We start from the raw sequence: 72,089 nt of genomic DNA, 5'->3' as shown, positions 1-72,089 counted from the left end.
CAGTGTACCAGGTGGACATTGGGTTTGATTCAGACCCTGTCAGTGTACCAGGTGGACATTGGGTTTGATTCAGACCCTGTCAGTGTACCAGGTGGACATTGGGTTGATTCAGACACTGTCAGTGTACCAGGTGGACATTGGGTTTGATTCAGTCCCTGTCAGTGTACCAGGTGGACATTGGGTTTGATTCAGACCCTGTCAGTGTACCAGGTGGACATTGGGTTTGATTCAGACCCTGCCAGTGTACCAGGTGGACATTGGGTTTGATTCAGACCCTGTCAGTGTACCAGGTGGACATGGGTTTGATTCAGACCCTGCCAGCATGGCCAGAAATGTATTCCAAGGTCAGTAACTTATAACCACAGAACCACCCCAGACCTTTCATGCATGACTAAAAACACCTAACTATTAGATTTACTGCCATGGTCTAGTATGTCACCGCATCAGACACCAGTCACAATGCTGGCTGAGGTACGAGTAAAACATGACATATTATTTCCTAACCATTCACAATGCTGGCTGAGGTACGAGTAAAACATGACATATTATTTCCTAACCATTCACAATGCTGGCTGAGGTACGAGTAAAACATGACATATTATGTCCTAACCATTCACAATGCTGGCTGAGGTACGAGTAAAACATGACATATTATTTCCTAACCATTCACAATGCTGGCTGAGGTACGTGTAAAACATGACATATTATTTCCTAACCATTCACAATGCTGGCTGAGGTACGAGTAAAACATGACATATTATTTCCTAACCATTCACAATGCTGGCTGAGGTACGAGTAAAACATGACATATTATTTCCTAACCATTCACAATGCTGGCTGAGGTACGAGTAAAACATGACATATTATTTCCTAACCATTCACAATGCTGGCTGAGGTACGAGTAAATTATGACATATTATTTTCTAACATTTCACAATCCTGGCTGAGGTACGAATACTTCAGTAAATAAATTTGCAAAAATGTAAAAAAAACAGTTTTTGGTTTGTCATTATGGGGTATTGTGTGTAGATTGATGAGGGGAAAAATTATGACATTTTAGAATACGGCTGTAACGTAACAAAATGTGGAAAAAGTGAAGGGGTCTGAATACTTAACGAATGCACTGTATACCACTGGCAGAATTTTCTACCACTGCAGAGTTTTCTACCACTGCAGAGTTTTCTATCATTGGCAGTTTTGTACACAGTCATGTGATACGTGGTATAGAAAAGTCCAATCTTAGGAGAGTACATGGGAGGCACTATACTGTGTATCTGCAGGTGTCTATCTGGTCAAAACCACTGATACAGGAGCCCCTCCACCCTCTGGTGGGATGGATCATGTCTACAGAGAAACCTAGATTCAAATACTTAGATGTGTGTGTATTGGGTCTATGTTGTGAAATTGTTAGATATTACTTGTTAGATATTACTGCACTGTCGCAGATAGAAACACAAGCATTTCGCTACACCCGCAATAATATCTGCTAAACACGTGTATGTGACCAATAAAATGTGATTTGATTTGAAATAAACGTCCTATTTATCAAAGGTGCTTTTGGCTGGAGTCAAAATGACTCCAAAGGATTTTAATTTGTTAAAAGTCCATATTGATACAGAAACACTAAACCATGATATAGATTTATTAAGAACAAGTTGATTGACAAAGTCATGAAAATTTGGAAGAATTGAATAAAATACATTTTGGCTATGATAAAAGATATTCCTCTGGGATCAAAATGATCCATGTCAGAAGTATGGTTCAACGCAAATATGTAGTGGGTGTAAAGTTTGTTTTAAATTCTCACTCATTAAACACGAATCAATCAACACATGCTTCTATTTGAACGACTTAATATAATATTCAACTTTTATGAAATAAATGAAAAATAAACGTTTGGTTCCTCAACTGCGTTGCCCAGTACAGTCAGCAGATGGCGATGTGCGTCTTTTAGGTTCAGGCGATGCTGCCAGTGTGACGTATAATCTAGTGGACGGGACGCTCCTTCAACAACAACAGCTAGTCAGACACCTCGGTAGCATTCTAGCAAACATAGCTACAACATTCACGCTCTTTACACTGGTTTTGGTGTATATTAGTCGCAGTGTTTTAAACACACTTCTGTCGTATGTACTTGTTGGCCCGTTTAATTTTATATTTACGTTGTTTGTCAGCTAGCTGGTTTGCTAAGTTAGCTTAGAACTAGGCTAGTCGCTAATGCTAGCTAGCTAACATCCCCGACCATGAGTTCACTAAGCTACTCTCCTCCTGCTAAAGAAGCGGAGGTCTGCTGGATGGAGAAAGAAGCTCTAGTGAAAGAGGAGGAAGAGGATATCACACCACAAAAACAAGTAGAGGGTGAGGCTGTTACAGTGAAAGAAGAAGAGAAAGACGTTTCAGTGAAAGAAGAGGAAGACGCGTTCAGAGTGAAAGAGGAGGAGGGGGAGATTACTGTCACATTGAAAGAGGAGAAGGAGGTAGAAGAGGAGGTTGGAGATCTGTTTAACACCAGTAAGTACCGTCTCTGCAGTCGTTGAACCGTCTCTGCAGTAAAGGGGTTCTACACTTTAATGTTGTTCTGTAGGAATGGCTGAAGCTACACTGTAACGTGTAGAACATCAAGAGTGGACCATCAACAAAACGTTAACAATTGATCAAATGCATCCAATGACAATGCCTGAAATACTGTAGTCCTCAATATCTCCTATTAGATTAGCCCAAGATGTTCTCTTAAAGGGGCAATCAGCAGTTGTTACATCCATTTAGGGACTTATACATTAATGATATGTACCCATCTGTTTCTTGAATAAATCACTTATAAATGCCTCATGAGCTTAGTTCAACTGTCGAACCCCATCAGAACCCAAAATATAAGCTTTTTTTACTCTTTTTTTACTATGTTTGTCAGTAAATATAAACAAACACTGTATATCCTCAAAACATGGTTAAAACTATAATGTTGATATCATGAATGGTTACATTTCTCCAGCCCCATCCCTCAGCTTTTTACTGAAACGGGCAGGGAGTACGCTTTGTTATTGTTTCTACTGCTGATTGCTGCCCCCGTTACTCCTCAAGGTCCAAGGACTGTATGTTATTTTCAGAGGTAGACTGGCTCTGTTCAGGTAAAATAGTCAAATAATCCATCTAAATGTGAATTGATTCTCAATTGCAATACGTTTCTAGAAGCATAAATTGCTGTACTTTCATATCAATTCAGAGTAATTTCACACAATATTTAAATATCACATCAAAATAATTTCACATAATACTTTCCGGACTAGTGTCCCAGTCCCTGCTGCTGAAAAACATCCCGACAGCATGATGCTGCCACCACCATGCTTCACCGTAGGGATGGTGCCAGGTTTCCTCCAGATGTGACTCTTGGCATTCAGGCCAATGAGTTAAATCTTGGTTTCATTAAGCCAGAGAATCTTGTTTCTCATGGTCTTAGAGTCCTTAAGGTGCCTTTTGTCAAACTCCAAGCAGGCTGTCATATGCTTTATACTGAGGAGTGGCTTCTGTCTGGCCTCTCTACCATAAAGGTCTGATTGGTGGAGTGCTACAGAGATGGTTGTCCTTCTGGAAGGTTCTCCCATCTCCACAGAGGAACTCTGGAGCTCTGTCAGAGTGACCATCAGGTTTGTGGTCACCTCCCTGACCAAGGCCCTTCTTCCCCAATCGCTCAGTTTGGCCGGGTGACCAGCTCTAGGAAGAGTATTCCATTTAAGAATGATGGAGGTCACTGTGTTCTTGGGGACCTTCAATACTGCAGAATTATTTTTGGTACCCATCCCCAGATCTGTGCCTCGACACAATCCTGTCTCGGAGCTCTACAGACAATTCCTTCGACCTCATGGCTTGGTTTTTGCTCTGACATGCACTGTCAACTGTGGGACCTTATATAGACAGGTGTGTGCCTTTCCAAATCATATCCAATCAATTGAATTTACCACAGGTGGACTCCAAACAAGTTGTAGATACATCTCAAGGATGATTAATGGAAACAAGATGCACCTGAAAGCAATTTCGAGTCTCATAGCAAAGGGTCTGAATGCTTCAGTAAATAAGGTATTTCTGTTTTTTACCTGTTTTCACTTTGTCATTATGGGCTATTGATGACACCCCTCTGAAATAAGAGCCTAACCATCAGAAAAACCTCTTAGAAGAGTCGTTATGCTCCTATAGTTTCTGGTAATAGACTACACCAGCAGTCGTTATGCTCCTATAGTTTCTGGTAATAGACTACACCAGCAGTCGTTATGCTCCTATAGTTTCTGGTAATAGGCTACACCAGCAGTCGTTATGCTCCTATAGTTTCTGGTAATAGACTACACCAGCAGTCGTTATGCTCCTATAGTTTCTGGTAATAGACTACACCAGCAGTCGTTATGCTCCTATAGTTTCTGGTAATAGACTACACCAGCAGTCGTTATGCTCCTATAGTTTCTGGTAATAGACTACACCAGCAGTCGTTATGCTCCTATAGTTTCTGGTAATAGACTACACCAGCAGTCGTTATGCTCCTATAGTTTCTGGTAATAGACTACACCTGCAGTCGTTATGCTCCTATAGTTTCTGGTAATAGACTACACCAGCAGTTGTTATGCTCCTATAGTTTCTGGTAATAGGCTACACCAGCAGTCGTTATGCTCCTATAGTTTCTGGTAATAGACTACAGTCGTTATGCTCCTATAGTTTCTGGTAATAGACTACACCAGCAGTCGTTATGCTCCTATAGTTTCTGGTAATAGACTACACCAGCAGTCGTTATGCTCCTATAGTTTCTGGTAATAGACTACACCTGCAGTCGTTATGCTCCTATAGTTTCTGGTAATAGACTACAGTCGTTATGCTCCTATAGTTTCTGGTAATAGGCTACACCAGCAGTCGTTATGCTCCTATAGTTTCTGGTAATAGACTACAGTCGTTATGCTCCTATAGTTTCTGGTAATAGACTACACCAGCAGTCGTTATGCTCCTATAGTTTCTGGTAATAGACTACACCAGCAGTCGTTATGCTCCTATAGTTTCTGGTAATAGACTACACCAGCAGTCGTTATGCTCCTATAGTTTCTGGTAATAGACTACACCTGCAGTCGTTATGCTCCTATAGTTTCTGGTAATAGACTACAGTCGTTATGCTCCTATAGTTTCTGGTAATAGGCTACACCAGCAGTCGTTATGCTCCTATAGTTTCTGGTAATAGACTACACCAGCAGTCGTTATGCTCCTATAGTTTCTGGTAATAGGCTACACCAGCAGTCGTTATGCTCCTATAGTTTCTGGTAATAGACTACACCAGCAGTCGTTATGCTCCTATAGTTTCTGGTAATAGACTACACCAGCAGTCGTTATGCTCCTATAGTTTCTGGTAATAGACTACACCAGCAGTCGTTATGCTCCTATAGTTTCTGGTAATAGACTACACCAGCAGTCGTTATGCTCCTATAGTTTCTGGTAATAGACTACACCAGCAGTCGTTATGCTCCTATAGTTTCTGGTAATAGGCTACACCAGCAGTCGTTATGCTCCTATAGTTTCTGGTAATAGACTACACCAGCAGTCGTTATGCTCCTATAGTTTCTGGTAATAGGCTACACCAGCAGTCGTTATGCTCCTATAGTTTCTGGTAATAGTCTACACCAGCAGTCGTTATGCTCCTATAGTTTCTGGTAATAGACTACACCAGCAGTCGTTATGCTCCTATAGTTTCTGGTAATAGACTACAGTCGTTATGCTCCTATAGTTTCTGGTAATAGGCTACACCAGCAGTCGTTATGCTCCTATAGTTTCTGGTAATAGGCTACACCAGCAGTCGTTATGCTCCTATAGTTTCTGGTAATAGACTACACCAGCAGTCGTTATGCTCCTATAGTTTCTGGTAATAGACTACACCAGCAGTCGTTATGCTCCTATAGTTTCTGGTAATAGGCTACACCAGCAGTCGTTATGCTCCTATAGTTTCTGGTAATAGGCTACACCAGCAGTCGTTATGCTCCTATAGTTTCTGGTAATAGACTACACCAGCAGTCGTTATGCTCCTATAGTTTCTGGTAATAGACTACAGTCGTTATGCTCCTATAGTTTCTGGTAATAGGCTACACCAGCAGTCGTTATGCTCCTATAGTTTCTGGTAATAGGCTACACCAGCAGTCGTTATGCTCCTATAGTTTCTGGTAATAGACTACACCAGCAGTCATTATGCTCCTATAGTTTCTGGTAATAGACTACAGTCGTTATGCTCCTATAGTTTCTGGTAATAGACTACACCAGCAGTCGTTATGCTCCTATAGTTTCTGGTAATAGGCTACACCAGCAGTCGTTATGCTCCTATAGTTTCTGGTAATAGACTACACCAGCAGTCGTTATGCTCCTATAGTTTCTGGTAATAGACTACACCAGCAGTCGTTATGCTCCTATAGTTTCTGGTATTAGGCTACACCAGCAGTCAGCAACCTTTTCCATTTGGTGCCAATTTCTGATCATTTCTACTGATCTGGTGCTAGTTATGATTTTCATATTCACATTTTACTGGAACAGTTTCATTTAATTTATAATAGTATTAATAATTATAATTGTCTTTATCTCAACATCATTCTCTGTGGTTAATCTACATTCTATTTAAATGAAAATTATAAATATACATTTTTATTTCCATTGCTAAGTTTAAAATGACCTACATAAAGCCCAAAAATTTAAACACGCCAACTCATTAGTGGTGGTCTGTTAAGACAATCAGAAATACTATCAGACATCCCCAAATGTAACTTTGACTATAATTACTGTTCCCTGAAGGAGGGAAACGAGGTACAACACCTGTTTGGCCCCACCCCTTCCTGGGTCGGTGAAGAGCGGTATTAAATTTAAGGAAGAAATCCGAGCCTCGCGCTCATCACCTGTAGAAGGCGGGGCTTCCAGCGAGGCGTGGATTTAATAGTATGTTGTACCTAGTTTCCCTCCTTCAGGGAACAGTAATTATAGTCATAACATGTGGATTTAATAGTATGTTGTACCTAGTTTCCCTCCTTCAGGGAACAGTAGTTATAGTCATAACGTGTGGATTTAATAGTATGTTGTACCTAGTTTCCCTCCTTCAGGGAACAGTAGTTATAGTCATAACGTGTGGATTTAATAGTATGTTGTACCTAGTTTCCCTCCTTCAGGGAACAGTAGTTATAGTCATAACGTTACGCTTGTCAAATGATGAACTTTAACTTAAATACTGGATCTTGCTGTCGGACAGTTTTTTTGTATTCAGATCTCTGAAATGCTCTCTAATTACGTAACATTTAGTGTCTCCTTATGGTACGCTGGGAAAACAGTTTTCATGGGCACAGAAATCCTAAATCATTTCAGAGTTTGCTAAATCCAATGGTTCTAACCAAGAGTCATCTTTACTTTATTGACAACACCCAAATGGATACTGTCATTAACGCAGTTCTTCAATAATTACACATAATTCTTAATACTGTAGCTGTTTAGTTAGTCACATGTTCAACTATCATCAGCTGATCCAGGAAATCATTTTCTGAATGACAGTCACATGACAAACATCACGACATGCAACAACAACCAAAGTGCTTCTTCATTCATTACTCTGGTAAAGACAGTTATGCCGTGCTCCACGTTGGATCCAACATCCCTAAGAAATTGATGTTTATAATGTGTTATTGTATGCCTGATTTACAGTAGCGTCTCGTTAGTCTGTTTGCACACAGAGATACTTAGCTCATAATGTGTAGAGAACTGTTCCTTGATGGATAGGCTACTGTACAACACACAGAGCTATTTTCCTTTATTCAGGACATTTAGAATGACAACACATTACAGAATAGCCTAGTGGGATTATTCACAAAATTATCTGGTGATCAGGTTATGAAATGTCATGAAAGACATTTTAGTTTCCATGTTTCACCTGAAGTATGAAATTATTTATAGTCCTAGGTCTATGTTGTTAGGTGAAGTTATGGGTCCTGCAGTATGTCTATGTTATTGTTTGTTGAAGTTATGGGCCAATTTGTTAACTTCTTCGGGCTAGGGGGCAGTGTTCGGAAGTTCGGAGAGTCTGGCATGCCCAAAGGAAACTGCCTGTTACTCAGACCCAGAAGCTAGGATATGCATATAATTGGTTGTATTTGATAGAAAACACTTTGCTTGATTTACAGTTTTATTGTTTATTTACATATTAGGGTACCTGAGGATTGATTAGAAACGTTGTTTGACTTGTTTGGATGAAGTTTATTGGTAACTTTTTGGATTATTTTGTCTGCATGTTGAACGGGTGGATTACTGAACAAAACGCGCCAACCAAACTGAGTTTTTGGGATATAAAGAGGGACTTTATCAAACAAAACAACCATTTATTGTGTAGCTGGGACCCTTGGGATTGCAAACAGAGGAAGATCTTCAAAGGTAAGTGATTTATTTTATCGCTATTTTTGATTTTTGTGACGGCTGTGCTGGTTTGAGAAATATTTCTATGCAGCAAGTATGCGGGGCGCTATCAAATCAAATCAAATGTATTTATATAGCCCTTCGTACATCAGCTGAAATCTTAAAGTGCTGTACAGAAACCCAGCCTAAAACCCCAAACAGCAAGCAATGCATGTGAAAGAAGCACGGTGGCTAGGAAAAACTCCCTAGAAAGGCCAAAAACCTAGGAAGAAACCTAGAGAGGAACCAGGCTATGAGGGGTGGCCAGTCCTCTTCTGGCTGTGCCGGGTGGATATTATAACAGAACATGGTCAAGATGTTAAAATGTTCATAAATGACCAGCATGGTCAAATAATAATAATCATAGTAGTTGTCGAGGGTGCAACAAGCACGTCCGGTGAACAGGTCAGGGCTCCATAGCCGCAGGCAGAACAGTTGAAACTGGAGCAGCAGCACGGCCAGGTGGACTGGGGACAGCAAGGAGTCATCATACCAGGTAGTCCTGAGGCATGGTCCTAGGGCTCAGGTCCTCCGAGAGAAAGAGAGAAAGAGAGAATTAGAGAGAGCATATTTAAATTCACACAGGACACCGGATAAGACAAGAGAATACTCCAGATGTAACAGACTGACCCTAGCCCCCCGACACATAAACTACTGCAGCATAAATACTGGAGGCTGAGACAGGAGGGATCAGAAGACACTGTGGCCCCATCCGATGACACCCCCAGACAGGGCCAAACAGGCAGGATATAACCCCACCCACTTTGCCAAAGCACAGCCCCCACACCACTAGAGGGATGTCTACAACCACCAACTTACCGTCCGAAGACAAGGCCGAGTAAAGCCCACAAAGATCTCCGCCATGGCACAACCCAAGGGGGGGGCGCCAACCCAGACAGGAAGACCACGTCAGTGACTCAACCCACTCAAGTGACGCACCCCTCCCATGGACGGCATGGAAGAACACCAGTAAGTCAGTGACTCAGCCCCTGTAATAGGGTTAGAGGCAGAGAATCCCAGTGGAAAGAGGGGAACCGGCAAGGCAGAGACAGCAAGGGCGGTTCGTTGCTCCAGCCTTTCCGTTCACCTTCACACTCCTGGGCCAGACTATACTTAATCATAGGACCTACTGAAGAGATAAGTCTTCAGTAAAGACTTAAAGGTTGAGACTGAGTCTGCGTCTCTCACATGGGTAGGCAGACCATTCCATAAAAATGGAGCTCTATAGGAGAAAGCCCTGCCTCCAGCTGTTTGCTTAGAAATTCTAGGGACAATTAGGATGCCTGCGTCTTGTGACTGTAGCGTACGTGTAGGTATGTACGGCAGGACCAAATCGGAAAGATAGGTAGGAGGAAGCCCATGTAATGCTTTGTAGGTTAGCTTTGTCCTCAGATAATAAAATGCTATGCTTTCACCGTAAAGCCTATTGTAAATCGGACAATGCGGTTCGATTACCAAGATTCTAAACTAAAGAATCATGTATGACACTTGTATTTTCATGAATGTTTAATATTACGATTTTTGTATTTTGAATTTCACGCTCTGCAATTTACCGGATGTTGTCTAAGTGGAACGCTAGCAGAACACTGATCCGTAAGAAGTTAAACACTTAGCGTACAAACCCTCATTGTCAGGCTGATGGCAAAGCTAAACTTGCCAAAGAGCATTTTACTGGTTGAAGTGTTTAAGTATAAAGCAGTTGGTTTATATCACAAAGTTAAGTTGGAGATTCAAACGATCCTTACAGTTATAATCTAATAGTAGTGTGAAATGCACTCATAATCAACCTAGAAATGGAGGCTATTTTTGCAGTCAGCCTATGAGAACTCCCCTGAGATTTCCCCCATGGTGGTGAATTAGTGAATAGACACAGAGCTTAATGTGAGTTTCCTTGAGTAGCACTCCTGATCTTGTGCTGTAATATTCAGAATACATCGTGAAAAACTAAAATCTTTGCTCACCATTTTTTTCTCCTGGCAGATATACTACATCCATAACTAGGGGTTTCCTCATTACCAGATATACTACGTCCATAACTAGTGGTTTCCTCATGACCAAATATACTACATCCATAACTAGCGGTTTCCTCATTACCAGATATACTACATCCATAACTAGTGGTTTCCTCATTACCAGATATACTACATCCATAACTAGTGGTTTCCTCGTTACCAAATATACTACATCCATAACTAGTAGTTTCCTCGTTACCAAATATACTACATCCATAACTAGTAGTTTCCTCATTACCAAATATACTACATCCATAACCAGTGGTTTCCTCATTACCAGATATACTACATCCATAACTAGTGGTTTCATCATTACCAGATATACTACATCCATAACTAGTGGTTTCCTCATTACCAAATATACTACATCCATAACTAGTGGTTTCCTCATTACCAGATATACTACATCCATAACTAGTGGTTTCCTCATTACCAGATATACTACATCCATAACTAGTGGTTTCCTCATTACCAGATATACTACATCCATAACTAGTGGTTTCCTCATTACCAGATATACTACATCCATAACTAGTGGTTTCCTCATTAGCAGATATACTACATCCATAACTAGTGGTTTCCTCATTACCAGATATACTACATCCATAACTAGTGGTTTCCTCATTACCAGATATACTACATCCATAACTAGTGGTTTCCTCATTACCAGATATACTACATCCATAACTAGCGGTTTCCTCATTAGCAGATATACTACATCCATAACTAGTGGCTTCCTAATTACCAGATATACTACATCCATAACTAGTGGTTTCCTCATTACCAGATATACTACATCCATAACTAGTGGTTTCCTCATTAGCAGATATACTACATCCATAACTAGTGGTTTCCTCATTACCAGATATACTACATCCATAACTAGTGGTTTCCTCATTAGAAGGGAGGAGTTTCTGCAACCAAATTGTGTGTGCTTTGCCCTCGTGCCGCAATTTTAGCAAACACAGAAAGGGGCCTGTATTGGAGACCAAAAGTCGTCTGGCACACTGCTTAGGATTTCAACAACTTTAATAATTGATTTCTAGCCTACAATCATCAGTTTTACTACTAATGTGAAAACAAGACTAAATATGACTATTCTTGCTCATTTTAAGAAATTAAATAATTGTAACATTCATTACAGACGTCAGTTGTTGTACACCATGGCTCCGCTGTTGGCATCACCTTTTACAGTGGATTACCGCTGTTGTGGGCCTTTATATCATCTGTCTGACTTTGTTGTTCACACAGGAGAGATATGGGACTATCGTGGATCCTCTGGGGAGCCTCAACAACCTCATGATGCTGAAGAGGCAGAGAAGAGTCTCTCCACATTAGAACACCTCAATAAACACCTGCAGAGATCCACAAGGAAGAAAACTCACTGCTGCTCTGACTGTGGGAAGAGATTCACCTCATCAGGCATTAAAATTCATCAGAGAACACACACAGGAGAGAAACCTTATTGCTGTGTTGAATGTGGGAAGAGTTTTGGTCGATCTAGCCATCTGACTCAACACAAGAGAATACACACAGGACAGAAACCTTATAGCTGTGGTCAATGTGGGAAGAGTTTTGGTCAATCTGGCCAGCTGGTATCACACCAGAGAACACACACAGGAGAGAAACCTTATAGCTGTGGTCAATGTGGGACGAGTTTTGCTACATCTAGCGCTCTGACTCTACACCAGAGAATACACACAGGAGAGAAACCTTATAGCTGTGGTCAATGTGGGAAGAGTTTTGGTCGATCTTGCCATCTGGTATCACACCAGAGAACACACACAGGAGAGAAACCTTATAGCTGTGGTCAATGTGGAACAGGTTTTGCTACATCTAAAGCTCTGACTCTACACCAGAGAACACACACAGGAGAGAAACCTTATAGCTGTGGTCAATGTGGGAAGAGGTTTACTGCATCTAGCACTCTGACTCAACACCAGAGAATACACACAGGAGAGAAATCTTATAGCTGTGATCAATGTGGGAAGAGTTTTGGTCGATCTGGAGCGCTGATAGTGCACCAGAGAATACACACAGGAGAAAAATCTTATAGCTGTGGTCAATGTGGGAAGAATTTTGCTGCATCTAGAACTCTGACACTACACCAGAGAACACACACAGGAGAGAAACCTTATAGCTGTAATCAATGTGGGAAGAGTTTTACTACATCTGGCTCTCTGACTTCACACCAGAGAATACACACAGGAGAGAAACCTTATATCTGTGGTCAATGTGGGAAGAGTTTTGTTTCATCTAGCGGTCTGACAGTACACAAGAGAACACACACAGGAGAGAAATCTTATAGCTGTGACCAGAGATAATCTGATAAAAGACTTCTGATCAAATATCAGAAAATACATACATGAAGGAGTTGTTTCATGATATCAATGAATTAATGTCACAATGTAGAATGTTTTAACATTGTAGTAGGAGTATTTTAGTGATGTCACAATGTAGAACCCTAAACGTTTGTCCCCTGTTCTATTGATTTCAACATGATATGGATATTAGCCTCAGGGGGAAAATCCAGGCTCTGAAATGGAAGAGTTACTATTTATGTGATTTAACAAAAAGTGATTAACAAAAAAAGAGTTGTGTTACACTTACCATGTTGGTGACCCACTGGAATCAAAATGCAACAGGCTGTTTTCTACAAGTTGTTCTCTAACCAGGGATGTACACATTATTCCCAGATTCCGTGTGGTTTTTGAGCTGTTAGTTTTAACAGGACGTGCAACCTCATCTCCCTCCTCTCGCGCAATTGATTTCAACATGATATTAATGAGTGATGACAAATAAGTGTTGTGTTCCTTTGTTTAGTGACCCCTAAATTTAAATGTATCACTCCAAAATGTAGCTGACTGTCTTCTGCAGGTTGTCCTCTAACCAGTGAGGTAAAAGATATCTCCCATTTCCATGTGTTTTTTTAGTTATGCTAGTTTCAACAGCACGTACAACCTGATTTCCCGCCTAATCGATATCATTGATTTATTGCTACTTGTCAAAACAACAGTGTTTTTGATTGTTGTGTCCATGACGAGGACAATTTGGTTTGTAACTGTCTCAAGGTTGGGTAGTCAAAAAGTTTTGTGTTTTGCGTTTAGCCAGTCCGTTGCCATGGATCTTATTATGACTGCACGTTTTTCCGTATTGGAGATGAGTTTTGTTTGGGCTCGTTCCAAGGGGACGAGAGTTCTAGAAGCTAGTGAGTTTTAGGAAGACGAGAGTTCTAGAAGCTAGTGAGTTTTAGGAAGACGAGAGTTCTAGAAGCTAGTGAGTTTTAGGAAGACGAGAGTTCTAGAAGCTAGTGAGTTTTAGGATTCTATAGAAAGAAAAAGGAGAAAAAAATATTTAAATTGTATATTATTATTTAGAAATAAGTGTGTTTTTCTTGTTTTTAATTGTTGACAGGAGGTGAAGCATTTTAGTTGATTTTAATATGAAATGGAAGTTGTTTTCTGTTGGTGGTAAGCATTCTCTTAAGGTGTTACAGTCTTTGGTTTTTCCATTTATGTTTTGAGGTTTGGATTTTTGCACGTCTAGCTCGTTAGCACGTCTAGCTCGTTAGCACGTCTAGCCTCTTACATCTAGACGTTCCGCTAGCGGAACACCTGCTCCAATATCCAATGATGGGCATGGCGCGAAATACAAAGTCCTCAAAAATCCGAAAACTTCCATTTTTCAAACATATGACTATTTTACAGCATTTTAAAGACAAGACTCTCCTTTATCTAACTACACTGTCAGATTTCAAAAAGGCTTTACAACGAAAGCAAAACATTAGATTATGTCAGCAGAGTACCCAGCCAGAAATAATCAGACACCCATTTTTCAAGCTAGCATATAATGTCACAAAAACCAAAACCACAGCTAAATGCAGCACTAACCTTTGATGATCTTCATCAGATGACACTCCTAGGACATTATGTTATACAATACATGCATGTTTTGTTCAATCAGTTCATATTTATATCAAAAACCAGCTTTTTACATTAGCATGTGACGTTCAGAACTAGCATTCCCACCGAACACTTCCGGTGAATTTACTAAATTACTCACGATAAACGTTCACAAAAAACATAACAATTATTTTAAGAATTATAGATACAGAACTCCTTTATGCAATCGCGGTGTCCGACTTTAAAATAGCTTTTCGGTGAAAGCACATTTTGCAATATTCTGAGTAGATAGCCCGGCCATCATGGCTAGCTATTTTGACAGCCACCAAGTTTGGTACTCACCAAACTCAGATTTACTATAAGAAAAATTGGATTACCTTTGCTGTTCTTCGTCAGAATGCACTCCCGGGACTTCTACTTCAATAACAAATGTTGGTTTGGTTCCAAATAATCATCAAATCAAATTTTCAAATCAAATTTATTTTTATATAGCCCTTCGTACATCAGCTGATATTCTCAAAGTGCTGTACAGAAACCCAGCCTAAAACCCCAAACAGCAAGCAAAGCATGTGAAAGAAGCACGGTGGCTAGGAAAAACTCCCTAGGAAAAACTCCCTAGAAAGGCCAAAAACCTAGGAAGAAACCTAGAGAGGAACCAGGCTATGAGGGGTGGCCAGTCCTCTTCTGGCTGTGCAGGGTGGATATTAAAACAGAACATGGTCAAAATGTTAAAATGTTCATAAATGACCAGCATGGTCAAATAATAATAATCATAGTAGTTGTCGAGGGTGCAACAAGCACGTCCGGTGAACAGGTCAGGGTTCCATAGCCGCAGGCAGAACAGTTGAAACTGGAGCAGCAGCACGGCCAGGTGGACTGGGGACAGCAAGGAGTCATCATACCAGGTAGTCCTGAGGCATGGTCCTAGGGCTCAGGTCCTCCGAGAGAAAGACAGAAAGAGAGAAAGAGAGAATTAGAGAGAGCATATTTAAATACACACAGGACACCGGATAAGACAAGAGAAATACTCCAGATGTAACAGACTGACCCTAGCCCCCGACACATAAACTACTGCAGCATAAATACTGGAGGCTGAGACAGGAGGGATCAGAAGACACTGTGGCCCCATCCGATGATACCCCGGACAGGGCCAAACAGGCAGGATATAACCCCACCCACTTTGCCAAAGCACAGCCCCCACACCACTAGAGGGATGTCTCCAACCACCAACTTACCGTCCTAAGACAAGGCCGAGTATAGCCCACAACGATCTCCGCCATGGCACAACCCAAGGGGGGGGGGGGCGCCAACCCAGACAGGAAGACCACGTCAGTGACTCAACCCACTCAAGTGACGCACCCCTCCCATGGACGGCATGGAAGAACACCAGTAGGCCAGTGACTCAGCCTCTGTAAAAGGGTTAGAGGCAGAGAATCCCAGTGGAAAGAGGGGAACCGGCAAGGCAGAGACAGCAAGGGCGGTTCGTTGCTCCAGCCTTTCCGTTCACCTTCACACTCCTGGGCCAGACTATACTTAATCATAGGACCTACTGAAGAGATAAGTCTTCAGTAAAGACTTAAAGGTTGAGACTGAGTCTGCGTCTCTCACATTGGTAGGCAGACCATTCCATAAAAATGGAGCTCTATAGGAGAAAGCCCTACCTCCAGCCGTTTGCTTAGAAATTCTAGGGACAATTAGGAGGCCTGCGTCTTGTGACCGTAGCGTACGTGTAGGTATGTACGGCAGGACCAAATCGGAAAGATAGGTAGGAGCAAGCCCATGTAATGCTTTGTAGGTTAGCAGTAAAACCTTGAAATCAGCCCTTGCCTTAACAGGAAGCCAGTGTAGGGAGGCTAACACTGGAGTAATATGATCAAATTTTTTGGTTCTAGTCAGGATTCTAGCAGCCGTATTTAGCACTAACTGAAGTTTATTTAGTGCTTTATCCGGGTAGCCGGAAAGTAGAGCATTGCAGTAGTCCAGCCTAGAAGTAACAAAAGCATGGATTAATTTTTCTGCGTCATTTTTGGACAGAAAATTTCTGATTTTTGCAATGTTACGTAGATGGAAAAAAGCTGTCCTTGAAACAGTCTTGATATGTTCTTCAAAAGAGAGATCAGGGTCCAGAGTAACGCCGAGGTCCTTCACAGTTTTATTTGAGACGACTGTACAACCATCCAGATTAATTGTCAGATTCAACAGAAGATCTCTTTGTTTCTTGGGACCTAGAACAAGCATCTCTGTTTTGTCCGAGTTTAAAAGTAGAAAGTTTGCAGCCATCCACTTCTTTATGTCTGAAACACAGGCTTCTAGCGAGGGCAATTTTGGGGCTTCACCATGTTTCATTGAAATGTACAGCTGTGTGTCGTCTGCATAGCAGTGAAATTTAACATTATGTTTTCGAATGACATCCCCAAGAGGTAAAATATATAGTGAAAACAATAGTGGTCCTAAAACGGAACCTTGAGGAACACCGAAATTTACAATTGATTTGTCAGAGGACAAACCATTCACAGAGACAAACTGATATCTTTCCGACAGATAAGATCTAAACCAGGCCAGAACTTGTCCATGTAGACCAATTTGGGTTTCCAATCTCTCCAAAAGAATGTGGTGATCGATGGTATCAAAAGCGGCACTAAGATCTAGGAGCACGAGGACAGATGCAGAGCCTCGGTCTGACGTCATTAAAAGGTCATTTACCACCTTCACAAGTGCAGTCTCAGTGCTATGATGGGGTCTAAAACCAGACTGAAGCGTTTCGTATACATTGTTTGTCTTCAGGAAGGCAGTCAGTTGCTGTGCAACAGCTTTTTCTAAAATTTTGGAGAGGAATGGAAGATTCGATATAGGCCGATAGTTTTTTATAATTTCTGGATCAAGATTCGGCTTTTTCAAGAGAGGCTTTATTACTGCCACTTTTAGTGAGCTTGGTACACATCCGGTGGATAGAGAGCCGTTTATTATGTTCAACATAGGAGGGCCAAGCACAGGAAGCAGCTCTTTCAGTAGTTTAGTTGGAATAGGGTCCAGTATGCAGCTTGAGGGTTTGGAGGCCATGATTATTTTCATCATTGCGTCAAGAGATATAGTACTAAAACACTTTAGTATCTCCCTTGATCCTAGGTCCTGGCAGAGTTGTGCAGACTCAGGACAATGGAGCTTTGGAGGAATACCCAGATTTAAAGAGGAGTCTGTAATTTGCTTTCTAATGATCATGATCTTTTCCTCAAAGAAGTTCATAAATTTATTACTGCTGAAGTGAAAGCCATCCTCCATTTGCGAAGGCTGCTTTTTAGTTAGCTTTGCGACAGTATCAAAAAGAAATTTCGGATTGTTCTTATTTTCCTCAATTAAGTTGGAAAAATAGGATGATCGAGCAGCAGTAAGGGCTCTTCGATACTGCACGGTACTGTCTTTCCAAGCTAGTCGGAAGACTTCCAGTTTGGTGTGGCGCCATTTCCGTTCCAATTTTCTGGAAGCTTGCTTCAGAGCTCGTGTATTTTCTGTATACCAGGGAGCTAGTTTCTTATGACAGATGTTTTTAGTTTTTAGGGGTGCAACTGCATCTAGGGTATTGCGCAAGGTTAAATTGAGTTCCTCGGTTAGGTGGTTAACTGATTTTTGTCCTCTGACGTCCTTGGGTAGGCAGAGGCAGTCTGGAAGGGCATCAAGGAATCTTTGGGTTGTCTGAGAATTTATAGCACGACTTTTAATGCTCCTTGGTTGGGGTCTGAGCAGATTATTTGTTGCAATTGCAAACGTAATAAAATGTTCCATAGTTATATCCAAATAGCGGCGTTTTGTTTGTGCGTTCAAGACACTATCCGAAGGGTAAAGAAGGGTGACGCGCCCGGCGTGTTTCGTGACAAAAAAATTCAAAATATTCCATTACCGTACTTCAAAGCATGTCAAACACTGTTTAAAATCAATTTTTATGCGATTTTTTCTCGTAAAAAAGCGATAATATTCCGACTGGGAAACCCTGTTTTCGTTCAAAGACGAAAAAATAAAAACATGGTGTCGGCTCGTGCACGCGCCCCCAGTCTCATTGTTTTCAGATCGACCACTATCCAAATGCGCTACTGTTTTTCAGCCATGGCCTGCAAAGTCATCATTCAAATTTCTGGCGCCTTCTGAGAGCCTATGGGAGCGTTAGAAAATGTCACGTTATGCCAGAGATCCCCTGTTTTGGATAGAGATGATCAAGAAGGCCAAGAAATAGTCAGAGGGGGCGCTTCCTGTTTGGAATCTTCTCAGGTTTTGGCCTGCCAAATGAGTTCTGTTATACTCACAGACACCATTCAAACAGTTTTAGAAACTTTGGAGTGTTTTCTATCCAAAGCTAATAATTATATGCATATTCTAGTTTCTGGGCAGGAGTAATAATCAGATTAAATCGGGTACGTTTTTTATCCGGCCGTGAAAATACTGCCCCCTATCCATAACAAGCTAGCTCGTTAGCACGTAGGACGCACTGATTGGTGTCACATCGTTAGTCAGTATGTGTTACACCTGTGCTGGCTTGTCCATCTCGTTAGTGGGAAGGTGTTTCACCTGAGCTGGTCCAGGTTCTATTTAAGAGTGTCTGGCCCAGTGCTCCAGTTGTCTTGATACATGTGGAGAGTCAACACCTTTAGTTGCTCCACCTTTTTGGTTTGCTTCCTGTCTTTAAGTTTGGTGTGGGATTTTCTTTTGTTTGTCTCTTCTTGGGCAGATTTAGTGGGTCTCATGGTGGGTGTCTTTTATGTCCCAGTTGTTGTTGCTAGTCAACTTTCAGTGTCCCAAGCTTATATTTTGGGTTGGATATTGCATCCAATTAACATTTTAATCAATGGCATTTCCATAGGGTGCTCATTAGTCTTTCAGTTTAGTCTTCTGTTTTTTATCCTCTTATGTTTGTTGTGTACTAAATATTTCTGTTTTTTTAATCTTTTTCCTGTGAAGCCATTTTGTTGCATCCATGTCTGAAATGTGCTGTATGAATCAAGCTTGATTTGATTTGACCATATAATAAAACAAATGAACCCAGTGACTGACCAATCAACAGACTGCTGAAGAGGTAAACACCACCCCCGGCTCTACCAGGGGCTTGAGGTGGTCTCCCACAGCTCTGCTTATGTCATGTTCTGTGGCCTTGCTGTTCCATTTCTTGACTGCACCTGCAACACAGAAACACATTTAGTTATATTATATAAAACTCTCAAAGTAATGGATATGGAGCATCTATGGCCTCAGTTACACCTGGCACCTACATGTGACTTCTGTCATCCGATCACTCCAAGCTGCATTCGGTTCAGATCTACCAGGATGGGCCTTTGACATAGTATGGATACAGTCAGGCCACTGAATATGCATAAGCAATGTAAAGAGATGTTGGGAAAAGTACATTATACACAAATGACCTTCGTAATATCAAAGAACAAATGTGTGTGTCTGAGGGGAAATTAACTTCATACAGCCAAAAGGGGTGAGAAGTTATACCAATATCAGTGGACAATTTGCACTAATGTAAATAAATATAGATGATGGAACATATTCCCTTCAGCTGACGTGATGAACCGCTAAGGGGACATAAATATTTACCATCTAAACCATGTGTGACCTCTCACCTCTATGGCTGTAGAAGTGGTCTTCCTAACCAGTCCCTCAACAGCTCTCTGACTGAGCTCCACCCTCACTGGGTCTTCAGAGGAGAGGAAGGCTGAGGAGGAATGGAAGGATGAATGGATCAGTCAGTCAATAAAGTGTAGAGCTGCTGTCTGACAAAATCACTATTTTAGTAGTTCATTAAAGTAAATAAGGCTTTATGACTGCTGAATACCAACTATCAATCATTTAGATCATGTATTTTCAGGTAGAGATACATCCTTGGGACGTCCCTAGCCCGTTGAAGTTGACATTTAAAATGGTTAAGGTAGGGGTTAAGGTTAGGGTTTAGGGTAGGGATGTCCCAAGGATCCCAGATAGCATTGACCATCGTGCATTATTCTGTCTCTTTAACATAGCAGGTGTAAAATAAACACAGACAAGACAAGTAGGCACGCAGTGCATTATGGTCATTGTAGTTTAAAAAATAGCATCTAATTATGTAGGGTGACCATACGTCCTCTTTTTCCCGGACATGTCCTCTTTTTGGACCAAAAAAAATGCGTCCGGCTGGGATTTCTAAATCGCCTAAAATGTCCGGGATTCGGCTTTTGCTTCCTACAGTCGCCATTCATTGTGTGCGTTTTGGGGTTTTTGCATTGCTTTGACCGCTTTCAAGCGCTCGTACTAAGACCGAAGCAATTGTTAACGCTGTGATAGCACCACATTCTGTCGACATAGCTCAGAAAGCACTAGAAGACATACCTTACTGTGGTGTTTCTACTGATGGGAGCAATCACGGTGCTGTGAAAATATTCCCTCTGCTTATTCAGTATTTTGATTGGAAGAATGGTGGCGTGCAAAGTAAATTAGTCGAAGTTAAAAACACTCCAAATGAGACAGCTGATACGATCGCGCAATACATCAAAGAAACACTGGAAAATAATGGGATTTTTTCCAAATATATTGCATTTACAGTAGGGTGACCATACGTCCGCTTTTTCCCGGACATGTCCTCTTTTTGGAAAACTAAAATTTGGTCACCCTAAATTATGCCAATCTGTATGTGGGGTTGTTAGAGAAGAATGTGATTGTCAGCCCTAACAATCCATTCTAGCACCTAACCAGGCTCTGAAAAAGTCTTCATTGATGACGTGTTCCATCTATTCCAGGGGACAGCAGAGGAACTTCATCGATTCCACTCCTTCATCAATACAAGCAGTGAACATCTGAAATTCACCCTCACCTTTGATACGCATGAAACAAGTAACCCGATGGTTGGACAATACTTTTCTCGTTAATCATCTTAAATACTTAAACTGGAAATCAACCAATCCTCCATTGTTAACGCAGTGGAAAGGTCAAATGCTTTATTATCTACACATGTAAAGTGGGTGAGACGGAGAGAAATAAAATGGTTAGGTTATGGTAAAGTTTATAAAAGATCAAATAAAATATTTTTCCCAAAAATTGTTTTAAGTCCCAATGCAAAGTTACACCTCACTGTTCTATTTTTGGAGTTATTACATAAAACCAATCAGAATTCAGAAGAATGATAAAGGCAGGTGTGATGTAATATGGAAGACCGGTCTATTCCCTGTGATGTAAACAACAACAGAAAGAACTTCAAATTAAACCAATCGTTTAAACCAACGTTTTGGAAATACATAACGCTATCAACCAAATATCAAAGAATGTTAGCTATATGCAGTTATCTTAGCCAGCCAGCTAACATTAGCTATTTAGCCAACTAGTTATGGTCAGCGAGCTGGAGCCCAACTACAAGAGACCAGTTAGAACCCGATTAACAAAACCCAACTAAAACATGACTGCAGATCAGAAGAGCAGAGACATACAGAATGATGGCAGAGAAAATCCTCAACATCCAAAATAGATAGATTCCAGAAGTCAGTCAGCTAGTGCGCTAGCAGTAAGCCAAGGTGGAAAAAGTGACAAAACTCCCGTAGTCGACTTCACAGAGAACATGCTGAAAAGTAGTGATGGGGAAACAAAGCTTCCTGAAGCATTGACGCTTTTCAGCCTGTTGTGTCAACAAAAAACCAAAAAAACGAGCAAGCAGGTTGATATCCCACGGCAAGAGGCACCAGAGCTACTGTGCTAACGGGTTCCCTCTAGATAACACAACCACACAGTTCATGAAAAGCATGAGGTGTGACTAACGTTTGCAAGCTTGAGCTAGATATCAACCTAGTGTGACCTTCCTGTTCCCGTCTCTCAAGTCAGTGAGTCAACACAGGAAGGAGCAATGAATGGATAGTTCATTTATTTCCAAAGCTGAAATGATGGGACACACACAGTATGGATGAATGATCAGTAGTGACGGGATATAAATAGCACTCCCACAGCAATTCTCCATAAATCTGCCCTATAATATACTAACAAAAAACAATCAAGATGTCTGTCAAAGTTATTATGATCATATAGTGGATTTAACAGTTCCTAATAATTCCTAATTTACTATAATAAAATAAATACATAGTTTCCATGTGTAATCTCATATTCACAACATCAGAATAAACTGTCATCCATTTTAGTATCAAAATATATCAAATTAACCTGAAATATTACTCAATGTCCCCCTCTGGTGGTGAAGAAGTATAATCCACCTAAACTAACAGAACCGGGCTGATAAACTGGCTGTCATAAATTACCTGCATTGATGAGACACACAGTGTGGATGAATGATCAGTAGTCGACAGGATATAAATAGCACTCCTAAAGAAGATGCAGTGTGGATGAATGATCAGAATATAAATAGCACTCCTATAGAAGATGCAGTGTGGATGAATGATCAGGATATAAATAGCACTCCTAAAGAAGATGCAGTGTGGATGAATGATCAGTAGTCGACAGGATATAAATAGCACTCCTAAAGAAGATGCAGTGAGGATGAATGATCAGGATATAAATAGCACTCCTAAAGAAGATGCAGTGTGGATGAATGATCAGGATATAAATAGCACTCCTAAAGAAGATGCAGTGTGGATGAATGATCAGTAGTCGACAGGATATAAATAGCACTCCTAAAGAAGATGCAGTGTGGATGAATGATCAGGATATAAATAGCACTCCTAAAGAAGATGCAGTGTGGATGAATGATCAGTATATAAATAGCACTCCGGAAGAAGATGCAGTGTGGATGAATGATCAGGATATAAATAGCACTCCTAAAGAAGATGCAGTGTGGATGAATGATCAGGATATAAATAGCACTCCTATAGAAGATGCAGTGTGGATGAATGATCAGGATATAAATAGCACTCCTAAAGAAGATGCAGTGTGGATGAATGATCAGGATATAAATAACACTCCTAAAGAAGATGCAGTGTGGATGAATGATCAGGATATAAATAGCAATCCTATAGAAGATGCAGTGTGGATGAATGATCAGGATATAAATAGCACTCCTAAAGATGATGCATTTTCCAGTTTGCTACCAACTTGATAGAGGGAACTTCAGCATAAAACCCACATGGAAAACTGAGATTCGGCAAATAACATATAAAGAGAGGCCAAACCAACAACAGAAGTTACTAAAACATAAATTGCTAATTTATGATTTAAAAGGTGGATTTTATGATCTAATGTCAACTTTATACATTTCTATCCCAGGACCACCCAATTTTCAAATTCTCCATAAATCTGCTGTGGATTACCCAGAATCCCATACCTTTATCACTGAATGTAATGTAAACACACGAGCAGCAGTCTAAGGTCCTGCATCTCAGTGGTAGAGGCATCACTACAGACCCGGGATCAAAACTACAGACACGGGTCCGTTATTGTAAATAAGAATTTGTCCTTAGCTGGTTTGCCTTGTTAAATAAAGGTTAAATAAATGTTTTAAATGTAACTTCATTACACCGTTACACTGGCATACAAACCCGGTAGCATAGAGTTGATAATACATATGACGTTGGAAAATAGTGCATTGTGGGTAGTTTAGAAGATTTCCCTAAATAAGTTAATACTGTAACGACCCTGGGTTTATAAGCACGGATATTGACTCTGCCGTTCGAGCTTTTGCGGCACAGTCGATAGCGCGCTGGACTTCGGGCTTGAAGGTCGAGGGTTCGAGACCTGCTCCCTGCTGTTTCATTACAATACATTTGTAATAACGCAAAAAACATAACTGTTTGTCCTTATAGGGAACCAGATCGTGACTACAACTAGCTTACTAAGTCTTTAACCACACTGTGTTGTTACACTGGTGAGTAAAAAATCTTCCTACAATCAAACTTGTCTGAAAATAAAATAGACATTTTACTCTACTGCGTTACCCACTCCAGTCAGCAGATGGCGGTCTGGGAATTTAAGGTAATGCTGTTGGTGTGACGTATAATCTAGTGGACGGAACGCTTTTTTCAACAGCAACAACAGTTATTCAGCCACCTCGGTAGCTTGCTAGACAAAATAGCCGAACCAATAAAGCTCTTTAGATGCTTTAGTGTATATTAGCCACTGTGTTTTAAACCCACTTCTGTCGTCTAGTTAGTTATCCGTTTTAATTTCATATTTACGGTGTTTTTGTTATTGATCAGCTAGCGGGCTGGTTAAGTTAGCATTAGCCTAGCTAACATCCCCGACCATGAGTTCACTAAGCTACTCTCCTCCTGCTAAAGAAGAGGTCTGCTGGACGGAGAAAGAGGGACTGGGGCTGAACGTTTTCGTGAAAGAGGAGAAGGAAGAGGAGGCTGTTTCAATACAAAAACAAGTAGAGGGTGAGGCTGTAACTGTGAAAGAAGAAGAGAAAGACGTTTCAGTGAAAGAAGAGGAAGACCCGTTCAGAGTGAAAGAGGAGGAGGATGTTACAGTAAAAGAAGAAGAGGAAGAGGAGGATGCAGTTTATGGGGTGAAAGAGGAGGAGGGGGAGATGACTGTCACATTGGAAGAAGATGAAGAGGAGGAAACTGGACATCTGGGCCCGGTTTCCCAAACGCATCTTAAGGCGTCCAATGGTTCTAACGGTGAACTTAGCCATAAGATGGTTTTGAGAAACCGTTCCCTGATTAACACTAGTAAGTACTGTCTTAAAAACAGAGGCACAAACTCTGCAGTTGTTGAACTGATGTTTGGTGTTAAAGGGGAAATATGCAATAGCTACATCCATATTTTGACTTTTTAATGATTTTTTTATAGCCATGTATTCTTGAAGAATATAACACACGTCTCATGAGCTTAGTTCAACTGTTGTACCCCATCAGAACCCCAAATAAGCTTTTTTTTACTCCAATGTTTAGAAACAATGTAAACCAACACTGTATAGCCTCAACATGGTTAAAACTATAATGTTGATATCATGGATGGTCAGTCCTTGCATCCGCAGGTCTGTCTATGAATTTGAGATTAGTTACATTTCTCCAGCCCCATCATCATCTTATAACCAAACTAGTGGTGGAATGACAGCTTTGTTATTGTTTCAACTGCAGATTGGTTGATAGATGTGTGGCTATTTTATAGGGATAACCTAGGATTTAAATAGCAAAAAATTATCAGCCCTGAGTCTTGGTTTGGTAAACAGCTGAGGGATGGGGGATGGAGAAATGTAACCACTCTCAAATTCATAGAGAAAGCTATTGTAGCAACCGTAACCCAAAACCTAGAGACCTCCTCAAGAAGTTCAGACATCTTGACATAACAGTTATAAGGTGTTGGCTTGACAGTCGCTGGACCCAGGTTTGAGTCTAGCTCAGGACAACCCCCTGAATTGACTACACTATAAATACAAGCACTGGCCATCCATAAGGTCAAAATTATAGTTTTAACCAGATTTCACAGCTATACAGAAGATATAAGGCTTGTTTACAAACAGTGGCGTTATACAAGCTTATGTTTTGGTTTCTGGTGGGGTAATACAGTTTGAGGCATTTATAAGTTATATTCTTCAAGAATCAATGGTTATATAGTAAATGGGTGTTTACAGATGGGCTATGTACAGGTGCAGTGATCTGTGAGCTGCTCTGACAGCTGGTGCTTAAAGCTAGTGAGGGAGATATGAGTCTCCAGCTTCAGAGATTTTTGCAGTTCGTTCCAGTCATTGGCAGCAGAGAACTGTAAGGAAAGACGACCAAAGGAGGTGTTGGCTTTGGGGGTGACCAGTGAGATATACCTGCTGGAGCGCATGCTACGAGTGGGTGGTGCTATGGTGACCAGTGAGTTGAGATAAGACGGGGCTTTACCTAGCAGAGACTTGTAGATAACCTGTAGCCAGTGGGTTTGGCGACGAGTATGAAACGAGGGCCAACCAACGAGAGCGTACAGGTCGCAATGGTGGGTGGTATATGGGACTTTGGTGACAAAACGGATGGCACTGTGATAGACTGCATCCAGTTTGTTGAGTAGAGATTTGGAGGCTATTTTATAGATGACATCACCGAAGTCGAGGATCGGTAGGATGGTCAGTTTTACGAGGGTATGAAGGATGCTTTGTTGAGATATAGGAAGCCGATTCTAGATTTAATTTTGGATTGAAGATGCTTAATGTGAGTCTGGAAGGAGAGTTTACAGTCTAACCATACACCCAGGTATTTGTAGTTGTCCACGTATTCTAAGTCAGAGCCGTTCAAAGTAGTGATGCTGGACGGGCGAGCAGGTGCGGGCAGTGATCGATTGAATAGCATGCATTTAGTTTTACCTGCGTTTAAGAGCAGTTGGAGGCCACGGAAGGAGAGTTGTATGGCATTGAAGCTCGTTTGGAGGTTAGTTAACTTCTCTAGGGCCAGTGGGACGATTTCGTCCCACCTACGTAACAGCCAGTGGCGCGTTATTCAAATACCTTAGAAATGCTATTACTTCAATTTCTCAAACATATGACTATTTTACACCATTTTAAAGACAAGACTCTTGTTAATCTAACCACACTGTCCGATTTCAAAAAGGCTTTACAACGAAAGCAAAACATTAGATTATGTCAGCAGAGTACCCAGCCAGAAATAATCAGACACCCATTTTTCAAGCTAGCATATAATGTCACATAAACCCAAAAGACAGCTAAATGCAGCACTAACCTTTGATGATCTTCATCAGATGACAACCCTAGGACATTATGTTATACAATACATGCATGTTTTGTTCAATCAAGTTCATATTTATATCAAAAAACAGCTTTTTACATTAGCATGTGACGTTCAGAACTAGCATACCCCCGCAAACTTCCGGTGAATTTACTAAAAATGTACTAAATTACTCACGATAAACGTTCACAAAAAGCATAACAATTATTTTAAGAATTATAGATACAGAACTCCTCTATGCACTCGATATGTCCGATTTTAAAATAGCTTTTCGGTGAAAGCACATTTTGCAATATTCTAAGTAGATAGCCCGGCATTACAGGGCTAGCTATTTAGACACCCAGCAAGTTTAGCACTCACCAAACTCAGATTTACTATAAGAAAAATGTTATTACCTTTGCTGTTCTTCGTCAGAATGCACTCCCAGGACTTCTACTTCAATAACAAATGTTGGTTTGGTCCCAAATAATCCATAGTTATATCCAAATAGCGGCGTTTTGTTCGTGCGTTCAAGACACTATCTGAAAGGGTAAATAAGGGTTACGCGCCCGACGCGTTTTGTGACAAAAAAATTCTAAATATTCCATTACCGTACTTCGAAGCATGTCAACCGCTGTTTAAAATCAATTTTTATGCCATTTTTCTCGTAAAAAAGCGATAATATTCCGACAGGGAAAGCGTGTTTACGTTCAAAGAGAGAGAAAGTAAAAGCATGGGATCCCCTCGGTGCACGAGCCTCAGTCTGATGGCCCTCTGATCGACTTCCATCCAAACGCGCTAAAGTTTTTCAGCCAGCGGCTGGAATTACATCATTCAGCTTTTTCCCGGGTTCTGAGAGCCTATGGGAGCCGTAGGAAGTGTCACGTTACAGCAAATATCCTAAATTTTCTTTAAACAGAGCCAAGAAGCCCAAGGAATGGTCAGAGAGGGTACTTCCTGTTTGGAATCTTCTCAGGTTTTTGCCTGCCATATGAGTTCTGTTATACTCACAGACACCATTCAAACAGTTTTAGAAACTGTAGGGTGTTTTCTATCCAAAGCCAATAATTATATGCATATTCTAGTTTCTGGGCAGTAGTAATAACCAGATTAAATCGGGTACGTTTTTTATCCGGCCGTGTAAATACTGCCCCCTAGCCCTAACAGGTTAACACAGTGTCCAAAGAGGGGCCAGAAGTATACAGAATGGTGTCATCTGCGTAGAGGTGGATCAGAGACTCACCAGCAGCAAGAGCGACATCATTGATGTATACAGAGAAGAGAGTCGGCCTGAGAATTGAACCCTGTGGCACCCCCATAGACTGCCAGAGGCCCGGACAACAGGCCCTCCGATTTGACACACTGAACTCTATCAGAGAAGTAGTAGGTAAACCAGGCGAGGCAATCATTTGAGAAACCAAGGCTGTCGAGTTTGCCAATAAGAATGTGGTGATTGACAGAGTCGAAAGCCTTGGCCAGGTCGATGAATACGGCTGCACAGTAATGTCTCTTATCGATGGCGGTTATGATGTCGTTGATGTAGTTAGTATGCCAAAAGTTCCCGGATGTCGTACTAAATTCGCCAAAATATGACGTATACACGCAGTACTTTAGGGCCCATAATGCAATTCTTCAGGAAATGGACGTAGCTTCACATCATTTTCAGATTTGAAGAAAATGGCGGAAAATATGCAGCCGAAGTCCAACGAGAGCCGATACAAATTCATTGCTTTAACTAATTATGACAAATGTTAAGAACATGTTAAGCAATGTAATAAAGACATTTCTTTTCAAGTAAGTTACCTTACACGATATTTTGGCTGACAATTTGCTTGCATGTTATTACAGCAGTATGTACCGGCATGTTAAAACCTCTCTGGGGTAGGTGGGACGCTACCGTCACACCTCGCCAACAGCCATTGAAATAGCAGGGCGCCAAATTCAAAACAACAAAAATCTCATAATTCAAATTTCTCACACATACAAGTATTATACACCATTGTAAAGGTACACTTCTCATTAATCCAACCACAGTGTCCGATTTCAAAAACACTTTACGGCGAAAGATTATGTTAGGACACCACCTAGACAAGAAAAACCACACAGCCATTTTCCAAGCAAGGAGAGGCGTCACAAAAACCAGAAATACAGCTAAAATTAATCACTAACCTTTGATGATCTTCATCAGATGGCACTCATAGGACTTCATGTTACACAATATATGTATGTTTTGCTCGATAAAGTTCATATTTATATCCAAAAACCCCATTTTACATTGGTATGTAATGTTCAGAAATGTTTTGCCTCCAAAACCCCCGATGAATGAGCACATCAATTTACAGAAATACTCATCATAAACGTTGATAAAATATACAACTGTTATGCATAGAATTAAAGATATACTTCTCCTTAATGCAACCGCTGTGTCAGATTTCAAAAAAGCTTTACGGCGAAAGCACACTTTGCAATAATCTGAGTACAGCGCTCAGACACCAAAACAAGCCATACAGATACCCGCCATGTTGTGGAGTCAACAGAAGTCAGAAATACCATTATAAATATTCACTTACCTTTGATGATTTTCATCGGAATGCACTCCCAGGAATCCCAGTTCCACAATACATGTACGTTTTGTTCGATAAAGTTCATGTTTATGTCCAAATACCTCCATTTTGTTCGCGCGTTAGGTTCACTATTCCAAATGCAGAAGGCGCGCACTAAAGTCCAGACGAAAAGTCAAAAAAGTTATATTACAGTTTGTAGAAACACGTCAAACGATGTGTAGAATCAATCTTTAGGATGTTTTTATCATAAATCTTCAAAAATATTCCAACCGGATAATTCCTTTGTCTTCATAAAGGAAAGAGAACTGAGCTTGTGCTCATGGCTGCGTGCGTAACTAAAATAATGGCTGACGGCCAGACACCTGACTCAATCAGCTCTTATTCTCTCCCCATTCACAGTAGAAGCCTGAAACAACATTCTAAAGACTGTTGACATCTAGTGGAAGCCTTAGGAAGTGCAATATGACCCCATAGACACTGTATATTGGATGTATATTGTGTGTTAGATAGGCAATCACTTGAAAAACTACAAACCTCAGATTTCCACACTTCCTGGTTGGATTTTTCTAAGGTTTTGCCTGACATATGAGTTCTGTTATACTCACAGACATTATTCAAACCGTTTTAGACACTTCAGTGTTTTCTATCCAAATCTACTAATTATATGCATATTCTAGCTTTTGGGCCTGAGTAGCAGGCAGTTTACTCTGGGCATGCTTTTCATCCGGACATGAAAATACTGCCCCCCTACCCCGATGAAGTTAAGCATTTCCAATCCAAAATGAAATCTAGAATCAGCTTCATATTTCGCAACAAAGCCTCCTTCACTCACGCTGCCAAACATACCCTCGTTAAACTGACTTTCTTGCCGATCCTTGACTTCGGCGATGTCATTTTCAAAATAGCCTCCAACACTCTACTCAGCAAACTGGATGCAGTCTATCACAGTGCCATCCGTTTTGTCACCAAATCCCCATATACCACCCACCACTGCGACCTGTATGCTCTCGTTGGCTGGCCTTCTCTACATATTCGTCGCCAAACCCACTGGCTCCAGGTCATCTATAGGTCTTTGCTAGGCCACCTTCACTCAGCTCACAGGTCACCATAGCAACACCCACCCATAGCACGCACTCAAAGAGGTATATCTCACTGGTCATCACCAAAGCCAACACCTACTTTGGACACATTTCTTTCCAGTTCTCTGCTGCCAATGACTTGAACGAATTGCAAAAATCGCTGAAGTTGGAGACATATATCTTCCTCACTAACTTTAAGCATCAGCTATCTGAGCAGCTTACCGATCGCTGCAGCTGTACACAGTCCATCTGTAAATAGTCCATCCAACTGCCTACCTCATCCCCATGTTTTTATTTACTTTTTTGCTCTTTTGCACACCAGTATTTCTACTTGCACATCATCATCTGCACATCTATCACTCCAGTGTTCATTTGTTAAATTGTAATTACTTCGCTACTATGGCCTATTTATTGCCTTACCTCCGTACTCCATTTGCACACACTGTATATAGATATTTGCACACACTGTATATAGATTTTTCTATTGTGTTATTGACTGTACGTTTGTTTATTCCATGTGTAACTCTGTGTTGTTTGTGTCGCACTGCTTTGCTTTATCTTGGCCAGGTCGCAGTTGTAAACGAGAACTTGTTCTCAACTGGCCTACCTGCTTAAATAAAGGTGAAAAACAAAATGTAATTAAAAATACATTTAAAAAATCATAACTTTATTGACAACACCCAAATGGATACGGTCATTAACTCGGTTCTTAATACTGTAGCAAACATTATATTAAGCAGGACATTCAAGCGAGCTTTACAATTATAATCCAAAGTAGCGTGAAATGCATTCATCATCAACCTGGAAATGGAAGTTACTTCCCTGAGTTTTTCCCCGTTCACATTCAGAATACATTGTGAAAAACTAAAATCTTTGCTCACCATTTTTGCTCCAGGCAGATATACTACATCCATAACTATCGGTTTCCTCATTAGCAGATATACTACATCCATAACTAGTGGTTTCCTCATTAGCAGATACACTACATCCATAACTATCGGTTTCCTCATTAGCAGGGAGGAGTTTCTACAACCAAATTGCATGTGCATCGCCCTCGTGCCGCAATTTTAGCAAACACAGAAAGGGGCCTATATTGGAGACCAAAAGTCGTCTGGCACACTGCTTAGAGTTTCAACAACATGAATAACTTATTTCTAGCCTACAATCTTAGATGTTACTACTAATGTGAAAACAAGACAAAATATGACTGTTCTTGCTCATTTTAAGACAATTGTTAAATCATTTTAACATTCATTACAGACGTCAATTGTTGTATAACATCATGGCTACGCTGTTGGCATCACCTTTTACAGTGGATTTCTGTTGTTGTGGGCCTTTAAATCATCTGTCTGACTTTGTTGTTCACACAGGAGAGATACTTCACTATCGTGGATCCTCTGGGGAGCCTCAGCAACATCATGATGCTGAAGAGGCAGAGAAGAGTCTCTCCAGATCAGAACACCTCAATAAACACCTGCAGAGACCCACAGGGAAGAGAACTCACTGCTGCTCTGACTGTGGGAAGAGATTCACCTCATCAGGCATTAAAATTCATCAGAGAATCCACACAGGAGAGACATCTTATAGCTGTGGTCAATGTGGGAAGAGTTTTGTTCAATCTGGCCAGCTGACATTACACCAGAGAACACACACAGGAGAGAAATCTTATATCTGTGATCAATGTGGGAAGAGTTTTAGTAAGTCTGGCTCTCTGACTTTACACCAGAGAACACACACAGGAGAGAAACCATATAGCTGTGGTCAATGTGGGAAGAGTTTTGCTGCACCTAGCACTCTCACTCGACACCAGAGAACGCACACAGGAGAGAAACCTTATAGCTGTGATCAGTGTGGGAAGCGTTTTGGTCGATCTGGAGATCTGACAGTGCACCAGAGAACACACACAGGAGAGAAACCTTATAGCTGTGATCAATGTGGGAAGAGTTTTAGTAAGTCTGGCTCTCTGACTTTACACCAGAGAACCCACACAGGAGAGAAATCTTATAGCTGTGGTCAATGTGGGAAGAGGTTTACTCAGTCAACCAGCCTGATATCACACCAGAGAACACACACAGGAGAGAAACCTTATAGCTGTGATCAATGTGGGAAGGGTTTTAGTATGTCTGGCTCTCTGACTTTACACCAGAGAACACACACAGGAGAGAAACCTTATAGCTGTGGTCAATGTGGGAAGAGTTTTGCTGCATCTAGCACGCTGACTCTACACCAGAGAATACACACAGGAGAGAAATCTTATAGCTGTGATCAGTGTGGGAAGAGTTATGGTCGATCTGGAGAGCTGACAGTGCACCAGAGAATACACACAGGAGAGAAACCTTATAGCTGTGATCAATGTGGGAAGAGTTTTAGTAAGTCTGGCTCTCTGACTTTACACCAGAGAACACACACAGGAGAGAAACCTTTTAGCTGTGATCAGTGTGGGAAGAGTTATGGTCGATCTGGAGAGCTGACAGTGCACCAGAGAATACACACAGGAGAGAAACCTTATAGCTGTGATCAATGTGGGAAGAGTTTTAGTAAGTCTGGCTCTCTGACTTTACACCAGAGAACACACACAGGAGAGAAACCTTTTAGCTGTGATCAGTGTGGGAAGAGTTTTGGTCGATCTGGAGAGCTGACAGTGCACCAGAGAATACACACAGGAGAGAAACCTTATAGCTGTGATCAATGTGGGAAGAGTTTTGGTCGATCTGGAGAGCTGACAGTGCACCAGAGAATACACACAGGAGAGAAACCTTTTAGCTGTAATCATTGTGGGAAGAGTTTTGGTCGATCTGGAGAGCTGACAGTACACAAGAGAACACACACAGCCTTATAGCTGTGACCAGAGATAATCTGATAAAAGACCTCTGATCAAATATCAGAAAATACATGAAGGAGTTGTTAAATGATATCAATATATTTTAATGATGTCACAATGTAGAATGTTTTAACATTGTAGTAGGAGTATTTTAATGATGTCACAATGTAGAACCCTAAACGTTTGTCCCCTGTTCTATTGATTTCAACATGATATGGATATTAGCCTCAGGGGGAAAATCCAGGCTCTGAAATGGAAGAGTTACTATTTATGTGATTTAACAAAAAGTGACTAACAAAAAAGAGCTGTGTTACATTTACAGCATTGGTGACCCACTTGAATCAAAATGTAGCCAGCTGTTTTCTACCAGTTGTCCTCTAACCAGGGATGTACACATTATTCCCAGATTCCGTGTGGTTTTTGAGCTGTTAGTTTTAACAGGACGTGCAACCTCATCTCCCTCCTCTCGCACAATTGATTTCAACATGATATCGATGAGTGATGACAAATAAGTGTTATGTTCCTTTGTTTAGTGACCCCTACATTTAAATGCATCACTCCAAAATGTAGCTGACTGTCTTCTGCAGGTTGTCCTCTAACCAGTGAGGTAAAATATATCTCCATTTCCATGTGTTTTGTTGTGTTAGTTTCAGGAGCAGGTTCAACCTGATTTCCCCCCAAATGGATATAAGATTTGTGTTTTGTGTTTAGGCAGTGCGTTGCCATGGATCAGAATTTATTTTGACTGCACGTTTTTCCGTATTGGAGATGAGTTTTGTTTGGGCTCGTTCCAAGGGGACGAGAGTTCTAGAAGCTAGTGGGTTTTAGGAAGATGAGAGTTCTAGAATCTAGTGAGTTTTAGGAAGATGAGTGTTCTAGAAGCTAGTGAGTTGTAGGAAGACGAGAGTTCTAGAAGCTAGTGGGATTTAGGATTCTATAGAAAGAAAAAGGAGAAACAAATAATCCTATTGTATATTATTATTTAGAAATACGTGTTTTTTTCTTGTTTTTAATTGTTGACATCCAGTAGACACCATGTTTATATTGGTGAAGGTGAATCATTGTGGTTGATTATATTGGGAAAGTAAGTTGTTTTCTGTTGGTGGTGAGCAAACTTGTCCAAAAGAAATATAGGATATATTTGTTGTCTTAAGGTGTTACAGGCTTTGGTTTTTCCATTTATGTTTTGAGGTTGGACTTTAGCTCGTCTAGCTCGTTAGCATGTCTAGCCCGTTAGCCCGTCTAGCTCGTTAGCACGTCTAGCACGTCTAGCTCGTTGGGCGCACTGATTGGTGTCACCTCGTTAGTCAGTATGTTTTACACCTGTGCTGGCTTGTCCATCTCGTTGGTAGGAAGGTGTTTCACCTGAGCTGGTCCAGGTTCTATTTAAGAGTGTCTGGCCCAGTGCTCCAGTTGTCTTGATACATGTGGAGAGTCAACACCTTTAGTTGCTCCACCTTTTTGGTTTGCTTCCTGTCTTTAAGTTTGGTGTGGGTTTTTCTTTTGTTTTCCTCTTCTTGGGCAGATTTAGTGGGTCTCATGGTGGGTGTCTTTTATGTCCCAGTTGTTGTTACTAGTCAACTTTCAGTGGACACTGAGAGAGCAAAACTGCAACATTGTTATAATACTTTTATTGCATCAAATGGTGGTTTTATGCAACAGAATAGAGGGTTCTTAGAACTATTGTGTCTGTGTTCTACTGAGGATGGGCCTCTGGGAGAAAACACTGACAGGAGATTTACAATGTCTTTTGGGTGATAAAACCTAAAGAGACTGCATTCCAGAACATGAGTTAATGTTTCTGTTCTATATGGTACCAGGGAGAGATGACCTCAGGGCCAGACCCTGGTCTCTACATAAAGAGTACTGTTTTTACAGCAGATACTGTCTGCTGAGAATTATAAGTATCTTTCATACAAATCTTAACCTTGTGACCCGTTCTATACATCTGTTGTTGGTCATGTAGGTTGAAAGGGGTGTATCTTGGCTGTAAAAGACCTTTGTACTTTTGTATCGTGGCTCTCAACGAATCATCTGCGGGTGATTCATCTCTCAACGAATCATCTGGGGGTGATTCATCTCTCAACGAATCATCTGGGGGTGATTTGTCGACCAGCCATCATTTTCGTAGAACACTCAATTGATTCACTTTATATGTGTGTTGTATTGACCTGCTCCCGTATTAATAAGTGAATAAAGATTTAGTTTTAGAATAACGCTGACTTGTGTGATAAGTTTGTTTCCTCAATTGATATTAAAGAAATTAACCACATTTGGCGATGGGGATGTGAATCTTGACCTGACTCCTGACGACCTGGGTAAATGACCTGGCTCCTGATGACCTGGCTCCTGATGACCTGGGTAAATGACCTGGCTCCTGATGACCTGGGTAAATGACCTGGCTCCTGATGACCTGGGTAAATGACCTGATGACCTGGGTAAATGACCTGGCTCCTGATGACCTGGGTAAATGACCTGGCTCCTGATGACCTGGGTAAATGACCTGACTCCTGACGACCTGGGTAAATGACCTGACTCCTGATGACCTGGATAAATGACCTGACTCCTGATGACCTGGGTAAATGACCTGACTCCTGACGACCTGGGTAAATGACCTGGCTCCTGATGACCTGGGTAAATGACCTGACTCCTGATGACCTGGGTAAATGACCTGACTCCTGACGACCTGGGTAAATGACCTGGCTCCTGACGACCTGGGTAAATGACCTGGCTCCTGATGACCTGGGTAAATGACCTGGCTCCTGACGACCTGGGTAAATGACCTGACTCCTGACGACCTGGGTAAATGACCTGGCTCCTGATGACCTGGGTAAATGACCTGATGACCTGGGTAAATGACCTGACTCCTGATGACCTGGATAAATGACCTGGCTCCTGATGACCTGGGTAAATTACCTGGCTCCTGATGACCTGGATAAATGACCTGACTCCTGACGACCTGACTCCTGACGACCTGGGTAAATGACCTGATGACCTGGGTAAATGACCTGACTCCTGATGACCTGGGTAAATGACCTGGCTCCTGATGACCTGGATAAATGACCTGACTCCTGACGACCTGGGTAAATGACCTGACTCCTGATGACCTGGGTAAATGGTGCACGAGGGATCCCTCTAACTTGGGATCTCAGGGAGACTTCGGGAACGGAGCAGATGAACCCACCTTTGATCTGAGTGGATACCACAACTCAAACCTAATTTTTAAAAAAGAATGAGGTGAGCGAAACACGCAAAGTGGAGATTTTAGAAAATCCTCGTAGGCTCTGAGTGTGTATTCCTGTGTGGAGGTGTGAACTGGATGAAAACTAGAATCTGTGTTTACTAGTTAAGACCATTTATGATATAGTATAAGATAGTAAGGTGCACCTGTAATTGTTTTAAACCTGGACCCCATTTTAGAAGTATTGAGAGATGTAAATGTATGACTTACATTATCCTAGGAACTAACCATGAGATAGAAATGTGAAAATATTCCTGCAGGTTAAAATATTGTTGAAAAACAACTAATTGATTAGGTATGTTTGGGAATAGCATTGTGTGACTGTGATATGAGAGTTGTGTGACTGTGATATGAGAGTTGTGACTGTGATATGAGAGTTGTGTGACTGTGATATGAGAGTTGTGTGACTGTGATATGAGAGTTGTGTGACTGTGATATGGGAGTTGTGTGACTGATATGAGAGTTGTGTGACTGTGATATGAGTCTTAATCTGACGTTTGGATAGTAACATAGAAATATGCTTAATCAGATGATTGAAATGTGGATAATAAGCGGGATGATATTTTAGAAAGCAGCGGAAGGTCTATAGTTCCTGGGAGGCTTGATTTTGCCGTGGTCTCTGGGAGGTTAGAGAACCGTTGAGGATCCCATGGTCATTGTTCGGGAAACAAAAGTTAATTTTTTGTTCTGCTGGGAGTATGTTTGGAGAGTCCTTGAAAAAGCAAATGGAATGGTTGTTGTGAGTACCTGAGAATTTCTTACGTTTTATATGGATTCTGTGAATATATGAAAATATGATGAATTGTATGCGTGTATAATGATTACTAGAGATTTGATGAAGTAATACTGGGAATATAATTAGATTCAATTTAAACAATCCATATGTAGACGAACGTAGGTTTTGAGTTGGTATCTTTAATGGATCATTTGATAAAGATGAGTTTTAAGCATTATTAAACTGTCTACAAAGTCTGGGCAGTTGTCTCAGAAACTGATGGGAGTGTGTCCACTTTAGGGTAAATTACCCTAACGATGTAACTATAAAACGCTAATTGGATTTTCTCCATCCAGGTACTACATTTGAAATAAAACTGCCCTTAAGGCCTGTGGGGGGGGGGTGGGTTCTTCCCAGTATGAGAGGAGTTGCTAGATTTATTGAATAAACCTTTTTCCATAAAGTTAGAGTGAACCAAGGTGGCTGACTAGCTGTTGATGCTGAACAAGCGTCCTGTTCACTAGATTATACGTCACAGTGGCAGAATCACCTGAAAGACGCACATCGCCATCTGCTGACTGGAGTTGGTATCGCAGTTGAGAAAATACTTTCAGACAAAAAGCTCAAAAGCGACTGCCACTAAAAACCAACGACTCCCTTTGAAAACGGATGATGTGGCATCATAAACATTTATTATAGTGTAAAAATGTACTACAAGTGTAGACAAATAGAATAACTTTGGTCATACCTACTCAGCACGTGACGTCCAAGGATGTTGAATTATGGTCGATATCAGGTCTGTCTGTTGTGGCCGCTATTTCGCCCTAAAATAATCATCCCAATTTGGGCTGTGTATAACTATGTAAATGTCTCTCGGACAAGGTGACTTTTATCAATATACACTCTAAAAAGTAAAGGTTCCTGGAGTATCCTGTAGGGGTTCTTCAAATTGAAACTGTGGGGGAACCCCTAAAAGTTATTTGAAGAACCTTTTGTGGGAACCTCTAAGTTCTTTGAAGAACCCCTTATCATGGTTCCTCAAAGAACCTTTTGGGGTTCATTTTTTAAACTCCCTGTCCACCCTCCCTCCATTATAAAAACATATTTTAATATTAATAATAGCAATATTGACAGTATTGATTTAAATAATTCATTGTTTATTTAGTGGCACCACAAATGTAAATTCATATTAACAAAACAATTTACCAAACAAAACACATTACAAAATTGCAACATTTCTGCAGGCATGTCAGACCATAATACATTTACTTTGTATAGTGCTTTTCATGACATTTTTTTTACATTTTACATTTTAGTTATTTAGCAGACGCTCTTATCCAGAGCGACTTACAGTAGTGAATGCATACATTTCATTTCATGCATTTTTGTTGTTGTTGTACTGGCCCCCCGTGGGAATCAAACCCACAACCCTGGCATTGCAAACACCATCCTCTACCAACTGAGCCACAGGGGAATACATGACATGACATTTAAAAAATACAACTAATGATGTACAATAAAAACAACATTAAAGATGAATCATAGGTAAACTAACAATATTGTAGACTTGATGCTAAATACAGATTTCTTCAGCTTTAGTGTGTATTGTCACGTCCTGACCAGTAAAAGGGGTTATTTGTTATTGTAGTTTGGTCAGGGCGTGGCAGGGGGTGTTTGTTTTGTGTGTTTTGGGGGTTTTGGGTGATGTTCTATGTTATTCTATTTCTATGTTTAATCTAGGTTGTCTATGTTGGAACTATTTGGGGTTGGTCTCTAATTGGAGGCAGCTGAATCTTGTTGCCTCTGATTAGAGACCATATTTAAGTAGGGGGTTTTCTCATTGTGTTTTGTGGGTGGTTATTTTCTGTTTAGTGTTTAGTGTACCTGACAGTACTGTTTGGCTGTCGTTTTTCTTGTTTTGTTTAAATGTTCGAATAAAAATTGAAATATGAGCACTCAACCCGCTGCGCCTTGGTCTACTCCCTTCGACGGCCGTTACAGAACCACCCACCACAAGAAGACCAAGCAGCGTGGACTGGAGCACCGGGGAGAAGGATCGACATGGAAGGAGGAACGATGATTCTGGGAGGACAAATTAAGGGAGCTACAGGAGCCTGAGAGGCAGGGGGGGGGCACACAGGGAGTTGGGGTAAGTCAGGTTGGAGACCTGAGCCAACTCCTCGTGCTTATTATGGGAGCGACGGATCAAGCAGGCACCCTGTTATGCTGAGTTACGCACTGTGTCGCCAGTGCGCAGCTATAGCCCGGTGCGGTCGATACGGGCTCCTCAGCATTGCCGTGCTAGAGTTGGCACTCAGCCAGGGAGAAGTGCGCCGGCACAGCACATCTGGCCACCAGTGCGTCTCCTAGGTCCAGCCTACCCTGCGCCTGCTCTACGCACGGCAGCCATCATTCCCCAGCACAGCCCAGTTCGCCCTGTGCCAGCGCTCTGCCCGTGCCGGGCTATAGTGACCATCCAGCCAGGACGGTGTGTGCCAGCCCTGAGCTCCAGATCTCCGGTACGCCTCCATAGCCCAGTACGTCCTGTTCCTGCTCCTCGCACTAGCCCTGAGGTGCGTGTCACTAGTCTGGCGCCTCCAAAGCCAGTCCCACGCATCAGGCCTCCAGTGCGCCTGCCCAGTCCAGTATGTCCTGTTCCTGCTCCTCGCACTAGCCCGGCGCCTCCAAAGCCATTCCCACGCATCAGGCCTCCAGTGCGCCTGCTCAGTCCAGTACGTCCTGTTTCTGCTCCTCGCACTAGCCCTGTGGTGCGTGTTACTAGTCTGGCGCCTCCAAAGCCAGCCCCACGCATCAGGCCTCCAGTGCGCATTCCCCGTCCAGAGCTTCCGGCGACAGTTCCCCGTCGAGAGCTTCCGGCGACAGTTCCCCGTCCAGAGCTTCCGGCGATAGTTCCCTGTTCGGAGCTTCCGGCAACAGTTCCCCGCCCGGAGCTTCCGGCGACAGTTTACAGTCCGGAGCCGGCAGAGACGGCCTACAGTCCGGAGCCGGCAGAGACGGCCTACAGTCCGAGCCTGCAGAGACGGCCTACAGTCCGAGCCGGCAGAGACGGCCTACAGTCCGGAGCCGGCAGAGACGGCCTACAGTCCGGAGCCTGCAGAGATGGCCTACAGTCCGGAGCCTGCAGAGACGGCCTACAGTCCGGAGCCGGCAGAGATGCTCCCCAGCCAGGTGTCTGCAGCGACGCTCCCCAGCCTAGAGTCTACGGAACGGGAGCTACGCCAAGAGCCACATCCGTGGGGGAGGATTGGGATGGGGGGTGTAGCACAGGAACCGTCGGTGGCCACCCTCCCTTTCCTCCCTTTAGGTTTGGGGTTGTTTTTGTGTTTTTTTTTAGTTTGAGGTGCATTTCGGGGTCTGCACCTTTGGGGGGGGGGTACTGTCACGTCCTGACCAGTAAAAGGGGTTATTTGTTATTGTAGTTTGGTCAGGGCGTGGCAGGGAGTGTTTGTTTTGTGTGTTTTGGGTGATGTTCTATGTTTGTATTGACTGCTATGTAGGTTAAATGTACACTTCAAATGCAGCTGTCCTACAACATATCTGTACCTTCTTGATCACCAATTGCATTGTGTCCATGTTCTGTCCTATAAGAGTTTCAAAGGAAGAGAAAATGTGTCAAAGAATAGTCTTACAAGCATTAAAACATATATATATTAAATAAATATTGAAAGATAAATATTGAAAGATAAATGTCATCAACATACAATGTAATGCAAAATAGAAGAACATATTGGAGAAAGCACTAGCCAATACAGTACTGCCATACAGTAACAGTACTGCCATACAGTAACAGTACTGCCATTCAGGCCTAATATCACATTTCAAGATATCTTTGTACACAAATTGTTCAATATTTTATCAGGCTGACTTGAAAGATTATACTCAACATTTTGCTGCGTGGCAATACTGTGTTTGGATTCTGAAGGGCATTCATACAAAAGAGGTAGTCTAGACACTGTATTAATACCATTATGCATTTGAATCCCATCTACAGCTACCATCTAAGATATTAATTTCCCTCCACAAGGGGGCGGACATGTAACGTTTCCAAAATGGGATAGTATTGTACATGTAACGTTTCCAAAATGGAATAGTATTGTACATGTAACGTTTCCAAAATGGGATAGTATTGTCCATGTAACGTTTCCAAAATGGGATAGTATTGTACATGTAACGTTTCCAAAATGGGATAGTATTGTACATGTAACGTTTCCAAAATGGGATAGTATTGTACATGCAATGTTTCCAAAATGGGATAGTATTGTACATGTAACGTTTCCAAAATGGGATAGTATTGTACATGTAACGTTTCCAAAATGGGATAGTATTGTACATGCAATGTTTCCAAAATGGGATAGTATTGTACATGTAACGTTTCCAAAATGGGATAGTATTGTACATGTAACGTTTCCAAAATGGGATAGTATTGTACATGTAACGTTTCCAAAATGGGATAGTATTGTACATGCAATGTTTCCAAAATGGGATAGTATTGTACATGTAACGTTTCCAAAATGGGATAGTATTGTCCATGTAACGTTTCCTGAATGGGATAGTATTGTCCATGTAACGTTTCCAAAATGGGATAGTATTGTACATGTAACGTTTCCAAAATGGGATAGTATTGTACATGTAACGTTTCCAAAATGGGATAGTATTGTACATGTAATGTTTCCAAAATGGGATAGTATTGTCCATGTAACGTTTCCAAAATGGGATAGTATTGTACATGTAATGTTTCCAAAATGGGATAGTATTGTACATGTAACGTTTCCAAAATGGGATAGTATTGTACATGTAACGTTTCCAAAATGGGATAGTATTGTCCATGTAACGTTATGCCCCCTTGTGAGTTAATAGTATTGCATGCTGTAGCAGGCTATATAAAGAGGAAGACCTCCATTGACGATTTAGTTCGTTGTAACATCTCGTCTGGACAGGTCACCGTCCTTAGTTAGTTAGTTAGTTAGTTAGTTAGTTAGTTAGTTAGTTAACGAAGCTAACGTTAGCTAGTTCATTATCACAAAAGTGAAAACTGCTCTAGATTGGAAACTTACGTTAATGAGTGTAAAGCCATGTTGGCTTTATGGAAACGATATACAATATATGGGAAAGAATATAGTTGAGGAAATAATCCAAACCTAGTTGTGCCTAGTTAGGACATAACGTTAGCTAGCTAGCTAACGGTACTGTACTGTAGCTCATACAACGCCGACGGTCAAACCCGGCTTTCTAATATTTACGTTCATTAACTATAGTAACGTTATGGAAGATATTCACAGAAAACCATCATTGTCTTCGTTATTCATTATTAGTATGTTATATTATTATAATAAATTATTTCGAGACATATTCAGAGCCAAACATCAACACAACTTTACCTTTTTAACTGTTGTCGCATCCAAACTTGTCACCATCGTTTTCAGTTGTAATTGCGAAGTTCCCGGAAGAAGTCCAGCAACAACGGAGGTTCCTCGATGAACCCACCTTCTAACAAGTTCTTTGAAGACACCTACCACACCCACCACCACCACAACTACAAAACCAACCATCACCAAACCTACCTACCACAACTACCACCCCTATCTACCACAACTACCACCCCTATCTACCACAACTACCACCCCTATCTACCACAACTACCACCCCTATCTACCACAACTACCACACCTACCTACCACAACTACCACACCTATCTACCACAACTACCACACCTACCACCACCACAACTACAAAACCAACCATCACCAAACCTACCTACAACAACTACCACACCTACATACCACAACTACCACCCCTACCTACCACAACTACCACACCTATCTACCACAACTACCACACCTACCACCACCACAACTACAAAACCAACCAACCATCACCAAACCTACCTACAACAACTACCACACCTACATACCACAACTACCACCCCTATCTACCACAACTACCACACCTACCTACCACAACTGTCACACCTACATCACACCTAACATAACCACACCTACCATCACTATACCTACAAATACACCTACCATCTCACCTACCATCACCATACCTACCATCCACACACCTACCATCACCACACTTATCACACCTACAATCACCACACCTATCCCACCTACCATCACCACAAATACAATACCATAATTACTTCACCACATCTACCATCAGACCTACCATAACCACAACTACCGTGTTTTTCATGGTGATTAATTTTTACATATAGCCTGCAGTAACGTCAAGTAATGAAATGCGATTGTGTTATTTGAAATCGTAAACAAAACCAAATGATTATTTTTGCGATAGCATATATGAAATGTTTTACACTGTTAGAATGTTGCAGTCAAAATGACTGCTCATCAGCTTGATGGGGGGGTCTTGAGGCCCAGCGGTTCCAGTGTTAACAGAGATCCTGAATCTGAATCAGGAAGCTTGACTCTGAATCATGTGCAGTGTGACCACTGAGACTGAAGCCAACTCAATATGACTCCTGAGATCGACAGTTAATCAATTATAGTGTCTGTGAAAACAAACACAATCAATCAGTCAGTCAGTCAGTCTGGTGAGAGAGAGAGAGAGAGAGAGAGAGAGAGAGAGAGAGAGAGAGAGAGAGAGAGAGAGAGAGAGAGAGAGAGAGAGAGAGAGAGAGAGAGAGAGAGAGAGAGAGAGAGACTCTTGGTTTGACCACAAGAGAAGAGAAAGAAAACCTTTATGAGCTGAACAGTATGCCAGTGGAGGGGAGGACAGTACCAGGTGACCCAATTGTGGTTTGTGACTATTATGATTTCCATTGTAGCCAATTCAGTTGCAGTAATTCTATTACAGATTTTTTGGGTAATTCCGTTACCAATTTGGAATTACGAATTTGAACCACTTAACAAAGTTGATCTCAGAAAAATCACTATAAGTCATTTTTATCTCTACCATTTCTTTCATTATAATCCCTCCTCACTGAGGGAGAGAAATGTGAAAATACCTGAAAGTTATGTGGGTTTTTGGTAACGGAATTAAAAGGCACAAGGGAATTTTTCTGAAACTTAAAGAAGGTTAACTCTTTCTCTAAAACCAAATGTAAGTGTTGATATTAGTAGTCAGGGGTCTTTACGTCAACATGATTCTGTTTTTATGTAGTTTTGATATTGGACCTTTTAAGACTTTTTCTGGGAGATGTTTTCTAATATCCCTTTTCCCGTGTTTACCCAGAAATCAAAGCCTTCACTGGTTGAAAAATGAATCTAGAGTTACATTTACCAAAAATATAGACTCTTAGATTTCATTTGACACCAAATTACACATGCTCCTATGAACATCACGTTGGTGCTCCTGGGTCCTTTTACATGGAAATGCCCTACTGTAACTCTAGAGATACAATCTATCCCCAACTAGTAATAAAGTGGTCGGGCTGGTTTGCCACTGGCCTCTCCAGCTTCAGGCTGAATCACACCCACGATGAGAGGAGGTTTACTGGAGACACAGGGAGAAACTACAGTCTGAATCACACCCATGATGAGAGGAGGTTTACTGGACACACATGGAGAAACTACAGTCTGAATCACACCCATGATGAGAGGAGGTTTACTGGACACACAGGGAGAAACTACAGTCTGAATCACACCCATGATGAGAGGAGGTTTACTGGACACAGGGAGAAACTACAGTCTGAATTACACCCACGATGAGAGGTTTACTGGACACACAGGGAGAAACTACAGTCTGAATCACACCCATGATGAGAGGAGGTTTACTGGACACAGGGAGAAACTACAGGCTGAATCACACCCATGATGAGAGGAGGTTTACTGGACACAGGGAGAAACTACAGGCTGAATCACACCCATGATGAGAGGAGGTTTACTGGACACACATGGAGAAACTACAGTCTGAATCACACCCATGATGAGAGGAGGTTTACTGGAGACACAGGGAGAAACTACAGTCTGAATCACACCCATGATGAGAGGAGGTTTACTGGACACAGGGAGAAACTACAGTCTGAATCACACCCATGATGAGAGGAGGTTTACTGGACACAGGGAGAAACTACAGGCTGAATCACACCCATGATGAGAGGAGGTTTACTGGACACACAGGGAGAAACTACAGGCTGAATCACACCCATGATGAGAGGAGGTTTACTGGACACACATGGAGAAACTACAGTCTGAATCACACCCATGATGAGAGGAGGTTTACTGGACACACATGGAGAAACTACAGTCTGAATCACACCCATGATGAGACTACCTTTAAGGCTTAAAGGTTTGGTTAATGTTAGGGTCAAGGTTAAGGTTAGGGTCAGTTTTAGGTTTCAGGTTTTGGCCAGACGGGCTGTCAATGGGATGTTGGTCCGAAAAGTCCATTTAGTCTTTCCCTTCTCAAACCTGTCCTCCCCCTAACCAGTTCATATCATGTATTCCACCACCAGCACACCTGATTCACTAATCAGAGGTTTTGATGATTAGTTGACCAGCGGTACAAAGTGGACTGGATCAAGGTGAACTATGTGGAGGGTCTTCCAGGGACAGTACAGTACAGACTGAGAAGATAACAACAGTGTAGTTTACTCAACTCATTCACACTATCATGATTATTGTTTAGAGAGAAGATCAGCACAAGGGCATAAAGTGTAAGATATAGCAAGAGAGGACAATATGGTGCAAGGTAGCCAAAGTGGAATCAAAAGTCATAGGCCTAATCATCAATCAAATATGAAATATAAAACCAAAATATAATCTACATATAAAGACAACATGTCATCTACATGTGTTATAGAATAGCTCCCTGCTCACATCCCAGGTCATGTTTGGACTGGAACGTGACAACTCAACAGGCTATGCGCATCTCCCCAATAGCCAACAGACAACTTTCCTGAGTGCAATGTGATTAATGTGACAGATATGTACAGTATAATAAGCATAGCGAAGAAGGTAAAGATCCCACCTCGGACGCACAGCAGAGACATCGCTGCTGAGATTTCCCCCTGGAGCAAGAGTCCCTCAACAATTTAAAAACACTCATTGCGTTTCAATGAATGTACTCCCCAAACGCTTGTTGCATCGTAAACTATCCTCCCTCCCTTGGGACATTCAGCGGATGGATGATGCGCCGCTGCAATTTACTTGGATGAGAGGTTGGACGAACGCTCCTCCAGCTCACGATACGCAATGGTGGAGAACTACAGTGTGGTGATGTGTCGTTCACGAACGGCTCTTTTTGAACGGATCTTTTTGTTGAACGTCGGGAACCGAAATGCATCGGTGAAAGATCCATTCATCTGGCTCTCTGATTTGCATACTGCTACTACTGCTTGTTGAGCTCAGATCAACGTTTTTCTGCAGATAAATTACAACATCATTGTCTAAAGGGGGTGAATCCTCACTGCAGAAACAATACATAGTGGGGAGAGCGGGTCAATCTGGTCCACGAGGATTTATTTCATGCTTAAAAACGAGTTCTTCAATTGTTGACGCGCATTTCAGAATCGGACTTCATGTTAGCCTACCTTTTGGCTTTTACATTGAATATTTGGTGCCCAAGAGTTGTGATTGTATGTTTGTTTGTACAGTTATGGCTGTCCTGTTATTATTTTGTGTACTCACTAAACACCCACATTTGTATTTGTGTGGGAAATGTTTGTAGGCTATGGTTGCTGTTTGTATTTCATTGAACTTTAGGTCCATACAAAGAGAAATCACACAACATAGACTACCAAATAACCTTAGGCAAAAATACACGAAATAAAAGTCAAGTGAAAATGGTTATAAATGTCTTTATCAATTATGAGTAGCTCAACAATATCGACTTTTGGACACTGATGCGCAGGAGAAGCTCTAGCTGTCAATCAAGCAGGCGCGGTGAACCGATTATGACGCTCAAGCGTTTCAAATGACGCAACAATACAGCTCCAGACCAGAGAAAGTTAATGCCAAAGATATTATTCGGTTCCACACTAAAACTGCGCTTTGACACGTGTGATTTGAGGTGAGTCAAATATTTACACAAGTTTACAATACATGAACCAACCGCTAGCCTACTTAGCCTATAATTCTGTCATGGTAAGATAACACATGTGAAGGTGAACGTTAATGTATTTGAAATATTTTTTCTTTCTGACATTATAAAATACAATTATATCTTTGTTTTTTTCTGTTGCTATCAATCAGTCCATCTATATCTACTCTTCTGTCTGTCTGTCTTGCTGACTTATCTGTCTGTCTGTCGGACTATCTGTCTGTCTGTGTACTGTCTAGCCAGCATATGCCAGAAATGTTCTTTCACACAGGCTCATATTCACAAAGTCTCATAGAAGGAGTGCTGATCAATAATCAGTTTTGTCTTTTAAATCAAACTGAATACGTTTTGATGAACAGGGGGGATCTGATCCTAGATCAGCACTCCTACCCTGAAACACTTTGTGAACACAATCCAGGTGTACTGTGATTATGAAGTTGTGATGAGGTATTATTATATTACTTGTGCTGATGCATGATGGGTTGTAGGCTAGAGCTTGAGTACTGTAGTGTGTAGACTATTTCTGAATTCACTGACCTGGTGAGTAAATGTTGTGTACAATGGCCCCATCTAGTGACAGAAACATAGAAACACACATTGTTGCTGAACGAAGGCATCTCTTTATTTTCCAGAAATAAAACTTGTAGACCTTTACTACCTAATGAATGAGTGGAAGGCTGAGATCCTGAGACTGAGGGAGTCAGAGAGCCAGAGAGAGGCAGAGAGCCAGTGGGAGGCAGAGAGACAGAGAGAAGCAGAGAGACAGAGAGAAGCAGAGAGACAGAGGGAGTCAGAGAGACAGAGAGAAGCAGAGAGACAGAGGGAGGCAGAGAGACAGAGAGAAGCAGAGAGACAGAGGGAGTCAGAGAGACAGAGAGACAGAGGGAGGCAGAGAGACAGAGAGAAGCAGAGAGACAGAGAGAAGCAGAGAGACAGAGGGAGGCAGAGAGACAGAGAGAAGCAGAGAGACAGAGAGAAGCAGAGAGACAGGGGGAGGCAGAGAGAGTCACAGAAGCGATGGAGAACCAGAGAAAAATGCAGGAGATCAAGAGAGTCAAACATCTGCTGGAGCTACTGATGGTGGATCTACAACTGGCCCACGTAAGACATGTCATTGTTATTATTAAATAGCCGTGTATATTCACCCAGCTGAAAATGAATGACGGTGGACAGCGGTACACTAACCCAATGTTAACTTTTATGCCTTTCCTTAACGTTAACCCTTACCTTGACCTCACTGAAACTATACCTAACCTTTACCTTAACCCAACCCTAGGTCCTGAACCTAACCTTCATTTATCTCAACCCCTATGCCTTTCTTCTGCCGGTTGAATATCCACTTCCTTATTAACATCATTACTGTTGTTGTTGTTGATAACTGTATGTGTGCAGGTTGTAAATAATTGCATTAGTGAAACATCATTTGTAGGAGTAATTTCTACAAGCATAAACATCAGAGGCAACATTGTTATAACATCACACAAATTGCAACAGGAATTTCTCAAACCCCTAACTGAATGGGCAAGCTAGTTGTGTGTTTGTATTTGTCCATAAAATGTCTCATAATTCTTTCAAACATGTCAATACATTAATTGACAATGAATTGTCCAGATGAATTGATCAAAATAACCCTGCTATTGATGTTGTCCAGTGTTTGATTCAATTACCTAGGTCTAGGTTGTATTTCTATGTATCATTCTCTGCAAATCCTTTGAAAGTATGTCTTGGTCATAGATTATCACTAATTTCACCTTTTAAAATGAAGCAAGAGATAGAGAGATTGAGGCTATGGCAGAAAGTCATGGAGGATCAGCGACCAAGACTGGCCTGGAACAACAAACCTATTGAGACAGAAAGAGAGAGGGAAAGAGAGAGGGAAAAAGAGAGAGAAAGGGAGATGGAAAGGGAGAGAAAAGCAGAATTGGAAAGACAAGAAATGAAGAAGAAAGTGAAACAGGCAGAAGAAACGATAAAAGCGTTAGAACGAGAAATTGAGAGATTGAAAGAGATGGAAAAGGAAATCATATTTGAAAGAGAAAGAGACATGTGTATTGCAGAGAATGAGAAAGTCAAACTGGTTAACGGAAAGGTAAAAGAGTTAGAGAGAGAGGTTGAGAGACTGAAAGAAGATATGACAACAAAAGAGATTCAATACAAAATCAAATTTGAAAGAGCGAAAGAAGCATATAGAAGACAGAATGAGAGAGTGAAACAGGTTAACCAAAATGTACTAGTGTTAGACAGAGAGGTTGTGAGAATGAAAGAAGAGATTAGATTGAAAGACGAGACTGAACCAGAGAGAACATTTGATAGAGACAGAGAGAGAGAAAATGATTGGAGACGAAGTGAAGAGGAGATGAAAAATAGAGTGGAGAGAGAGATGGAGATGGAGACAGCCCTCATCAATGACAAAAAGACGTCTGAATTGGAGGAAGTCTTCAAGAAAATCAAGGTACAGCTGCTAGAATTAGAAAATATGGAAACAGACGAATATAAATGGAAACAGAACCAAATGGACATGGAGGAGAAGATGGAGGGTGAGAACAACAAACAGAAAGAGGTAGAAAGAAAGAGAATGGAGACAATACCAAAACAGAGACAACAAGAAGATGAGAAGAAGAAGGAGATGGAGAGCGAAGGAGAAGAAGAAAGATGTAAACAGAAGCAAATAGAGATGGAAGAGGAAGAAAGAGAGAGGGAGAAAGTGAGACAGAGAGAGATCAAAAGAAAGAGAATGGAGAAGAGACAAAAAATATGGAAAGAGAGCAAGAGAGACAGAGAGAGATTGAAAGAGAGCATGAAGAAGAAAGATGTAAACAGAAGCAAATAGAGATGGAAGAGGAAGAAAGTGAAGAAGAGAGACAGAGAGAGATGGGAGAGAAAGAGAGACGACAACAACAAGAGGAGAGAAAGAGAAAGTTTGAGAGAGATCAAGAAGAAGAAGATATATGGAAACAGAAGCAAATTGACATGGAGAAGGAGGGAAGAGAGAGGGAGAACAAGATACAGAGAAAGATAGAAGAGATACACAGACGACAACAACAAGAGGAGAGACAGAAACAAATGGAGAAAGAGAAAGAAAGGGAGAAAGACAATGAGAATCAGGGAGAGATAGAATTAAAAGATCAGCAACAGAAAGAGATGGAGAAAGAAAATATGATTATGAGAGATAGGGAGGAAGCAGGAAGAACAAATGAGGGGCAGAATGAACTGGAGATAGAACAGGAGAGAGAGATGGAAGAAAAGCAGGAAGTGATTATTAAGAAAGCAGAGGAAGACTACATGGAACGAGAAGAGAGAGGAAAGGAAGTAAGCATGAAGAAAGATGTAGTAGTTAATGTTAAAGCTAAAGCACGGGAAGTCTTCAATAGACGTAAAGAGAGGAGGTTAGAAGTGTTGAAGGGGGAACGAGAACACATAGAAAGAGGACAACAAATCAGGAGGGAGAAGGAGGAAAGACGGCTGGAGATGGAAAGAAAACAGGAGAGGGCAAGACAACAAGAGGAGCAGGATAAAAAACGAGAGATTGGAATTGCCAGACAGAAAGAAATGTTCAGACTAAGAGAGGAGGAGAGGCAGAGAGAGGAAAAGAGAGAGGAGGAGAGGCAGAGAGAGGAAAAGAGAGAGGAGGAGAGGCAGAGAGAGGAAAAGAGAGAGGAGGAGAGAAAGAGAGAGGAAAAGAGAGAGGAGGAGAGGCAGAGAGAGGAAAAGAGAGAGGAGGAGAGGCAGAGAGAGGAAAAGAGAGAGGAGGAGAGGCAGAGAGAGGAAAAGAGAGAGGAGGAGAGGCAGAGAGAGGAAAAGAGAGAGGAGGAGAGGCAGAGAGAGGAAAAGAGAGAGGAGGAGAGAAAGAGAGAGGAAAAGAGAGAGGAGGAGAGGCAGAGAGAGGAAAAGAGAGAGGAGGAGAGGCAGAGAGAGGAAAAGAGAGAGGAGGAGAGGCAGAGAGAGGAAAAGAGAGAGGAGGAGAGGCAGAGAGAGGAAAAGAGAGAGGAGGAGAGAAAGAGAGAGGAAAAGAGAGAGGAGGAGAGGCAGAGAGCCATTGAAGGCCATTTAGCTTTAATCAGAGAGAGAGAGAACATCATAAAGGCAAACATAAGAGAGGAGATGTCAGAAGAGGAAAGAAGAGAGATCCCTGGGAATTACAAGATGGGTGAGACAGAGAACAGTGAAGAGGAGGAGGAGGAGGAAGATGACAAGGAGGACATTCTCCCACCTGATAAAAGTATCCGAAGGAGAGCTGTGGACTGGGTGAATAAGAAGTGGGAGAAGAGGAACCTCAAAAAGATGGAGAGAACGTATCAGAGAGAGGCTGAGGAGGGCTATAAGATCGTCCACATAGGTAAGACCTGTTTTACCTCTGCTTATGACATCATCGTCTTTAGTCTCCTCTACACACATAAGTTCCACACCAGTCATCATGTTGCATCATTGTTTCAATATAAAACTACTGTCCAAAGAATATGTTAGCTGACATGGCTAATTGAGTGACTGACTGACATAACAAGAAAAATACTGCTGATGTAACAACCACGTTTTTAAATGATACCTTATGTCATCTACTAGTCTAACTCTCAAGACTAAGTAGAGACCCAGAAAGAGTTCCTAAAAAACACACACAAAAAAGGGTTATGGGGGGGTCGGGGGTCCCCTAGTTGCCATGGAGCCCTAAGCTATCACATAGGCCCTGGCACTATACAAGGAATAGGTGCCATTTGGGGCTCATGTTCAACTTAGGGTCAGGTCAATTCGGGATGGGAATTATTGCACTTCATTGACAAATTCCATGCCTTGCTCAATTGAAAAGATTAAAGAATCATTGAGCTCCAACTGTGTTTTCTATTCTTAATTCCCTGTGTCCATTACATTTTAGTTGATACCAGATCCACTAAGTTGAATGTGAACTCTACTTCTTCTCCCCTCCCAGCCTTCCCTGGACACCCAAGGGTAATATCCACCATGACCCGGGCAGAGAGAGAGAGGGAGAAGAGGAAGGAGCTGCTGAAGGATAAGGAGAGAAGGAAGAAGTTGGAGGATTTCAATAAGCAGTGGAGAGAGCAGTCCCTGCTTAAAAAAAGGACTCATCAGAATCTGAAGGAGGAGAGGGAGAGGATGATGGAAAAGTACCTGGAGCAGATGAATCTGGAGGCTGATGCTCAAATCAACACCCGGTGTCCAACCACCCAACACAGCCACGATTCCAACCACGGTCAGGCATTGCCGGGATGGGCCACAGGCCAACAAGTAAGCCAAGAGCCTGTTGGATCTGGAGATGGCCAGCAGGAGGGGCCAAGGAGGCAGCAGGCATGGGCAGAGAACCAGGAGGGGAGTTCGGAGAACCAGCAGGAGTGGCCAGAGAACCAACAGGGGGTGCCAGAGAGCCAGGAGGGGAGTTCAGAGAACCAACAGGGGGTGCCAGAGAGCCAGGAGGGGAGTTCAGAGAACCAACAGGGGGTGCCAGAGAGCCAGGAGGGGAGTTCAGAGAACCAGCAGGAGTGGCCAGAGAACCAACAGGGGGTGCCAGAGAGCCAGGAGGGGAGTTCAGAGAACCAGCAGGAGTGGCCAGAGAACCAACAGGGGGTGCCAGAGAGCCAGGAGGCGAGTTCAGAGAACCAGCAGGAGTGGCCAGAGAACCAACAGGGGGTGCCAGAGAGCCAGGAGGGGGAGTTCAGAGAACCAGCAGGAGTGGCCAGAGAACCAACAGGGGGTGCCAGAGAGCCAGGAGGCGAGTTCAGAGAACCAGCAGGAGTGGCCAGAGAACCAACAGGGGGTGCCAGAGAACCAGGAGGGGAGTTCGGAGAACCAGCAGGAGTGGCCAGAGAACCAACAGGGGGTGCCAGAGAACCAACAGGGGGAGCCAGAGAACCAACAGGGGGAGCCAGAGAACCAACAGGGGGAGCCAGAGAACCAACAGGGGGAGCCAGAGAGCCAGGAGGGGAGTTCAGAGAACCAACAGGGGGTGCCAGAGAGCCAGGAGGGGAGTTCAGAGAACCAACAGGGGGTGCCAGAGAACCAGCAGGGGGAGCCAGAGAACCAACAGGGGGAGCCAGAGAACCAGGAGGGGAGTTCAGAGAACCAACAGGGGGAGCCAGAGAGCCAGCAGCTAGAAGCTCCAGAAGAGGCTGAAACTTCAGAGCCAACCTCCAAGAACAAGAAAAGGCCAGGCATCTGGAAGAGAATTAAGATGAGGTAAATAATGTTTAAACATGTATTCATGTTACACTGTTTATATATATGTTGTCACTTTAAAAGTGACATTATCCAAATGTGAGGGTTTAGTGTACATGCAACACACATGTAAATATATAGATACTTACCTGTCTCTGTGATGTCTTACAGCATTCCTGACGTGCTGTCTGCCTAGAGCTGGAACTCGATGAAGCCACAGTTCCACTGAGGTTACATTGGTAATTAAAAGTGTCGCCCAATAATTCCTCCTCCTCTTTAAGTCATCAAGCCACATTTCCTCCACAAAACATGATATTCTCCTCAAGCCAGAAAGTATCCTCTTTATCAAGGCAACAAACCATCTAAGGTCAGTGACTCTCCTCCCCAGAGCAGAGATTCTCATCTTTATCCAAGTTGAATTCATCTCTGCTCACCACCTCTACTGTCCTAGAAAATATCCCCAAATGGACATGGTTTAAACAGAAGTCCTCCCCTTAGACCAGTGGCTCCACAGACCAGAGTTTCTCATCTTTATTCAAGTTGAATGCAACTCTGATCATTTCCACCACCTCACCTGTTAAGGGGAGGTGCTGAAAAGGAGGTCTGGGAGGAGGTCTGCAGGTAGCCTGGACCGGACCGGTTGCAGCTAAGTTGCTGGCTCCATCCCCGGGCAGAGCTGCTCAAGTCAGGCCAGTGATGTTTGTTGATGTCATTTTCGTTAGCAAAGTTGTACGCTTTAATAAAAGCAGTTATTAAAAAGCAATATTGTTGTTACGGTGTGGATTGTTGTTATTTATTAGAATTGAAACATCCAGTAGTCATGGTAGATGTTAGACTTTCAATGAGACACCTAACATTCCATCAGTCTGACACAATGTGTGACATGTTATATTAGAGAGGAGTCCTCTATACACATAAATTGCACTATAACGGTGACAAACGGTGCCCACAAATAGTTGGGACAGCTTTATGTAGAACCTATTTACTTTTTGGAGGTGAAATGTAGCTAAAAATGTGCTATCCTCTGCTCAGAGGGTTAAGGAACCGTCTTAAAACTGCAACGCAAACAATTGCCTGTAAATGAAAAATATCAATTCCTTCTCAACTACATGGCATAGAGATCTCAAATAAATTTGACACTGTAAAGAGACCTCTTCTCTCCAATACAATTAGTCACTTTTTTTTTTACTTCTATAAAATCTACAAAATGTAAAATAAATCACTTAAAATAAAAATACTTTAAAAAAACATCAATATCTTCCACCCCATAAGACTTTCATGAATACAACCAACTGTTATTGGTTCAGGGACGTCATGCCTTCAATCAACTGCAATTATGTTTGGACTTTTGGACATAACAAATGAAGTCAAATTGAAAACAGTATTGGTATTGTTGAATTAGGTTTTTAGAATAGCAAGCTAGGACTGATGGTTTGGTTATCTAAACTAGCAAGTATGTTTGTTTGGTTACCAAGGCAACTATTGTAGCTATCTAGTAAACTTGCTAGCTACTTCAGTGGATGTTGAACTCATTTCCACCGGCAAATGAACACATTTCTACCAGCAAATGTGTTAAATTATAGCCATGGTATAAAAGGGATAATCAACTCAGGGCTTTATGGTTCTCTGGAAAATAATGCAAATCCATGGAAGGTCAGTTCCACAGTGTTCATTATTTACCATAGAACACATAGTCCCTCGTTGATTATCCCTGATATAACTTTATGAGCTGGATTTGCCTTTCTTTGCAACAGTGGAAGCTGCTGAGAGACGACAGCTCATAATAATGGTTGGAATGGAGTCAATGGAGTGGTATCAACCCATCAAAGATGTGGTTTCCATGTGTTTGATACCACTCAATTGACTTCATTCCAGAAATTATTATGAGCTGTCCTCCCCTCAGAAGCCTCCACTGCTTTGCAATTAGTTTGTTCGTTTTCAGTTGTTAGCATTTAGCTAACAGCGTCTATGTGAATTTGCTAACAGTTTGTGCTAATTTGTTAGGATTCTGGAAATAGATGCCCATAGGCTTTTCTTGTGTTTTTAGCATCCCCTCATGTGCTATGCTGGTAGTACTTCAAATCCTGGTATGAGAGAAGGACGGTATGACAATATGAAAATCTGGATACAGCCCAAGCCTAATCACCACACCTACCACAACTACCACACCTATGTACCACAACTACCACCCCTATCTACCACAACTACCACACCTACATACCACAACTACCACCCCTATCTACCACAACTACCACACCTACCTATCACAACTACCACAACTACCACACCTACCTATCACAACTACTACACCAACCTACCTACCACAACTACCACATCTACCATCACCACACCTACCACACCGACCTACCACAACTACCACACCTACCATCACCACACCTACCACACCCACCACAACTACAAAACCAACCATCACCAAACCTACCTACCACAACTACCACACCTACATACCACAACTACCACCCCTATCTACCACAACTACCACACCTACCTACCACAACTACCACACCTACCACACCGACCTACCACAACTACCATCAACACATCGACCAAACCTACCATCACCAAACCTACAAACCACAACTACCACACCTACCATCACCATGTTCCTACTGTATATTTCATTACCACACCTACCAAACTTACCTACCACAACTACCATCAACACATCGACCAAACCTACCATCATTAAGTCAAACAACATCTAAATTAGCAATTAGCTACTGTAGGTCTATACTGCTCCTACATGGTGTAACAATACATCATGTAGATGTATATAATGAACAGACTAGGTCTATACTGCTCCTACATGGTGTAACAATACATCATGTAGATGTATATAATGAAAAGACTAGGTCTATACTGCTCCTACGTGGTGTAACAATACATCATGTAGATGTATATAATGAACAGACTAGGTCTATACTGCTCCTACATGGTGTAACAATACATCATGTAGATGTATATAATGAACAGACTAGGTCTATACTGCTCCTACATGGTGTAACAATACATCATATAGATGTATATAATGAACAGACTAGGTCTATACTGCTCCTACATGGTGTAACAATACATCATGTAGATGTATATAATGAACAGACTAGGTCTATACTGCTGCTACATGGTGTAACAATACATCATCATGTAGATGTATATAATGAACAGACTAGGTCTATACTGCTCCTACATGGTGTAACAATACATCATGTAGATGTATATAATGAACAGACTAGGTCTATACTGCTCCTACATGGTGTAACAATACATCATGTAGATGTATATAATGAACAGACTAGGTCTATACTGCTGCTACATGGTGTAACAATACATCATGTAGATGTATATAATGAACAGACTAGGTCTATACTGCTCCTACATGGTGTAACAATACATCATGTAGATGTATATAATGAACAGACTAGGTCTATACTGCTGCTACATGGTGTAACAATACATCATGTAGATGTATATAATGAACAGACTAGGTCTATACTGATCCTACATGGTGTAACAATACATCATGTAGATGTATATAATGAACAGACTAGGTCTATACTGCTGCTACATGGTGTAACAATACATCATGTAGATGTATATAATGAACAGACTAGGTCTATACTGCTCCTACATGGTGTAACAAAAGTTTGGGGTCACTTAGAAATGTCCTTGTTTTTGAAAGCAAATCACATTTTTGTCCATTAAAATAACATCAAATTGATCAGAAACAGTGTCGACATTGTTAATGTTGTAAATGACTATTGTAGCTGGAAACAGCTGATTGTTTATGGAATATCTACATAGGCGTATAGAGGCCCATTATCAGCAACCATCACTCCTGTGTTCCAATGCCACGTTGTGTTAGCTAATCCAAGTTTATCATTTTAAAAGGCTAATTGATCATTAGAAAAACCCTTTTGCAATTATGTTAGCACAGCTGAAAACTGTTGTGCTGATTTAACAAAGCTTTTGTAAACAGTGTTGTTGCACAACAATCAGGCAGTAGAACAACAATAATCATCACCCTCTTGACCAATCTACCCTCCCCTTAACATTGGGTTTGATTCAGACCCTGCCAGTGTACCAGGTGGACATTGGGTTGATTCAGACCCTGCCAGTGTACCAGGTGGACATTGGGTTTGATTCAGACCCTGTCAGTGTACCAGGTGGACATTGGGTTTGATTCAGACCCTGTCAGTGTACCAGGTGGACATTGGGTTTGATTCAGACCCTGTCAGTGTACCAGGTGGACATTGGGTTGATTCAGACCCTGCCAGTGTACCAGGTGGACATTGGGTTGATTCAGACCCTGCCAGTGTACCAGGTGGACATTGGGTTTGATTCAGACCCTGCCAGTGTACCAGGTGGACATTGGGGTTGATTCAGACCCTGTCAGTGTACCAGGTGGACATTGGGTTTGATTCAGACCCTGTCAGTGTACCAGGTGGACATTGGGTTTGATTCAGACCCTGCCAGCATGGCCAGAAATGTATTCCAAGGTCAGTAACTTATAACCACAGAACCACCCCAGACCTTTCATGGATGACTAAAAACACCTAAGTATTAGATTTACTGTCATGGTCTAGTATGTCACTGCATCAGACACCATTCACAATACTAGCTGAGGTACTAGTAAAACATGACATATTATTTCCTAACCATTCACAATGCTGGCTGAGGTACTAGTAAAACATTACATATTATTTCCTAACCATTCACAATGCTGGCTGAGGTACGAGTAAAACATGACATATTATTTCCTAACCATTCACAATGCTGGCTGAGGTACGAGTAAAACATGACATATTATTTCCTAACCATTCACAATGCTGGCTGAGGTACTAGTAAAACATGACATATTATTTCCTAACCATTCACAATGCTGGCTGAGGTACGAGTAAAACATGACATATTATTTCCTAACCATTCACAATGCTGGCTGAGGTACGAGTAAAACATGACATATTATTTCCTAACCATTCACAATGCTGGCTGAGGTACTAGTAAAACATGACATATTATTTCCTAACCATTCACAATGCTGGCTGAGGTACGAGTAAAACATGACATATTATTTCCTAACCATTCACAATGCTGGCTGAGGTACGAGTAAAACATGACATATTATTTCCTAATTGTAAAAAAAATCCCCACTCCTTAATCAACTAGTCTCTCTCTGTTTAACCAGAATAACATGAGTTGTGTCCTTCAAACTGTTAGTCCATAATCATATTCAGCTACTTAGATGTCATGTATTGTCATGTTCTCTATAATGAAACATCACCACTGTAGATGTCATGTATTGTTATGTTATGTTCTCTATAATGAAACATCACCACTGTAGATGTCATGTATTGTTATGTTCTCTATAATGAAACATCACCACTGTAGATGTCATGTATTGTCATGTTATGTTCTCTATAATGAAACATCACCACTGTAGATGTCATGTATTGTTATGTTCTCTATAATGAAACATCACCACTGTAGATGTCATGTATTGTTATGTTCTCTATAATGAAACATCACCACTGTAGATGTCATGTATTGTCATGTTCTCTATAATGAAACATCACCACTGTAGATGTCATGTATTGTTATGTTCTCTATAATGAAACATCACCACTGTAGATGTCATGTATTGTTATGTCATGTTCTCTATAATGAAACATCACCACTGTAGATGTCATGTATTGTTATGTTCTCTATAATGAAACATCACCACTGTAGATGTCATGTATTGTTATGTTATGTTCTCTATAATGAAACATCACCACTGTAGATGTCATGTATTGTTATGTCATGTTCTCTATAATGAAACATCACCACTGTAGATGTCATGTATTGTTATGTTATGTTCTCTATAATGAAACATCACCACTGTAGATGTCATGTATTGTTATGTCATGTTCTCTATAATGAAACATCACCACTGTAGATGTCATGTATTGTCATGTCATGTTCTCTATAATGAAACATCACCACTGTAGATGTCATGTATTGTTATGTTCTCTATAATGAAACATCACCACTGTAGATGTCATGTATTGTTATGTCATGTTCTCTATAATGAAACATCACCACTGTAGATGTCATGTATTGTCATGTTATGTTCTCTATAATGAAACATCACCACTGTAGATGTCATGTATTGTCATGTTATGTTCTCTATAATGAAACATCACCACTGTAGATGTCATGTATTGTCATGTTATGTTCTCTATAATGAAACATCACCACTGTAGATGTCATGTATTGTCATGTTCTCTATAATGAAACATCACCACTGTAGATGTCATGTATTGTTATGTTATGTTCTCTATAATGAAACATCACCACTGTAGATGTCATGTATTGTCATGTTATGTTCTCTATAATGAAACATCACCACTGTAGATGTCATGTATTGTCATGTTATGTTCTCTATAATGAAACATCACCACTGTAGATGTCATGTATTGTCATGTTCTCTATAATGAAACATCACCACTGTAGATGTCATGTATTGTTATGTTATGTTCTCTATAATGAAACATCACCACTGTAGATGTCATGTATTGTTATGTTCTCTATAATGAAACATCACCACTGTAGATGTCATGTATTGTCATGTCATGTTCTCTATAATGAAACATCACCACTGTAGATGTCATGTATTGTCATGTTATGTTCTCTATAATGAAACATCACCACTGTAGATGTCATGTATTGTCATGTTATGTTCTCTATAATGAAACATCACCACTGTAGATGTCATGTATTGTCATGTTATGTTCTCTATAATGAAACATCACCACTGTAGATGTCATGTATTGTCATGTTATGTTCTCTATAATGAAACATCACCACTGTAGATGTCATGTATTGTCATGTTCTCTATAATGAAACATCACCACTGTAGATGTCATGTATTGTTATGTTATGTTCTCTATAATGAAACATCACCACTGTAGATGTCATGTATTGTCATGTTATGTTCTCTATAATGAAACATCACCACTGTAGATGTCATGTATTGTCATGTTATGTTCTCTATAATGAAACATCACCACTGTAGATGTCATGTATTGTCATGTTCTCTATAATGAAACATCACCACTGTAGATGTCATGTATTGTTATGTTCTCTATAATGAAACATCACCACTGTAGATGTCATGTATTGTTATGTTATGTTCTCTATAATGAAACATCACCACTGTAGATGTCATGTATTGTTATGTTCTCTATAATGAAACATCACCACTGTAGATGTCATGTATTGTCATGTCATGTTCTCTATAATGAAACATCACCACTGTAGATGTCATGTATTGTCATGTTATGTTCTCTATAATGAAACATCACCACTGTAGATGTCATGTATTGTTATGTCATGTTCTCTATAATGAAACATCACCACTGTAGATGTCATGTATTGTTATGTCATGTTCTCTATAATGAAACATCACCACTGTAGATGTCATGTATTGTTATGTCATGTTCTCTATAATGAAACATCACCACTGTAGATGTCATGTATTGTTATGTTCTCTATAATGAAACATCACCACTGTAGATGTCATGTATTGTTATGTTATGTTCTCTATAATGAAACATCACCACTGTAGATGTCATGTATTGTCATGTTATGTTCTCTATAATGAAACATCACCACTGTAGATGTCATGTATTGTTATGTTATGTTCTCTATAATGAAACATCACCACTGTAGATGTCATGTATTGTTATGTTATGTTCTCTATAATGAAACATCACCACTGTAGATGTCATGTATTGTTATGTTATGTTCTCTATAATGAAACATCACCACTGTAGATGTCATGTATTGTTATGTTCTCTATAATGAAACATCACCACTGTAGATGTCATGTATTGTTATGTCATGTTCTCTATAATGAAACATCACCACTGTAGATGTCATGTATTGTTATGTCATGTTCTCTATAATGACACATCACCACTGTAGATGTCATGTATTGTCATGTTCTCTATAATGAAACATCACCACTGTAGATGTCATGTATTGTTATGTTATGTTCTCTATAATGAAACATAACCACTGTAGATGTCATGTATTGTCATGTTCTCTATAATGAAACATCACCACTGTAGATGTCATGTATTGTCATGTTATGTTCTCTATAATGAAACATCACCACTGTAGATGTCATGTATTGTTATGTTCTCTATAATGAAACATCACCACTGTAGATGTCATGTATTGTCATGTTATGTTCTCTATAATGAAACATCACCACTGTAGATGTCATGTATTGTCATGTTATGTTCTCTATAATGAAACATCACCACTGTAGATGTCATGTATTGTTATGTTCTCTATAATGAAACATCACCACTGTAGATGTCATGTATTGTTATGTCATGTTCTCTATAATGAAACATCACCACTGTAGATGTCATGTATTGTTATGTCATGTTCTCTATAATGAAACATCACCACTGTAGATGTCATGTATTGTTATGTTATGTTCTCTATAATGAAACATCACCACTGTAGATGTCATGTATTGTTATGTTATGTTCTCTATAATGAAACATCACCACTGTAGATGTCATGTATTGTTATGTTATGTTCTCTATAATGAAACATCACCACTGTAGATGTCATGTATTGTTATGTTCTCTATAATGAAACATCACCACTGTAGATGTCATGTATTGTTATGTCATGTTCTCTATAATGAAACATCACCACTGTAGATGTCATGTATTGTCATGTTATGTTCTCTATAATGACACATCACCACTGTAGATGTCATGTATTGTTATGTTATGTTCTCTATAATGAAACATCACCACTGTAGATGTCATGTATTGTTATGTTCTCTATAATGAAACATCACCACTGTAGATGTCATGTATTGTTATGTTCTCTATAATGAAACATCACCACTGTAGATGTCATGTATTGTTATGTTCTCTATAATGAAACATCACCACTGTAGATGTCATGTATTGTTATGTTATGTTCTCTATAATGAAACATCACCACTGTAGATGTCATGTATTGTTATGTTCTCTATAATGAAACATCACCAAGTGAAATAAAGTTGATCAGATATTCTTAATAGACATTAAATAAAAAATGGTTGTTCAGAAATCATTAATTATCATGTTGCTCTGATGAAATGAACTAAATATTTCACAATCATTACCACTGCTGATATTCACAGAGAATAATTACAAGGATCATATTTCACAATCATTACCACTGCTGATATTCACAGAGAATAATTACAAGGATCATATTTCACAATCATTCCCACTGCTGATATTCACAGAGAATAATTACAAGGATCATATTTCACAATCATTCCCACTGCTGATATTCACAGAGAATAATTACAAGGATCATATTTCACAATCATTCCCACTGCTGATATTCACAGAGAATAATTACAAGGATCATATTTCACAATCATTACCACTGCTGATATTCACAGAGAATAATTACAAGGATCATATTTCACAATCATTCCCACTGCTGATATTCACAGAGAATAGTTACAAGGATCATATTTCTCAGTTGCATTGACCTGCAGACATCAGACGCCACCTCTCCCTTATGCACATGTGACTGAAATGGAACCAATCACAAAAATCCCTGACACAGCTTTGATGGCCCAATAAAAACGAAACTGCACGTTTCTGCCAGCCAATGGGATAATTCCAGTGCAGTACATGTGTAGAGGGGTAATTCCAATTCAGGAAGTTCCTACCGTTTAACTTTTTGTCTGAACATTATAATATACATTTTACTCAACTGCGTTACCCACTCCAGTCAGCAGATGGCGGTGTGGGAATTTAAGGTAATGCTGTTAGTGTGACGTATAATGTAGTGGACGAAACGCTTCGTTCAACAGCAACAACAGTTATTCAGCCACCTCGGTAGCTTGCTAAACAAAATAGCCGAACCAATAAAGCTCTTTAGACGCGTTCGTGTATATTAGCCACTGTGTTTTAAACCCACTTCGGTCGTCTAGTTACTTATCCGTTTTAATTTCATATTTACGGTGTTGTTGTTATTATTCAGCTAGCGGGCTGGTTAAGTTAGCATTAGCCTAGCTAGCTAACATCTCCGACCATGTGGTCACTGAGCTACTCTCCTCCTGTTAAAGAGGAGGTCTGCTGGACGGAGAAAGAAACTCTCGTCAAAGAGGAGGAGGAAGAGAAAGATGTTACAATACAAAAACAAGTGGAGGGTGAGGCTGTTACCGTGAAAGAAGAAGAGAAAGACGTTTCAGTAAAAGAAGAGGAAGACGCGTTCAGAGTGAAAGAGGAGGAGGATGTTACAGTAAAAGAAGAGGAGGAAGATGCAGTTTATGGAGTGGAAGAGGGGGAGATGACTGTCACATCGAAAAAGGAAGAAGAGGAGGAATCTGGATATCTGGGCCCGGTTTCCCAAAGGCATGTTAAGGCATCCAATGGTTTTAACGATGAACGGGCCCTGATAAACACTAGTAAGTACTGTCTTAAATACAGAGGCACAAACTCTGCAGTTGTTGAACTGATGTGTGGTGTTAAAGGGGAAATCTGCAACTGCTACATCCATATTGTGACTTTATAATTATTAATTTATAGCCATTGATTCTTGAAGAATATAACACATGCCTCATGAGCTTAGTTCAACTGTTGTACCCCATCAGAACCCCCAAAGAAACTTTTTTTACTCCAATGTTTAGAAACAATGTAATCAACACTGTATAGCCTCAACATAGTTAAAACTATAATGTTGATATCATGGATGGTCAGTCCTTGCATCCATAGGTCTGTCTATGAATTTGAAAGTAGTTACATTTCTCCAACCCCATAATCATCTTATAACCAAAACAGTGGTGGAATGACAGCTTTGTTATTGTATGAACTGCAGATTGGTTGATTGATTGTGTGGCTTTTTTAAAGGGGCAACCTAGTTTTAAAACAGAAACAAAATGGCTGCCCAGAGGCTTGGTTTGGTAAACAGCTGAGGGATGGGGGAAGGAGAAATGTAACCACTCTCAAATTCATAGGGACCTCGTCAAGAAGTTCAGATAATCTTGGCGTAACAGTTATAAGGTGTTGGCTTGACAGTCACTGGACCCAGGTTTGAGTTCAGCTCAGGGCCTCCCCCTGAATTCACTACACTATGAATACAAGGACTGGCCATCCATGAGGTCATAATGATAGTTTAACCAGGTTTCTAGGCTATATAGTATATTCTAGAATTCATCCATGATGTTATAATGATAGTTTACCCTGTTTGGGATAGGGGGCAGTATTTTCACGTCCGGATAAAAAACGTACCCGATTTAATCTGGTTACTACTCCTGCCCAGAAACGAAATGTAACCACTCTTAAATTCATAGAGAAAGCTATTGTAGCAACCGTAACCCAACACCTAGCAACCTCGTCAAGAAGTTAAGACATCTTGGCTTAACACTTATAAAGTGTTGGTGAAACATACCTAGATTCAGTTACATTCATGAATTGTTTTGAAACCTTTGTTTAAACCCTTCTCAAAGTTGGTGCCTTGACGGATTTGTAAAATACGGTTTGTCATAAAACACTTTTTTATTTATTCATTAACATTATTCATTTTATTTTTTATTTATTCATTAACCTCTTATGGACAGACATTCCACTAGCGGAACCCCGTTCCGCCTGCAGAACCCCTAGCTGACTGCCAATGGCATCGCACCGCGCGAAATACAAAACCAACTACAATACCACAATTCAATTTTCTCAAACATATGGCTATTTTACACCATTTGAAAGATAAGACTCTCGTTAATCCAACCACATTGTTCGATTTCAAAAAGGCTTTACAGAGAAATCTAATGTTTTGCTTATGTTAGGAGAGTACCCAGCCAGAAATAATCAGACACCCATTTTTCAAGCTAGCATATAATGTCACAAAAACCCAAAAGACAGCTAAATGCAGCACTAACCTTTGATGATCTTCATCAGATGACACTCCTAGGACATTGTTATACAATACATGCATGTTTTGTTCAATCAAGTTCATATTTATATCAAAAAACAGCTTTTTACATTAGCATGTGATGTTCAGAACTAGCATACACACCGAAAACTTCCGGTGAATTTACTAAATTACTCATAAACCTTGACAAAATACATAACAATTATTTTAAGAATTATAGATACAGAACTCCTTTATGCAATCGCGGTGTCAGATTTTATAATAGCTTTTCGGCAAAAGCACATTTTGCAATATTCTGAGTACATAGCTCGGCCATCACGGCTAGCTATTCAGACACTCGCCAAGTTGAGGCTCACTAAACTCAGAATTACTATTAGAAAAATTGGATTACCTTTGCTGTTCTTCGTCAGAATGCACTCCCAGGACTTCTACTTCAACAACAAATGTTGTTTTGGTCCCAAATAATCCATAGTTATATTCAAATAGCTCTGTTTTGTTCGTGCGTTCAGGTAACTATCCGAAGGGTGACGCGCGGGAGCATTTCGCGACCAAAAAATTTGAAATGTTCCTTTACCGTACTTAGAAGCATGTCTAACGCTATTTAAAATCAATTTTTATGCAATTTTCCTTGTAAAATAGCGATAATATTCCAACCGGACGATATTGTATTCATTCAAACTGGTGAAGAAAAACATGGAGTACTCTCGTGGCTGCGCATCTCCAGGCTCTGAGCCACTAGGCAGACCACTCACAAACAGAGCTGCTGGACCCTGCCCAGAGACAGCAGAGATCCCATTCCACTTTCTGGCGTCTTCAGAGAGCCTATGGGAACCTTAGAAATTGTCACGTTACAGCAGAGATACAGTATTTTCGATAGAGAGGCAAAAGAAGCACCAGAAATTGTCAGACAGGCCACTTCCTGTATGGAATCTTCTCAGGTTTTGGCCTGCCATATGAGTTATGTTATACTCACAGACACCATTCAAACAGTTTTAGAAACTAGAGTGTTTTCTATCCAAATATACTATGCATATTCTAGTTTCTGGGCAAGAGTAGTAACCAGATTAAATCGGGTACATTATTTTCACCCGGTCGTGAAAATAGTGCCCCCTAGCCCTAACAGGTTAATTAACCTCTTGAGGACCCCTTCCCGCTCGGATCCCGTTACCGGGATTCGATTTGACAACAGCCAGGGTGCCAAATTCAAAACTACAAAAATCTCATAATTCAAATTTCTCACACATACAAGTATTATACACCATTGTAAAGATAAGATTCTCCTTAATCCAACCACAGTGTCCGATTTCAAAAAGGCTTTACGGCGAAAGCAAAACATTAGATTATGTTAGGACACCACCTTAACAAGAAAAGCTACACAGCCATTTTCCTAGCAAGGAGAGGCGTCACAAAACCCAGAAATACAGCTAAAATGAAGCACTAACCTTTGACGATCTTCATCAGATGACACTCCTAGGACATCATGTTACACAATACATGTATGTTTTGTTCGATCAAGTTCATATTTATATCCAAAAACCCCATTTTACATTGGCGCGTAATGTTCAGAAATATTTTGCCTCCAAAACTTCCGGTAAATGAGCACAATGAGCATACATATTACAGAAAAACTCATCATAAACCTTGACAAAATATATAACAATTATTTAAAGAATTATAGATACACTACTCCTTAATCCCCTGAGTTTTCCACCATTCACATTCAGAATACATTGTGAAAAACTAAAATCTTTGCTCACTATTTTTGCTCCAGGTAGATATAGTACATTCATAACTACCGGTTTCCTCATTAGCAGGGAGGAGTTTCCGCAATCAAATTGCCCTCGTGCCGCAATTTTAGCAAACACAGAAAGGGGCCTATATTGGAAAACAAAAGTTGTCTGGCACACTGCTTAGAGTTTCAACAACATGAATATCTTATTTCTAGCCTATGTGAAAACTAATGTGAAAACAAGACAAAATATGACTCTTCTTGCTCATTTTAAGACAATTGTTAAATAATTTTAACATTCATTACAGATGTCAATTGTTGTATAACATCATGGCTACGCTGTTGGCATCACCTTTTACAGTGGATTACCGCTGTTGTGGGCCTTTAATCATCTGTCTGACTTTGTTGTTCACACAGGAGAGAGACGGGACTATCGTGGATCCTCTGGGGAGCCTCAACAACCTCATGATGCTGACGAGGCAGAGAAGAGTCTCTCCAGATCAGAACACCTCAATAAACACCAGCAGAGATCCACAGGGAAGAGATCTCTGCCCCATCAGGCATTAAAATGCATCAGAGAATCCACACTGGAGAGAAACCTTTTAGCTGTGATCAATGTGGGAAGAGTTTTACTTCATCTAATCATCTGACAGTACACCAGAGAATACACACAGGAGAGAAACCTTATAGCTGTGATCAATGTGGGAAGAGTTTCACTACATCAAGCATTTTGACTGTACACCAGAGAAGACACACAGGAGAGAAACCTTATATATGTGGTCAATGTGGGAAGAGTTTTGGTCAATCTGGAGAACTGACTTTACACCAGAGAATACACACAGGAGAGAAACCTTTTAGCTGTGATCAATGTGGGAAGAGTTTCACTACATCAAGCATTCTGACTGTACACCAGAGAAGACACACAGGAGAGAAACCTTATAGCTGTGATCAATGTGGGAAGAGTTTTGGTCAATCTGAACATCTGACTCAACACCAGAGAACACACACTGGAGAGAAACCTTTTAGCTGTGATCAATGTGGGAAGAGTTTTACTACATCTGATCATCTGACAGTACACCAGAGAATACACACAGGAGAGAAATCTTATAGCTGTGATCAATGTGGGAAGAGTTTTACTACATCAAGCATTCTGACTGTACACCAGAGAAGACACACAGGAGAGAAACCTTATAGCTGTGGTCAATGTGGGAAGAGTTTTGGTCAATCTGGAGAACTGACTTTACACCAGAGAATACACACAGGAGAGAAACCTTTTAGCTGTGATCAATGTGGGAAGAGTTTTACTACATCTGATAATCTGACAGTACACCAGAAAATACACACAGTAGAGATACCTTATAGCTGTGGTAAATGTTGGAAGAGTTTTGGTCAATCTGGACATCTGACAGTGCACCAGAGAACACACACAGGAGAGAAACCTTATAGCTGTGGTAAATGTGGAAAGAGTTTTGGTCAATCTGGAGATCTGACTCAACACAAGAGAACACACACAGGAGAGAAACCTTATAGCTGTGGTCAATGTGACAAGAGATACTCTGATAAAAGATCTCTGATCAAACATCAGAAAATACATGGAGTTGTTTCATGATATCAATGAAATGATGTCACAATGTAGAATGTTTAAACATTGTAGTAGGAGTATTTTAATGATGTCACAATGTAGAACCCTAAACGTTTGTCCCCTGTTCTATTGATTTCAACATGATATGGATATTAGCCTCAGGGGGAAAATCCAGGCTCTGAAATGGAAGAGTACAATTTATGAGATTTAAAAGGTCGTACCCACTAGTTATGGATGTAGTATATCTGGTAATGAGGAAACCACTAGTTATGGATGTAGTATATCTGCTAATGAGGAAACCACTAGTTATTGATGTAGTATATCTGGTAATGAGGAAACCACTAGTTATGGATGTAGTATATCTGGTAATGAGGAAACCACTAGTTATGGATGTAGTATATCTAGTAATGAGGAAACCACTAGTTGTGGATGTAGTATATCTGGTAAGGAGGAAACCACTAGTTATGGATGTAGTATATCTGCTAATGAGGAAACCACTAGTTATGGATGTAGTATATCTGCCTGGAGCAAAAATGGTGAGCTAAGATTTTAGTTTTTCACAATGTATTCTGAATATTACAGCGCAAGATCAGGAGTGCTACTCAAGGAAACTCACATTAAGCTCTGTGTCTACTCACTAATTCACCACCATGGGGGAAAACTCAGGGGAGTTCTCATAGGCTGACAGCAAAAATAGCCTCCATTTCCAGGTTGCTTATGAGTGCATTTCACATTACTTTTGGATTATAACTGTAAGGCTCGTTTGAATCTCCTGCTTAATATGTTTGTGTTATTGTCGCAAATCAACTAATTTATACTTAAAAAACACTTCAACCAGTAAAATGCTCTTTAGCTAGCTTTGCCATCAGCCTGAAACTGAGGGTTTGTACATTTGCATCTAGACGTTCCGCTAGCGGAACGCCTCACTAATATCCAACGGTAGAGCGTGGCGCGGAATACAAAAACCTTAAAAATGCTATAACTTCAATTTCTCAAACATATGACTATTTTACACCATTTGAAAGATAAGACTAAGTATCTCTGTGTCCAAACAGACTAACGAGACCCCGCTGTAAATCAAGCAGACAATAACACACTATAAACATCAATTTGTTAGGGATGTTGGATCCAACATGGAGCACGGCATAACTGTCTTTACCAGAGTAATGAATGAAGAAGCACTTTGGTTGTTGTTGCATGTCGTGATGTTTGTCATGTGACTGTCATTCAGAAAATGATTTCCTGGATCAGCTGATGATAGTTGAACATTTGACTGGAACTAAACAGCTACAGTATTAAGAATTATGTGTTATTATTGAAGAACCACGTTAATGACAGTATCCATTTGGGTGTTGTCAATAAAGTTAAGATGACTCTTGGTTAGAACCATTGGATTTAGCAAACTCTGAAATGATTTAGGATTTCTGTGCCCATGAAAACTGTTTTCCCAGCGTAATATAAGGAGACACTAAATGTTACGTAATTAGAGAGCATTTCAGAGATCTGAATACAAAAAAACTGTCTGACAGCAAGATCCAGTATTTAAGTTGAAGTTCATCATATGACAAGCTTAACATTATGACTATAACTACTGTTCCCTGAAGGAGGGAAACTAGGTACAACATACTATTAAATCCACACGTTATGACTATAACTACTGTTCCCTGAAGGAGGGAAACTAGGTACAACATACAATTAAATCCACACGTTATAACTATAACTACTGTTCCCTGAAGGAGGGAAACTAGGTACAACATACAATTAAATCCTCATGTTATGACTATAACTACTGTTCCCTGAAGGAGGGAAACTAGGTACAACATACTATTAAATCCACATGTTATGACTATAACTACTGTTCCCTGAAGGAGGAAAACTAGGTACAACATACTATTAAATCCGTGCCTCTCTGGAAGCCCCGCCTTCCACAGGTGATGACCGTGAGGCTCGGATTTATTCCTTAAATTTAATACCGCTCTTCACCGACCCAGGAAAGGGCAGCGCCAAACACGTGTTGCACCTCGTTTCCCTCCTTCATGGAAGAGTAATTATAATCAAAGTTACACTCCCCTTTCAGTCGGTCAACTTCGGTACAACATACTATGGGAAAATACAATCATTCCCCATGCCGACCCAATCGGATACTAAATGAAACGACCCTGGCAGACCACCCAGACCTTACCCCGCAGTTTTGTCAATTTATTCATTGTCTTTTGTTTGAAACTCCTGTCAATGTTGAGTAAGGACGGGCACCTGATTACACATATAGAAGTAGGATTAATCTACCTGGCCTGTACACAAATGTAGGCCTATAAATGTGCCCATTTTGGGGATGTCTGATAGTATTTCAACCTGGTCGAGAATAATTTTTATTTTATTAACCTCTTACATCTAGACGTTCCGCTAGCGGAACACCTGCTCCAATATCCAATGATAGGCGTGGCGCGAATTACAAATTCCTCAAAAATACAAAAACTTCAATTTTTCAAACATATGACTATTTCACAGCTTTTTAAAGATAAGACTCTCCTTTATCTAACCACACTGTCCGATTTCAAAAAGGCTTTACAGCGAAAGCAAAACATTAGATTATGTCAGCAGAGTACCAAGCCAGAAATAATCAGACACCCATTTTTCAAGCTAGCATATAATGTCACAAAAACCCAGAAGACAGCTAAATGCAGCACTAACCTTTGATGATCTTCATCAGATGACACACCTAGGACATTATGTTATACAATACATGCATGTTTTGTTCAATCAAGTTCATATTTATATCAAAAAACAGCTTTTTACATTAGCATGTGACGTTCAGAACTAGCATAACTTCCGGGGAATTTGCTAACAATTTACTAAATTACTCACGATAAATGTTCACAAAAAGCATAACAATTATTTTAAGAATTATAGATACATAACTCCTCTATTCACTCGATATGTCCGATTTTAAAATAGCTTTTTGGTGAAAGCACATTTTGCAATATTGTAAGTACATAGCCCAGGCATCACGGGCTAGCTATTTAGACACCCGGCAAGTTTAGCACTCACCAATATCAGATTTACTATTATAAAAGTTTGATTACCTTTTGTTGTCTTCGTCAGAATGCACTCCCAGGACTGCTACCTCAATAACAAATGTTGGTTTGGTCCAAAATAATCCATCGTTATATCCGAATAGCGGTGTTTTGTTCGTGCGTCCCAGACACTATCCGAATGGTAAAGAAGGGTCGTGCGCATGGCGCAATTCGTGACAAAAA

The 72,089-nt window shown here is 40.8% G+C and overlaps 1 protein-coding gene across 1 annotated transcript; it reads left to right on the top strand.

Annotated features, from left to right (window-relative positions):
* Positions 1-48,363: 48,363 nt before the first annotated feature.
* On the top strand, positions 48,364-52,640 carry LOC123732963 (trichohyalin-like). Its single transcript, XM_045712307.1, has 5 exons — positions 48,364-48,499; positions 49,164-50,031; positions 51,555-51,734; positions 52,320-52,515; positions 52,607-52,640. The coding sequence occupies exons 1-5, from the start codon at positions 48,416-48,418 to the stop codon at positions 52,638-52,640; spliced, it is 1,362 nt and encodes a 453-aa protein (XP_045568263.1). The 5' UTR covers positions 48,364-48,415.
* The last annotated feature ends 19,449 nt before the right edge of the window (positions 52,641-72,089 follow it).

Source organism: Salmo salar, unplaced genomic scaffold (assembly GCF_905237065.1).
Source record: "Salmo salar unplaced genomic scaffold, Ssal_v3.1, whole genome shotgun sequence".
Taxonomy (NCBI): domain Eukaryota; kingdom Metazoa; phylum Chordata; class Actinopteri; order Salmoniformes; family Salmonidae; genus Salmo; species Salmo salar.
Note: the sequence above shows the minus strand (reverse complement) of the source record. Positions and strands in the feature narration are given on the sequence as shown.

Bases quoted from the DNA above. Each gene is read 5' to 3' on its own strand.
- LOC123732963 (XM_045712307.1), top strand. From the start codon at position 48,416: ATGGAGAACCAGAGAAAAATGCAGGAGATCAAGAGAGTCAAACATCTG. The intron at 48,500-49,163 runs GTAAGACATGTC...TTTAAAATGAAG, and splicing joins TGGATCTACAACTGGCCCAC to CAAGAGATAGAGAGATTGAG. The intron at 52,516-52,606 runs GTACCTGGAGCA...AACCACGGTCAG, and splicing joins AGGGAGAGGATGATGGAAAA to GCATTGCCGGGATGGGCCAC.